Source organism: Meles meles, chromosome 1 (assembly GCF_922984935.1).
Source record: "Meles meles chromosome 1, mMelMel3.1 paternal haplotype, whole genome shotgun sequence".
NCBI lineage: Eukaryota > Metazoa > Chordata > Mammalia > Carnivora > Mustelidae > Meles > Meles meles.
Window position 1 is genome coordinate 193,132,459 of NC_060066.1, and position 63,729 is coordinate 193,196,187.

General features: G+C 48.2%; 1 protein-coding gene across 1 annotated transcript; it reads left to right on the forward strand.

Annotated features, from left to right (window-relative positions):
- Window positions 1-29,757: 29,757 nt before the first annotated feature.
- Window positions 29,758-59,066, forward strand: SPOCD1 (SPOC domain containing 1). Its single transcript, XM_045986443.1, has 14 exons — window positions 29,758-30,939; window positions 48,923-49,099; window positions 49,501-49,542; window positions 49,675-49,735; window positions 50,047-50,137; window positions 50,881-51,040; window positions 51,174-51,290; window positions 52,819-52,944; window positions 55,252-55,384; window positions 55,608-55,758; window positions 56,063-56,198; window positions 56,756-56,845; window positions 57,134-57,320; window positions 58,255-59,066. The coding sequence occupies exons 1-14, from the start codon at window positions 29,866-29,868 to the stop codon at window positions 58,917-58,919; spliced, it is 3,210 nt and encodes a 1,069-aa protein (XP_045842399.1). The 5' UTR covers window positions 29,758-29,865; the 3' UTR covers window positions 58,920-59,066.
- Window positions 59,067-63,729: the final 4,663 nt, after the last annotated feature.

The window sequence follows — 63,729 nt, forward strand, 5'->3', positions numbered from 1 at the left end:
TTTCATATGTACTGGAGTGGAAACGGCATGAGGACAAGGACTTTATTTTATTCACTTTATTCATTCCTAGTGTCTCAAACCATCCCTGGCACAGAGGACATTCTCCACAAATATCTGCTGGGTGGATGAATCTGCCTCCTTGTCAATTTTACAATGAGATACACATCAAAAGATTTTAATGCAAATGAAGCCCAAGTATCTAACCTCATCAGCTTGTTACTACAAAGTTGAGTTTAATTGCCTGGTTGGCTTTTCATTCTCAACTTATAATGACCGAACACCCTGTTCACATGATGGCAAATCCTCTGTCCTCAAAGGGACCCTCCAGTTATTTCTCAGAATCCCCAAAGAAGGGCTCCTAGGAGTGGCAGGCTAGAGTTAGCATGTGCGGGTTTCTGAATGTTAAATATTCGGGAATTCTGTGAGCTGGTTGTTATACCGTGGTAGCTGGAAATTGGCCACACTGGGAGTATTTATACCGTGGAAATCGGTGAATGCTACATATCAGAATGGTTTTTTAAATTAAAAAAAAAATTTAGAGCCAGTTTAGCAGTACAAGGGTCCCCAAACTAATAAGTAAACTACTGCTTCCAGATGACATTAACCCTTCTCCCGCCGAGACCCCACCGCGAGGCTCTTGCAGAACGCTGCCCACTGCCACCGCCCATCCTGCAAAGACCAATGTCCCTGCAAGGCTGCCAGACCGTATACTCCCTGGGAGCCAAGGATGAAGGTAAGGGCATCCCACCCAGTAGATACAGACATGGAGTAGAACCTTGAAGATACAGGGTTTCTCCAAAACTTCCCTCTGCTTCTCCTCTAATCAGCTGACTTTCAAAGCTCTTAGGCCCTTCCCCCTCCCCCCCTTTTAAATCAAGGGTCCATAGTGGTGGTGCCAAAGTGTGGCTTGGTGACTTTATCCCCCATGTGGCTAGTTGCATTTTCTGTATGCATTTCCCCCTTCTTCCTTGTTGTGACTGTGCTATTGGAGTAGCAGAATGGCAGAGTGGGAGACACAAGAAGCCGCTGTAAGGGCACTGGGGCCAAAATAAAATACCCTGATTCAGGTATTAGCTGTTAGCTGTCTTACCTGCTGCTTGAATCAGTTCCTAACTGAAACAGGTCTCTGTAATATCCATCAGCTCCTCCACGCCAGTTAAACAGAAACAGATTTTTAGGGCACTTGGATGCCTCATTCGGTTAAGTGTCCAACTCTTGATCTCAGCTCTGGTCTTGACCTAAGGGTCATGAGTTCAAGCCTTGCATGGGGCTCCACATGGGGTGTGGCGCCTACTTAAAAAAAATTTTTTTTAATACTCACATATTTTCTATGCAAGCACATCCAAACAAGATACCTCTGCTTTTTATTGTTTGACAGGAATGCTATTGATTTTTGTGTATCGATTTTGTAATTGGCCACGGTCTTAGACTCACTCAATATTGTTAATGGATTTTGGGGAGAATTTCCAGATATATAATCTTATTAGCTTTAAATAATGATTATTTAGCCTCCTTCAGTCTAATATTTATACCTTTTTATGTGTTTTCCTAATTAAATCAACTAGAATGTTCAGAACTGTTAATTAAGCATGGTGGTAAGTATCCTTGATTATTCTTTATCTAATGAAACTCTTTCTAGAGTTTCATTGTGAAGTATGATACTTAAAGTTAGAGACCTTTGAAAACAATAATCATCATATCACTTCTATTTTACTAAGATTTGTAAAACTTAGTTATAGATATTAAATTGATGAAATGCAATTTCATTATCTTTTAATAATATGGTATGGCTTTCTTTTTCTACTTATTAATAAGATAAATTATATTAATAGATTTTCTCATATTGGTCTTTTTATTTCTGTAAAGACTACCACTTGGTATGGTATATTTTTCTTTTAAATGATAATTATTGTCCATTTTCTACAATAAATTATATTAATAGATTTATTAATATCAAACTATTTTAACTTTCCTATAATAATGCCACTTATTCATGGCATATTTCTCTCCTAATATACTATTAGGTTCTCTTTGCTAATATTTTTTAAAGAGTAGGAACTCAGTCTATAATCCCAGTTGTACAAGAAATATCACATTTCTCATTCTGCTGTGATTTTATTCAGGAGTTTTGCATCAATGTGAATGAGTGAGGTTGGTCTATTCTTTTCCTTTTCTGCACTGTTCTTGAGTTTGGGGCACAGGGTCTTCCTAAAGGAAACCAGAAGTATTTCCTTCTTTATCCAACAGTTGTCCCTGTTGCTTCATGTAACTGCCCAATGTGTAGGCTGCATTTTTCCCATGTTCTACCGTCCCTGTTGCTTCATGTAACTGCCCAATGTGTAGGCTGCATTTTTCCCATGTTCTACCTGAGAAGACTGAGATCTGTTAGGATTGCCCTTGTTAAGCCTGGTATCATGGTCTCTGGGAAGCAAACTCTGCCAATGAAAGGTAGTGTGGAATCATGAGTTTGGGCTCTAGGACTAGACTAACCAACTAAATGACCCTGGCCACCCACCCTCACCCAGAGTTCTTATGAGAATTTAACAACGATGAGAATGATGCCTGGCACACAGTAGACACGAAATAGACAGGAGTTGAAGAACAGAACAGAACAAAGGCTACTTGGTGAACCAGGAATCAGGCCAAAGGAGAAGGATGGTCCTGAGAGTGGCTCCTTCCAAGCTGAGGAGAAGCCTCAGAAATGATTTCCGCTTAGAGCAGCACCCCCTTCCTCGCACCCACACCCCATGTGGGCACTTCCACATTTCACACCCCTTGCCAGGACAGAGCCGCAAGGACCTTTTCAACAGTCAGCTAGCAGCCTGGACAGCTTGGATTCTCCTAAACCAAGGCCCCATGTGGTCCCTCTGGCCTGCGATTGTGTTGGAAGGAAAACTGTTCAGTGACCAAAGTGAAAAGCAATTCACATTTTTCGCGGTGTGTCCTGAACAGAGTAAAAGGGAGTTCCATGAAGAGTACTCCCATCTGAAGCTGCCTCCTTTTCCTTTCCTGTGTCTTACCCACAACTTCCAGAGGCCTTGAAGATCCAGCCCTTCACTCTTTTTTTTTTTTTAAGATTTTATTTATTTATTTGACAGAGAGAGATCACAAGTAGGCAGAGAGGCAGGCAGAGAGAGTGAGAGGGAAGCAGGCTCCCTGCCGAGTAGAGAGCCCGATGCGGGACTCGATCCCAGGACCCTGAGATCATGACCTGAGCCGAAGACAGCGGCTTAAACCACTGAGCCACCCAGGCGCCCAGCCCTTCACTCTTAATTCCCACCCCAACTGGGTGACCGTCTCCTCTCCCAGTCCAGTCTCCCTATCCCCCCCACCTCCATTCCCCAACATCAGCCTCCCCAGCAACGTAGCTTATCTGGGGTTCTGACTGCTACTCCCATAAGAAGCGGCTGTCCCTGGAAATCGTTGATGCTCTTCTTTGGTGCCCTTGAGGATGATGGTTTATTTTTGGTTTTAAAAATGGAGTCAATTTATTAAAATTACAAATCCCAAAACCTTAGTTCTTCTCAGACTTTTATGTTCAGCTCATAAATCTTATTATTCTATTTATAAGCCTAATGCATCTTCAGAATAATTTTTAAGGAGATTTTAAATGTTTGGTCCCATTTACAGACTCAATTAAACACCTTCACATTGTAAAACCGTGCTGATAAATTTCCATGTATTTGATTTCTAAGTGTTTAAATTTTCTCGCTTAACAAACAGAATCTTTCTGAGTACAAAGTAATCCTTATCAATCTAGGAAATGAAACTAATAAATATGGTGAGCCCAAAATCTCTTAGCTGTTCCAATATCATGCATTACTTTAGTAAGATTTCAACTCGCAATCCTAAGTCTTAAGGGGTCACTCAGCCGATCAGTGATGGAGGGATTTGAACCAAGAATCCATGTGCTTAATCTTTACTCTAGACTGCCTCTTTGTAGCTTAAAACATGGGAACCTTCACGTGGGCTACTCTCCGGATTCTAGGCACTCAGATTATCTAGCCCTCTTTCCTCAAAGAAGGCTGTGCTCCCACTCAGGTTGGGGATGGATTTTGTATTTCTTTATCTTTTTTTTTTTTTTAAGATTTTATTTATTTATTTGACAGAGAGAGATCACAATTAGGCAGAGAGGCAGGCGGTGGGGGGGGGCAGGCAAAGCAGGCTCCCTGCTGAGCAGAGAGCACGATGCGGGGCTTGATCCCAGGACCCTGGGATCATGACCTGAGCTGAAGGCAGAGGCTTTAACCCACTGAGCCACCCAGGCACCTTGCATTTCTTTATCTTTTAAGATACATAAACATGGTTTTCCATTTTACAGTAAAAACATTTGAACAGAATGGGAACTTAAATTCTGTCATGTTTTGGGGTGCCTGGGTGGCTCAGTCGGTTAATGTCTGCCTTTGACTCAGGTCATAATCCCAGGGTCCTGGGATCGAACCTCATCGAGGGCTCTGTGCTCAACAGGTCTCCTGGAATGTTCTGCCCTTCTCTTTTTAAAAAAATTCCCTCATGTTTTTATGGAAACACAAGCTCCATGAGGACAGGTGTTCTTAGCTACTCTGTCTCTTTTATTCTTTACTGATTCAGAGCAGAGCCTGGAGCCAGGTCCTGCCCCACACATATTTGTTACATGGTGACTGAATAATATCTGGGATACTATCTAGTTCCATTTTAGCTAGTTACGTGCTTTGTCTGCCTCGAGGTCATGATTCATTACACCGCTCTCCAGTTTATTACCTGCTGTCCTCGGCTCCTCCCTGTTTCATTGTCTGAAAGTGCTAGATGGCTTCAGTGGACTGTGGTCCTCCACAGTCCCATGGGTAACTGCTCCCGGGCAAGCTGGGGGGAGCTGTCAGGCACGGTGTCCCGACACCACAGCCAGGGAGTTGGGGAGCCTAACCCAGCTGAGGCTGGTCCTGTGACTGATCCACGTGACTACAGTTGGACAATCAGCCAGGAGTTTTTATTAGTATTGTAATTTTTTAAAAGATTTTATTTATTTATTTGACAGAGATCATAAGTAGGCAGAGAGGCAGGCAGAGAGAGGGGGAAAGCAGGCTCCCTGCCGAGTAGAGAGCCCAATGTGGGGCTCGATCCCAGGACCCTGAGATCATGACCTGAGCTGAAGGCAAAGGCTTAAGTCACGGAGCCACCAAGGCACCCCTATTAGTGTTATTATTATGATAACAATGAACAGGACAACTGGTGGGCTTTCTTGTTCCACAAGGGGTTGAGGTGTAGACTGTCCAGGAGGTGGCTGCTGTGGTCGCCAGTGGGTCTCTCGCTGGTCACAAAGGGGCTGTGTAAAGGGTGGAATCAAGGTAGAGAGTTGAGAGGGTGGGAGAGAGCACGTGAGGGAGGAAGGGAGGGAGAGACACCTTTGCTTTGACTGTTCAACTTTTCTATTTCTTGAGTCCATTTTGGTAATTGTTATTTTGATAGAGTGTCATCTTCCTTCGAATGCGTTGCCATAATGTTATTTTTAAATTCCCTTAGCCAGGGGCGTCTGGGTGGCTTAGTGGGTTAAGCTTCTGCCTTTGGCTCAGGTCATGATCTCAGGGTCCTGGGACTGGGATTGAGCCCCTCATTGGGCTCTCTGCTCAGCCGGGAGCCTGCTTCCCCTTCTCTTTGCCTGCTGCTCTGCCTACTTGTGATCTCTCTCTCTCTGTCAAATAAATAAATAAATTCTTAAAAAAAAAAAAAAATTCCCTTAGCCCTGTAGGCCCCACAGCTCTATCTCCTTTCTCATGATCTCTATCTAAAGGCACTATACCTTCTGTTCTTAATTAGGCTTGCTAGCGGTTCTTGTACTTTACAAAATATTTTCAAAAGAAGCAGTTTTTCTTTACCTTTTCCACTGCTTTTTATTTCTTTCTCTCCTACTTCATTAATTTATCTTATTTTTATGAATTTTCTTCATCTTGTTTTTTTTTTCGGGTCTTAAGCTGCATATGGAGTTTGTTCGTTTTCAGCAAAATTTAACAACGGAGGAATTGCAGATGATAAATTACCTTCTGAATGAAGATCACTGTGTGCCATGAATTTTGATATAAATTTCCCTTGATTTGATTATTGTGGTTTCTGTTTTTATTTCCTCTTTTTTTTTTTTTAAGATTTATTTATTTATTTATTTGACAGACAGAGATCACAAGTAGGCAGAGAGGCAGGCAGAGAGAGAGGGAAGCAGGCTCCCCACCAAGCAGAGAGCCTGATGTGGGACTCGATCCCAACACCCGGAGATCATGACCTGAGTCGAAGGCAGAGTCTTAACCCACTGAGCCACCCAGGCACCCCATGACGGAATCTCTTAACACAAGACTGTTTATTTCTTTGTTTGGAATACGGATGATCATCCTACCAAGCAGGTGGCCCTTTATTTCCTCTTTATTTGGGTATTTTCCTCCACCCACTTTTCCTGACGAATACCTACTAGTGCGTCTAGTGCGTCAAGTGCGTCAGACTTCAGCTTAGTCGTTATTCCTCAGGCAAGGCTGCCTGGCCACCCCCATCACCTCAGGGCTTCTGGTTGTAAACTCTCAGAGAGCTGATACTTCTGATACCTGTCATGGACGATTCTTTATGTGTGTTCCTTCTCGATTCCTCACCCGACGACAAGCTCCTGAACTCAGGGACCGTGGTGATCTTTGTCACTGTTTCAATGTGTGCTTATTGAGTGAATGACTGAAAAGTAGTTGTTAGGAAGAATGTGAAATAGCACAACTCTTTGGGAGGTGACCTTGGCGATACCTAAAAAAAAAAAAAATTCCTTGATGACTTACGCATTTACCCTTTGGCCCAACGATCCCACTTCCAGGATTCTAGCCTAATGATACACTGGGGAAAATGTTAAAGTGATTTATGCACAAGGTTATTCATTGTGGCATAATTTGAGATAACAAAAGATTGGAAACAATCCAAATGTCTATCATTAGGGAGACTGGCTGAATAAGCGGTGATACACTCACACCAAGGAACTGAAGGATACTGTGAGCCGTAACACAATTGTGGAAGATGACTTGCAATGTGACAATCTCCAGGATATTAGTGAAAAACACAAGGTGTGGAACTGAATATCCAGCATGCCCTCTTTTGTGTAATAATGGGGTGGGAAGGGGTAAAAATACAAATCGTTTATATTTGCCAAAAGAAACACTGGAAGAATAAACCAAAAAACCTTAAAACCACCCAGTGACAATAAAAATGATTACTTATGGAAAAAAGAACATGGCAGAGGGATGGCAATGGAAGTGACTTTTTTTTTAAAGATTTTATTTATTTATTTGACAGAGAGATCACGAGTAGGCAGAGAGGCAGTCAGAGAGAGAGGGGGAAGCAGGCTTCCCCCCGAGCAGAGAGCCCGATGCAGAGCCCAATGTGGGGCTTGATCCCAGGACCCTGAGATCACGACCTGAGCTGAAGGCAGAGGCTTTACCCACTGAGCCACCCAGGTGCCCTGAAGTGAGATTTTCTAAATGTATATTGATATGTGGTTTTGGCTTTGGAATCAGATAAATATTGCACACATTCAAAAATAATATTAAATCAAGGGGCACCTGGGTGGCTCAGTTGGAAGTCTGACCCTTGGCTTTGGCTCTGGTCATGATCTCAGCGTCATGGGATTGAGCCCTGCGTCGGGCTCTGTGCTCAGCACAGTCGGCTTGGGATTCTCTCCCTGTCCCTCTGCCCTTCCTCATGCTCTCTCTCAAATAAAATGAATAAATAAAATATTTTTTAAAAAAGAATAAAGGAAAAAAAAAAAAGAATAAAGGGACTCCTGGGTGGCTCATTCGTTAAGCTTCTGCCTTTGCTCAGGTTGTGATCCCAGGATCCTGCAACCAAGTCCCACATCAGGCTTCCTGCTCAGCAGGAAGCCTGCTTCTCCCTCTCCCACTCCCCCTGCTTCTGTTCTCTCTCTCACTGTGTCTCTCTCTGTCAAATAAATAAATAAAATCTTTTTTAAAAAGGGGGAAAATTAAATGTAAAGGAAAGAAGAAAAAAAAACCAATGTCTAAAATTCAAAAACAATCTGAAATGAAGGACCTTAAATGTGTATCAAATTGGTGATATAAACACTCAGTGGAAGTAATTGCCTGAAGTGGCTCCACAACTCAATATATTGATGGTAGGTGCCTAAAAAAATATATATTTTTAAAGATTTTATTTATTTATTTGACAGAGATCACAAGTAGGCAGAGAGGCAGGCAGAGAGAGAGGAGGAAGCAGGCTCCCTGCTGAGCGGAGAGCCATATGTGGGGCTTGATCCCGGGACCCTGGGATCATGACCTGAGCCTAAGGCAGAGGCTTAACCCACTGAGCCACCCAGGCACCCCCAAAATATTTTGTTTTTGAAGATTTTATTTCTTTATTTGTCAGAGAGAGAGAGCAGGGTGAGCAGCAGGGAGAGGGAGAGGGAAAAGCAGGCTCCCTGCCAAGCAGGGACCCGGATGCAGGCTTCATTCCCAGAACCCTGGGATCATGACCTGAGCTGAAGTCAGACACCCAACCGATTGAGCCACCCAAGTGCCCCAGAAAATATTTTCTAAGGACAAAAGGAGCTGCAAAGAAATTTTAAAATTGCCTTTGGAAGTTTCACTGTCACTACAAATATTGGTGGTGTTTTTTGAAACTCTTCTATATAAATCATAGCAGAATGGAAATAAGTGATTATGTTAATACTAGAATCCAGAGTCTTCAGTGTAAAAGAAAAAAAACACGAGGATAAAACCAAAGAAGTTAACCAAAAACCTCGAAATGTGACATTTGAATAGGAAATATGAGCAGAAGCTCATAATTCTCTCATTTTTCTGTTCAAAAGTTATGTATCTTCCACCTCTGAAAAATTTGGAAGCTGTGATAACCCACTATCAATGAGCACACCTAGGGCCCAGATTGTGTTCTCCAACCACCCAGAATCAGGGCTCCTTGGAGAAGCGGTTGATTCCAGATCTGGGGCAGGAAATAGACCGCACAAGCCTGGGACATCTTGTGGAGTCAGCAAGCGAGGACGTCGTCACGGTAATGGGATCACACTGACTATATTAGCCATATTGACTAAATATATTTGTCCATATTGACATTCAGAGAAAGAGAGAAAACCTCAAATCAACCAAATATTATTAAACACCATTGGCCGTAACCAGGCCACCATCCTCATCCTGAGAATTAGCAGTGACTAGGACAGAATAAGGCCTTTATCCTGTCATTCTTGTAGTATTTCATCTCAACCTAAAGCTGTCGTTTATGAACAGTAGTTCCTTATTTAAAAATTCCAACTAATAAATATAGAAGGATTGATAGGTTTAGATAATAATCTTTATTTTTTTTTTTTACAACGACTTATGAAATACTGGATTTAGGCAATAACCTCGGAGGGGTGAAATTATTGTATGAAAGCCTGATAGGGAATTTTATAATGGAGGGCATCAGGTTGTCACTGCCTGGGCCTGCTGACCCCTCTTAGCGTTGTCACGGGTGTCCCCTGATGTGATGTCCTACGGGGTGCACAGCCCTACCTGTGAAGTTCCTGCCTTAGTTTGGATTCCCTCAAAAGCACAACCCAGGAAAAAGATTTGGGTGCAAATGGTTTACTTGAGAGATGATCCCAGAGAGGACCTTTAAGAGTGGAGAAATGAGGCAGCGGAAGAAGAAAATCAATAAAAAGTGAAATAGTGAGGGGCCACCACTCAGACAATGGGGTCCCAATTCCTCTGGGATCCTTTGAAAGATTGGGAAGTGTCAGGAAGCTCCTAGAAGAGGCCAGGAGTCAGGGATCTTGAGCCACCAGCTCCCACCCTGAATTGTTCAATGGCTGCTCCTGAGGCATTCCCTCCCCTGGCCCCTCCAGACCACAAAATGCCCTTGGAGTGCAAGACTTGAAAGGCATTGGTCTGGCCTGTCTGTAAGTGTCTTCCAGGGTTGGCCCAGAGGATTCGGTGAAGCCTCCCCTCCCACCCCCGCCCCGCTGTGGCGCCCTGCCAGAGGGTTGAATTTGGGACTGCCTTCTATTTATGGGAAACGGGGGCCGGGGTGGGTGGGGAATGGAGGAAGGAGGTAAATAATAACAGAAAGAAGCATGTAGACAAGTCCAGAATGGGGGGGGGGGGACATTCTACAGGACAAATGATTTCTTGAACAAGGATATCCTTTTTTTTTTTAAGATTTTAATTTATTTACTTTTTTGACAGAGGGATAGAGAGCACAAGAAGGCAGGTGGCAGGCAGAGAGAGAGGGAGAAGCAGGCTCCCTCCTGAGCACGGAGCCTGATGTGGGGCTCGATCCCACGACCCCGGGATCACAGCCCGAGCCCAAGGCAGCCACCCAACCGGCTGAGCCTCCCCGGCACCACGAAAAAGACTATTCTTGGAGTTGGTTACCTCTGTGGGCAACGGAGCTCAGTTTGGCTGGGGCCCTTCTGAGGACTAAGAAGAGCCTCAGAATCGTCCCACTTGAGGCCTGCATGAGAACTGAGGTGTTTCTCCAAGATTCCGGGCCCCCTTTGTTAACGGTTGCCCCAGGGGCATCAGCTTCCTGTGTTTCTAAATTGTTCCCAGCTGATGGGCTGAGAGGCCCTCCCCAGCGAAACGGAGAGCAGAGAACACCAGGCAGTTTGATGTGGGGAGGGAGAAGGCGCCCAAAAAAACGGTCTCCCCAGCTGCCTCCAGTCAGGGGTCATGGGGATGTGGGAGGGGCACCACCAGCATACGGAGCCATTTTGGCGGATTCCCACAGAGCCTCCGAAAAGAATTCCTACTTCCAGGGGCTGCTGCGGCCCTCCCTGCTGGGTGCCTCCAGCCCAGACCCCCTGCTCTCACCAGGTACCAGAATTTCTCCGTGCAGGCTGTAGCAGACGTGTGGGCCCTCCACGGGGGTGGGGGTGGGGGGTGGTGTGTGTTTTGGGGGGGTATGGGTGTGTGGGGGTGTGTGGGGGGGTGTGTTAAGTGTGTGGGTGTTGTGTGAAAGTGCTGTGCAGCCCCTGCCTTGCTCTCAGAAGTACCAGCTGCTTCTCAGAGGGCTTGTCCCGGTTCCTGCTCACAGAGAGGGGCCCTGTGAGCACTCAGGTTCCTTCATGTGGCTTCCCTGCTTAGGGTCACCCAAGCAGCCCTGGGGCCTCCTGAGAGGCTGGAATGCGGCTCAGCTGCCCAAGTCCTGGTGAGGCTGTGGTGGGCCGGGCCTCCTCTCTGACCCATGCTGGTGACCATCTTTCTCTCCTCTCACCATCCGGCCTACCCAGTCCTGTCTCTCTCCCACCTCAGCGCCGCTTCCTTCCATGTCTGCCTCCATCTTGGCCTCTGCTCAGCCTCTAACTCTCTCTCTCACTCTTTTTTTTTTTTTTTAAGATTTAATTTATTTATTTGAGAGAGAGACACAGCGAGAGAGAGAGAGAGAGAGAGAGAGAGAGAGAGAACACAATCAGGGGAGTGGGAGAGCGAGAAGCAGCCTTCCCACCCAGCAGGGAGCCTGAGGCAGGGCTCGATCTCAGAACCCTCGAATCATGACCTGAGCCAAACGCAGACGCTTAATGACTGACCCACCCAGGCACCCCCTCTCTGTTGCTCTTTGCGCCCTTCCTCCTCCTTCTCCAGCCTAGTTTCCCCCTCAAGAGTTAGTGTTAAAAAACGACTCTTATAAAAATATTCTAATTACAAACACGCTATAAAGGGACATTAAAAGTTGGATCGAGGGGAAAAAATAAATAATCCCATCACTTAACTCAGCAGCTGTGGTCAATTTTGGTTATTTCCTTTCAGTCCTTTTTAAAATGAGTTTCTAAACATATCATCCTGTACTTTGATCTTATATTCTGCTTTTTAATTTTAATAAGAAATCCTTCCACTGGTTTCCAATCTCGGAGCAAATATCAAACACCTTTACAGTGACCTACGAGGCCCTATGTGAACTGCCTGCCCAGCCCGTCTCCCCCCCCCCCCGGGGGGGGGCCCAGTGTGCCTTCCTTTCAGACACGGCTCCCATCTGCCCATCGCTCTGCTCCAGCCCCAGCCCCAGTTGTGGTTTCCTTTTCCTGAAGATGCTGCGGCCTTAGGGCCTTCCCTGGCTATTCTCTTCACTGGCTGCCCCGAATGTCTTCTCCCAAGCTTGCATGGGTCCCTTCTCACTTCCAACATCTGAAGAATCACTCTGTCCACCAAGGCTATCATGCCCACCCTCCTTAAATGGCAGCACCCCAAACTGCACTCCAATCTGTTACCCAATTTCTCACTCTAACAACATGGCTGGGAAATGACTCTCCTGCTCTCAAGTGGTGGTCTCCCCTTTACTCATGATTTTCTCAATGATCGCCTGGAGGGGCATTTTGGTTGGAGCCGAAGTTGCAGGGTTTAAAGGCATGCACGTTTAGAATTTCTGGGCCACTGGCAACTTGCCTTCTACTAAGGTTTTCGTCAGCAAATACTTTCACCAGCGGCACATGATTGTGCTTTCTCCCCTTATCTCCCTCTCTAATTTTTGCCAGTGTGATAAGCAAAATGCATCCTATGGTTTTAATTTGCCTTTTCCTAATTAGAGCTCACACTGAGCATCTTTTCATACACTTATAGAGGTTTGTATGTCTTCTGTGAATTTTATTTTTCATATCTTTTGTCCATTTTTCTATTGGATTATTCATCTGTTTTTTTATTGATTTATAAGAGTTCTTTATATATTGTGGCTCTATTTAGCCAAAGTAGATTTTACCATTCATTAGCTAGTTCTAGCCAAGTACAGGTTGCCGGGGTCTTCGCTTCTGTAGTACCACTTCCTCTATGGTGTCAAAGATCCCACCCCTGGGTATAGGAGGCTGATAAAAGTCCTAAGTCATTTAAATCGGGGTGGCATTGATAGGGATAAATGTGGATGGAGCTCCTCAGCAAAATCTCAGGATGGGGTGAGCGTCACGCCTTTTGAGCACTCTAGAAAACTGTCAACCAAGGCCCCGTCTGGAGAGGGAAGAGCTGAATGCCCAAAGTGACCTGCCCACGTAAGTGGCCATGGAGGATCCAGCCCCCAGGTAGCCCCCGGCAGCGATGATAGAAGGCTTAGCTGTCTCTGGGCACTGACTCCTTTTCCTTCCTTGTGGCCCCGGAGGTCTGGTTCCCTCATCCCAGTCCCCCTTGCCTTCTTCCAAGGTCATGTCTGATCCCACTCCCTTCTTCCCTTCCAGCCCAGTGTCCTCACTGATTTCTCTAGGTGGCACATGGTCTGGGTCTTCTCTGGCCTCTTTTCAATCTATAGTTAACACGTAAACTCTGTCTCTAGCTTCCTTCAGGGTCTACCCTTCTGATTTTCAAGAGCATTTCCCTTCAGCACAAGCAGCCTCTTGCAGATCAAAGCTTCTGCCTCTCCAAAGTGTGGTTTCTGATGCGGGCTTCAGCTATCTGGGAAGTTAAAAAACAATGACATCTGAACATTGGCTGTTTCTCTCTCTTTTTATTCCTGCTATGAAGGCACTAATTCTCCCGGAGGTAAAGTGAAGCCTCTGATTGACAGGAGGAAGTGGAAAACCTAAAAGCAAAACTGTTATTTTGAGATCTGTGTTTTCTGCCTTCCTGCGTGTCTAAGGCAGGTGTGTTTCCTCTAGTCCGTTACTCGTCTTTTAACTCAGCTCACGTAGTCGCAGTTGTTCTGAAGGTAAATGTAGTCGAGTCTACCCACCTTTCCTACTTTTCTCCTAAAGCTTTTATGGGGTTTTGTTTTTTATATTCAGTTCTTTAAATCAAAGGTACTTTGGATGTGTGTCTGGTGTAAGGCAGAGTTCAAATTTTCTATCTTTCAAATTGGAGAGCCATTCATCCTAATGCTGTTGATTAAATACATTTTCCTCCTGGATTTGAAATGCTCCACTTAAGATAAACAGGCAGACAGTCTCTCCTCTGCTGTCCTGCCCGCCGCTCCCTTGCAGTGTATTTAATAAACTCCCATCTCCCTGGGGCACCTGGGTGGCTCAGTGGGTTAAAGCCTCTGCCTTTGGTTCGGGTCAGGATCTCGGGGTCCTGGGATCGAGCCCTGCATCAGAGGTTCTGCCACATCAGGTTCTCTGCTCAGCAGGGAGCCTGCTTCCTCCTCTCTGCCTGCCTCTCTGCCTGCCTCTCTGCCTACCTGTGATCTCTGTCAAATAAATAAATAAAATCTTTTAAAAAACAACAACAACAAAAATTCCCATCTCCTTAGGAAAAAAAAAGATAGATGATGGATGGAAGGAAAGAAGAAAAGGAGAGAAAGCAAAAGAGAAAAACTCTCTTGTTTTGTAAGTACTTCTATTTCTGCCTTGATAGTTCCTCCTCATTTTTATTCATTAAAATTACTTTTTCTCACAGAGAAAGAAGGAAATGGGAATTATTGCTTAATGGGAACAGAGTTTCAGGGGTGCCTGGGTGGCTCTGTGGGTTGAGCGGCTGTCTTCAGCTCAGGTCAGGATCCCTGGGTACTGGGATCGAGCCCTGTGTCCTGGGATTGTGCCCCATGTCGGCCTCCCTGCTCAGGGGAAGCCTGCCCCTCTCTCTCCCTCTGTCCCTCTCCCTTGCTCCTGCTTGCTCTCTCTCTGTCTCTCTCTCAAATAAATAAATAAAATCTTAAAAAAAATAATGGGGTTGGTTGCACAACCGTACTTAAGGCCATGGAACTGTATACTTAAAAACGGTTAAAATAGGGGCGCCTGGGTGGCTCAGTGGGTTAAAGCCTCTGCCTTCAGCTCAGGTCATGATCCCAGGGTCCTGGGATTGAGCCCCACATCGGGCTCTCTGCTCACCAGGGAGCCTGTTTCCTCCTCTCTCTCTGCCTGCTTCTCTGTCTAGTTGTGATTTCTCTCTGTCAAATAAATAAAATATTAAAAAAAAAAAACGGTTAAAATAGTAAATTTTATGTTATGTGTATTTTACTACAATAAAAAATTCTTAAAAAAATTTTTTTTGCTCTTCTATTCTTGTGTAATTTTTTTCCTGTTAGACTTGAGAATCAGATTGTCAAATTCCAAAAAAAGTACCTTTGATATTTTGATTGAAATTATATTAAATTTATAGATTACCTTGGGGAGAACTGACATCTTTATAAGTTCTCCATTCAGGAACATGGTGTGTGTCTCTCCATTTATTCAGATCCTTTTTTATGCCCTTCAGTAAAATTTTATAATTTTGTTCCTATCAGCTTATTCCTAGATAAATGATGGCTTGAGCTGCCATGGTGAATGGAATCATGGGATGGCAGAGGCACTATCATTCAGGTCCGTCCTCAGCCTGGCCCCTGGGAGGAATGACGGGGTCCAGAAGACACATGAGTCAGGAAGTAAAAAATGTCATTTCACTAAAAGCCTCTGCAATAGGCAGGAGGTGTATCCAAGCAAGCTGAGCCGCAGAGGCTGGCAAGGTCAAGAGGAGGGACCTTCAGGATCAGAGAAGGCCACGTTTATCACCTGTGTGGTCAGGAAGAGGGAAAAATTGTGATGATGAAGCTTGGGACTGATGCTCACCTTGAATACTGATGTATCTCCAAAGCCTTTCTCATTCTTGCAGAACGGATTGTGGCTTTGGAGCCAGGAGACCTGAGTCTGAACCCTGGCTCTGTCATTGACTAGCTGAGCAGCCTTGGGCCAGTGACTTGGCTTCTCAGGAACCAAGTGTCCTCACCAGCAAAGTAAGAGTGAATTCTAATTACATATTTTAGTTGTTTAACCATTTGTCTGCCCCCCACTGGCCTGTAATTCCATGTGGCCTAGTACCACGTGGGTTTAACATTCATGTGTAGGACTCCTTCTAGCCCATATGGTGCTCGCAAAGGGACTCGAAAAAGGCACCCCTCTGAGCAGACACAGCTTTATGAGCCTAGTTTGGTGATCGGTCTGTCGGCTGGATCTTGGCTCCCACTGGTCTCTCAACTGGGTGCCCTTGTGTAGGGTGCGACCTATTCTGGTGTGTATACCCAGTGCGTGGCACGGGCCTGGCATGGACAGGTGCTCAAGAAATTTATTGAATGGATAGATGATTAGATGTGGGGGCTTTGAAGGAGAGGAGGGAAGCCCTGAGGGGTTCTCACTTGTGCTCAAAAAGAAGTCCTCTTCTTCCAGATGCAAAATCACATGGATTATTCCAAGTACTTTATTTCCCTTAATGCTGCAGGTGCTGGGGATGGTGTCCACCACCCACCCCAGATGGTGACCTCTATAGGAATGGGTCAATTTGATGAGCTGGTGGGATGGACACCCCAGGCCTTAGGGAGCCTCCGAGGAATATCCTCACTCGCGGAGGAAGGAGGCTGACGGTACCTGAGCTATGAGCCATCCAGGGAAGAGGAGATGAAGAGGAGACAAGAAGCAACTGGTATGTGGGGGCTGTTTTCTGAAGAAGGAAAGAATGTGGTGACCTGAAGGATGAGGGGGATTCAGGCACAAGAAGTGTGTCTGGAATGTGCTTGGGTGTTGGATGGAATGTGCGAAAGTCGTGATGCTGGGGACGGGGTGGCCCCTTGGGGATTTGAATATTGGCCGATTTGGCTAGCCCTCCGTGCATCATTTCATAGACTTTTCATGAATGAGGTGCCCTGTGGGGTTTTCTACACTGTCCTCCTCTTTCTGAACTTGGTGAAGTTCAAGTAACGGAGACATTTCTTCCCTGCACACCCTGTCTCCCCGACATGCACCTCGTCTCCTCAGGGTCAGCCCAGGGTTGACAAGGGTCATCCCACCAAGACCGATAGGCGTCCCAGCTCTGCCATGTATTGGCTGTGGTCTCTGTCAACCCCTCACAGCCTCCTTCTCCATCCATAAACTGGGCGTGAGAAAATGAACCTTCCCAAGTTGTTGGGAAGATTCTGCCCTCAATAAAAAAGGCAAATAGTCCAAGAACAAAGGGAAAGACAATTAAAAACTCCAGGAAAGAGGCGCCTGGGTGGCTCAGTTTGTTAAGCGTCTGTCTTTGGATTTCAGCTCAGGTCTTGATCTCAGGGTTATGAGTTCAGGCCCCGGGTTGGCCTCCACACTGGGCATGAAGCCTACTTAAAAAAAAAGAGAGAGAGAGAGAGAAAACCCACAAAAACCACCTCCAGGAAAAACATAAGGTCGTAGAAGGAAGGAAATATACAAACACGCTTCTTAACTCAGCAACGCACAATATTTAGATGGTGACAGTAATCCTTAAGGTTTTAAATTCTTTTTCAAGTCCTTCTGTGCTGGCCGGAACTAGCAGCGCAACATTGAACAAAAGCAGCATTAGTGGCCAACCTTGCTTTATTCCTGACTTTAAAGGGAATGGTTCGAATGTGCATCATCAAGTATGAATGCCAGCTTAAGCAGCTGCGGGAATCGTGAAATCTGAGTCCTCACAGAACCTCTCATCTTTTTCTTCTTGCAGCTACATAGTGGTTTTCATGCTTCAACCATTCCAAGATTCCAGAGTCTCTGTGCAGAGAAGCTTAAGCCTTTTAAAAACCTAGCATGCAAGGCCTCTTACCCTTTCCCAGTCCTGAGTCTTTAGGATTTACGCACTCATCCCATTCCAGATGTCTGGACATTCCAGAACATACCCTTGCAGAGATCTTAAATTCTATCTCAGAATATCTGTCCTATGCTTTCGTGCCTGCCTGCCCTTCTCCTTGTCTGGAATATCCTTCCCTTCATGTACTCACTCCCACTTATCTTCGAAAAGCCAACTCACCTTTTCGAGGAAACTTTCCTTCTACACTCCCCAGCACTTGGTAGATCATTTATAGTCTGGGGCGCAGGTCCCAACACATACTAGGGTCTTTATGCATCTGTCAAATAAACGCACAGATAAACCCCAGCCTAGGACTTGGGGTCACCAAAAGGAAAGCAGCCCTGCTCTTCCAACAAATCCAGACTGTGCTTTTACTTCAGCTTCCAAACTCCCACACATGTTCAAAAATGTTGTCTTCTGCCTTGATTCTTGATCAGCAGTTTGCCTCAAAATAAAACACTTGAGTCACACTTTCTTTCCTCGCTGACTTTGTAGGTGGGGCTCTGTTGAGGTCTCTTGCTGGATGCTGCCATGAAGAAGCCAGAGGCCAGCCTGGTATCCCCCCCCCCTCCTTGTAAGTGACTGGTTCCCTTTTGTCGAGTTGCCCAAAGGATTACTATTTTTTTTTTATGACTTTGGGATCTAATACCTTTATTAGGATAGATTTGATATTGATCTTTATGAATAAATTTTCCTGAGTCTCATTGCCTTTCCAATGTCTCCTTTTTTTCCTAAGCATTTCCTTGAATGATATCTTAGATGATTTGTTTGATGTCATTTTCTGTTTACTTTTTCTGTTACATGTATATGGTCTCTGTTCGTTTCTCTCATCATTTAAACTTAAAAAAGTCTTTTCATTCTATTTTTTCTCAAATTCTTTTTTTTTTAATATTTTATTTATTTGACAGAGAGAAATCACAAGTAGGCGGAGAGGCAGGCAGAGAGAGAGGAGGAAGCAGACTCCCCGCGGAGCAGAGAGCTAGATGCGGGGCTCGATCCCAGGACCCTGGGATCATGACCTGAGCCGAAGGCAGAGGCTTTAACCCACTGAGCCACCCAGGCGCCCCTTTTTCTCACATTCTTGTGGTGTTTCAGCAGTGTCTATGCTCTTTGATGCTACTTTCACACTGACTCTAATTCTGTGCTATCATAATTTTCCTGAATCCTGACAGCTTGCTTTATTTCCTTCAGTGGTCTTGTTTTTATTTCCATGAGCTCTTATATCTCTTCTCTGTACTCTTGTTTAGTAGAAATAAGCCCTTGGCATAATGTCTGGTGTATGGTGTAGTCTGTGCAGTTCTGCTTCATTATCAAGGTGACTGCTTCCATTTTCTTGTATTTTCTGCCAGGCTTTCATCGAGTCAAGATGACTATTTTGCATACTTGTGATCATGCTTGAATCCAATTTTGCAGTCCGCTTGGAAACCTATTGTATTGTAAGCATTTGTTTCCACATTTTTGTGATAATTTGATGGTGGAACACCATGCCATTGAATCAAGGTGTCATTATTTAGGGAACCGTCCTTCTGCTAGTGGACATTTTGTAGTGTTACAATTTCCTATTGAATTATATATTCTGTGTTATTCTTGCTCTCATTGGTATCTCATTTTTATTTCCTGCTGAAGATTGAATATTCTTCCGTGTTGACTTACTACTTCTATTTCCTCACTTGAATTGCTTGCTTGTGACCTTTGTCCAGGTATCTCTTAGCAACCTATTTCTCATTGGTGTGTCTGAAATCCTTACATAATATAGACATTAACCAGTTGTCATTTTCCCCACTCCTGCGTGACATTTACATCTTAGTTACTTTCTAATATACAAACTTTCAGTGTTTTATCTATCAGCCTTTGCATTTGTGATTTCTTCGACTTAGTTGGTTGGTTACCCAGCAAACACCGAGTGAGCACCAGATCCATACGACAGGTGCATAGAGAGGTATGGAGAAGGGGAGTAAAGGACACCCCGGTTCCTGATTTCCAGTTAAGTTGGGGCTACAGCCGTGAAAACAATCAGTGCTGTCCCAGTACGGGCTAGAACTGTGAGGACTGCAAAGGTAGCTGCAGCAATCGAGCTAGCTCTCTGCACCCAGCCCCTTTCGAAGAACTTTCTTACAATATCTCATCTAAACCTCACAGCAGCTCTGTGACTTAGATGAGAATGATCTTTAAAATCATTACAGATGGGGAGAATGATCCTCAGAATGCTACCATGACTTATCCACGCTCCGGCAGTTAGTAAGAGCTGAACCGAGTATTTGAAGGCAGCCAGTTAGACTGTAGAGTTTGCCTTCCTTTAAAAAAAAAAAAAGAATTATTTATTTATTTGAAAGAGAAACCGAGAAAGAGAGAGACCATAAGCAGGGTGAGGGGCAGTAGGATCTCTGCTGAGCAGGGAGTCCGCCTCGGAGCTTGATCCCAGGGCTCCAGGATCATGACCTGAGCCAAAGGCAGACACACCTACCCCACCGAGCCACCCAGGTGCCCCTAGAGCTTGCCCTAACCACCACACCAAACCAGCTCCCGGGGCAAGGCGGTAATGGTGATGAGGACAGTCGCGGTAGTGATGGAGTTGCATATCAAGGAAAGCCTCCAGGAAGAGGTGAGTCAGAACTGGGAAATAGAAGATGAAGACAATTTCACCAACAGGCAAGGGGCTGTGGAGGAATTGGGGTCCCATTGCAGTTCACTTAATCAAATGTACTGTTTGATTTAAGAAGGAGCAGATCCCCCCTGGGAAAGGGAGCTCCAGCCCCCTGAGTGACTGCGAATTGTCAAAGCCTTTGTCAAAGTCCAGGTGGTTCTTTCATGACCCACATTTTATTTGTTTGTTCCCCACAGGCTCCAGGTTAGGTGCTGGGGACACAGAGGTAAACAAGACCCTCAAAGACACCTGCCGCATGGAGTTTATATTCAAGGAGGGGGAAATAGACAAGAGAGAAAATGTACTGAATATTTGCCCTTGCCCAACAATCTTAAAAATTCCTTTCTACATTTTGATTATTCCTTATATCTTGAGTTCCTTCTTCCCAAAGCAGAAGCCTGCCTCCCTGAAAGCTAGGGTGCAGGCGTGTGACCTCCTTTCTTCCAATCCCACTCACACATCTGAGATACCAACCAGGAGGTGAGCTCTGGGTGGGGACGGATGCGTGTGGGGGACCCCTTGGCTGGCTGGGTGGCGGCAGGCAGTGACAGCAGTGGCAGCAGCTTCCCCCTTGGTCTGGTTTTCTAGCGTGCCTTTTGGAGATGCTCCTGAAAGCTGTATTTAGAGCCTGCTTCTCCATCCTCCGACAAGCCTAACATCCCTGAGTAAATTCCCTTTCTATTTCAACCGGCCAGAATGGGTTCTATTGTCTGCAAGCTAGAATACTGTGACTGTGCAAACAAATAAATAGACACACTGAGGAAACTAAGTAGTCAAGAGGCTAAGAGACTGGCCCAGGGTTTCCCAGGGGTGGTGCTGGGATCCAAATCCGGGAGGAAGAATCCAGACCCTGACTTCCCATCCTAGGTGCTGCTGGCTTGATTCCCCCACCTGGTGGGTCGGTCCTGTAGGGCTTGCTGGCACCCTCCCACGATCATCCAGTCTTCCTTCTTCCATGCTCAGCCTGGGCAGAAGAACATGGCTGCCTCCCCCACCGTTGTCAAGTGCGCGGATCACAGGTGACTGGAACGAGAGCCTTTGCACCTGGTGCTCTGGCCAAAGAAAGACTCTTGATCTCTCCCACGGAATACTATTGTGTCCTCCTCCTTGAGGACTACAAGGTGATGTGTATGGGGATGGGACTGTGTATTTTATTTATTTATTTATTTTCCATTTTTCAAAAGATTTTGTTTCTAAGTAATCTCTACACCCAACATGGGGCTTGAACTCACAACCCTGAGTGCTCTACCAACTGAGCCGGCCAGCTACCCCAGACTGTATATTTTTATTAATGGCATTGTCATACCATTATGTATTCATCTTATAGTCAGAAGCAACCAAGGGGCTAGAGTCTACCTGGACCTGTCTCAGGAAGGGAAGAAGGAGAAAGACAATCCAGGTGTGTGGCCTTGGGGTTGTGGGCCATCCAGGACCTGCATAGCTATGGGAAGGAGTCCGGCTCAATGCCCCTGGAAGCCAGATTCCTGCCCTTTGATGTCACTGTTAAGACTAACTGCAGAAGGGAAAATGGGGGCTCCTGCCCCCAATTCAGGCTCTGCTTTAATCAAATCAGATCTTGTCCAGGGAGACAGAACAACTCGCCAAGAGCACCGAACTGACAGCAGGGAGTCATTTGCCCAGAAATGGTTTCCCGACTGGCAGCGTCAGCCTGTTAACAGTGCAAGGCAAGAGGTTTTTTTCTGTTGGATGCATTTCTTTGCATTCTCCAAGGCTGGTGGATCAATAACTAAAAACAGCTACGATCAATTTCCGTCTTTGCTCCTCATACCCTCGGACAGGGAGACGATGCGCCCCTGGATAACTCAGGCTCCCATCAGATGTTACTGCTGTCCGTGACCTCTCTGGGTCCTCACAAAAGCCTTCCACAGTGCGGGCTACTGCGGCTCTTTCAGAGCCAGGAAAACCAAGGCTCAGAGAGGGGACGTCATGACCCAGAATCCCAGAATTTATCCTTGGCCTCAGACCTCAGTGCATGTGTAAGCTGTAGGTTATCACAAATTCTGTTATTACCATTGTTGATTCCCCAGGCTAGAGAGTAATCATGACCCTCAGAGAGGGAACGCTGCTTGCTCAAGGTCACAGAGCTGGGAAATGGCAGGGCTGGAGTTAGAAGCCTGGCTGGTGGGACCCCAGAAACCCCCGCTAGGAGAGGTCCTCAGCCTGGGTGGATCTGGCCCCAGAAAGCCTGCCCTGGAATCCCCAGGAGAAAGGCATCAAGATGCGTGTTCCTCTGAGAGCCCCTGGAGAGAGACGCAGGCTCCTTCCCTATCTATACTAGCAAGGGCATCACTTCCTAGCTCTGGAAGGACCAACTCCCCAAAGCTGCAGCTCTATTTTTAGCCTTGAATCCATCAATAAATGGAGCCCGGCCGAGCAGGCAGCTCCCGGCTGCCTGGTATTAATAAGAAGAGAGACTGGGACAGTTTAGTAAGAGCTTTCTGTGTCCTGGGCATTATGCAAAGTGCTTCACATGGATTATCCACTGAAATCTTTATGACATTCCTGTGAAACAACTACTATTATCATCACGTTTTAAATAAGGAAAACGAGGCTCAAAGACTTTAGGGCACTTGCCTGAGACCACACAGCAGATCAACTGCAGAGCCGGGATCCACATGCAGGTCACGCCCAGGTTTGTGGGACCGTGAGTCCATGCGCTTTCTTCCGCTCACTGGTCCAGTGACACGGCCCCCCCACACCCCTCCCCCCCGCCCCGAGCCTGGGGCAGCCTGGTGGGGGCAGGGCACACGGGCAGCAGTAAACAAGGAGAGAGGGGGTCCTGGGAGGCGGACAGGAGCCACAAGCTCCAGCTGGTTGGTTGGTTTCTGTCACTGAGAACAGAAACTCAGGCCTGGGCATCCCCGGATGGAGAAAGGCGGGAAGAGCATTGTGGGCAGGAGGACGAGCACAGGCAAAGGCAAAGAAATGAGGCCTGTTCTGGGCGCCGTGAATAATCTGGCCAGATTTGGGCAGAGAAGGAAGATGAGGCCAGGGGCAGGGAGCAGGGCAAGATTCTGAAAGCTCTTCAATCCCAGGCGGGGAGTTTTGGTCTTCTGGATCCTGGAAGGACTGGGGGGGATGGAGAGTGGTGGTGTCATGTCTGAGCTTCAGAGGGTGGGGGAACAGGGTGGGGGGGTGTTAAGGAAGAGGCCAGGGACTGGGAGATGAAAGGCTATTCCCAGTACTAACAGTGGTAACAGCTTCCATGTGGCTGACCTCCTATTAGGGGCTTTTCATAAATGATCCCCTAAGATCCCCTAAAATACGTAACAGGTGCTCCATGAGTGGCAGCTCTGTGAAGGCTTTTCATTGTCCCCCTTTTACAGACAAGGAAACAGAGGCTTTGTGAGGTCAAGTAGACCACCCAGGGCCCCTAGAACGGCCCCAGAGACCTTGGTGCCACGCTGGCCAGATAGGAGTATCTCCAGCGAAAGGACATTTATCTGAAGTCTCAGGAATGGAGACGATAAGGTAAGTTTTCAAAGATAAGGAAGATGGAGATGTTTTGTTTTGTTTTGTCCTTTAAATAAGTTTATTCTCACACTGAGGACAGCAGTTATGTTACTAAGGTTACAAAACACTCTGGGGGTCTGTAACCCGCAGACAGACTCAGCCAGGGGAGAGGGCATTATTTCTTCAGGGCAATGGCTACGTGGGGGAGGAAAGGGCAGGGTCTTGAGTTGGGTGTGTCCAGCAGCTCTGAGGTCTCCCCTGATCAGAGGTGCAGCCAGGGCTCGGGGTTCAGAGACCCCCTAGAGAATGGCAGGGGTGAGTGAAGGAGGGACCTGGCTGGGTCCCAGCTGCATCTGACATCTGATATCATTAGGGTCAAAAGTCTCCAAGGAGGTAGGAAATATACCAATCCCCTCCCCCGCCCCCCCCAACTGGAGATATGTCAAAATGTAAAGAGACACAAGAGCCAGCTAGAAGAGGTACCAGTGGCCAAAGCCGGAACAGTTTGAGCAACAAAATAAATAAGGCGGCGTTGGGTTCCAGTCCAAAGTATGAAATAAATATCCAAGAATCTGTACTGATATAAATAAATGATTGGATAAATGATATAAATAAATGATTGAAAAGAGACAAATCTCCCATGTGGAATTCCAAATAATTTATGTAGCTATGCCACCGTCAAGGAGATGGTTCACAGCTGCACACAGTGACTTTCTTCCTAAGAGCACAGCTGGGGGGGGGGGGGGGCGCAGTAAACTTTTCAGAGGAGAAACCTGGCAAACAGGACCCCGCCAGGTGATCAAGGTCGACATCAACAGTGATAAGTCCTAAAGATATGATGTGTGTCCTTTGGCAGCCTAGGTCAGGGTGCCAGCAGCCCCTGGCAGCCTTGGAAAAGGTCTGCTTTTCATAAACACAAGCACACCCACCTGTAAGGATCCACAGGTCCGGTTCATCCTTGGCTGGCTGTCCACAGCCCTGCAGGATGGGGATGAGGAACCCTGGAGGACCCGACCATTGCCTAAGCGGCTGGGAGCTCGGGCGCACGGAAAATCTAGTCCCTTCTGCCGTAACCAGGACTTCAAGGAGCAGGCACATCCAGGGGCGTCCCGGGAGGGCTCTGACAGAGACCGCGCACACTTAACAGGGAGCAATTAAAGTATACATGTTGTAAGTTTAAAGGTAACTACGGAAGATTAGCAATAAGAAAACCTGGGGACATGTGGGTGGCTCAGTGGGCTAAGTGTCTGCCTTTGGCTCAGGTCATGATCTCAGGGTCCTGGGATCGAGTTCCGCCTTGGGCTCCCTGCTCAGCGGAGAGCCTGCTTCTCCCTCTGCCTGCTGCTCCCCCCTGCTTGTGCTCTCGATCTCTGACAAATAAACAAAATCTTTTAAAAAAAAGTAAAATCTAATTTCCAATCTTTTGAGGAAAAGAAAGGGAATGTGATTTGATACATGGGAAAGAAGGCAAGAAGGAACACAAAGGAAGCAGAGAATTTGTAGCAAGAAAGCATATAGAGCAATGGTAGCAATGAGACCAAGTGTATCAGTATCCCAAGCATATGACTAGGTTAAACACATCAGTGAAAGACAAAGATGCTCTCATTGGAATTCTAAAGTCTAGCTGTATGTCGTGCACAAGAGGTGTGGTAAAAAGCAGACCTGCACATGAAAGTTGAAAATAAAAAGACAGAAAAATTATACCTGGTCAACACTAACCACAGGCAAGCAGGGTATTAGTAAATCCAAGCAAATAATAAATGAATAATTAATTACTATAATAAATTCATTATTAATAATAAATGAATGAACTAATAAATGAATTAAAGCAAAAGAACATTGATAGGAAGGAAGAAGAACATTTGGCATTGACGAAAGATACAATCTAACAGAAAGAGGTAAAAATAAATGAATTTGTATGTACCTTAAAAGGGGTTTGAGATATATAAAGCAGGAACTCAGCAAAGTAAAGGAAAAGTTGACAAGTCCACAATAATAACATGAGATTTAAAAACACACCTCCTGGGGCACCTGGATGGATCAGTTGGTTAGGTGACTGCCTTCTGCTCAGGTCATGATCCCGGAGTCCCAGGATCGAGTCCTGCATCAGGGGGATTCCCTGCTCCATGGGGATTCTGCTTCTCCCTCTGACTGTGCTCTCATGCTTTCTCTCACTCTCTCTCTCAAATAAATAAACAAAATCTTTAAGTAAAATAAAAACACATCTTTTGGAGCGCCTGGGTGGCTCAGTCATTTAAACACCCGCCTTTGGCTCAGGGGTCCTGGGATGGAGCCCTACATCCGGCTCCCTGCTAGGGGGACGGGGTGGGGGGGGCGTGCTCTGCTTCTCCCTTTCCCACTGCTGCTCCCCCTTGCTTGTGCTCTCTCCCCACTCTCATTCTCACCCAAATAAATAAATAAATAAATAAATAAATATAAAATCTTAAAAAAAAAACCGCACACCTCTTAGAAATGGGTAGATCGAGGAGATAAAAAGTAATTTAAAATATGATAGAGGATAACGCAGACTGAGTCACTCCACATCTGTTCCCACATGCCAGCGTGCCTTCTTATCTTGCAGCAGATGGAAAGCCAAAAATGATTTCCCAGAGTCCCTTACAGCTAGCGTTCCAAATGTGGATTCGGTTCCGGCCCCGGGTGTCCCTGTGCGGGATCTGGAAGGCGGATGAGTGTCCTTTCCCTTGGGTGGTTTCTGCTTACAGGCTCAGTGCGGGAGCCGCTGGGGTCTCTGTGTCCGTGTCTGGCTTCCAGTTTTGTGAATGTTGGGACACAGTGCAGCAATGGCCGCGCTGGGTCCCTGTCTTGGCTGGCTACCACCAGGCTATATCTGTAGACAGCTCTGGTGGCCGTGTCCCCAAGCCCAGCCTAGAGTGCACTCTTGTGGCCCTTCCGTGACCTGGTAAACACCCAACGCCTTGTGACTGTTTTCTGCCTTTAACACTGGTTTCTACAGTTCCAAGTTACTATAGGTTACTGTCGATTTGAAGAAAGTGATTCAAGAGCTGAGAGTCTGGCATAAGGATTAAATAGGTAAATTAAAGTTGATAAATGCAGGTAAAGCACGTAGATCCGTCTCTTATATAATATATTATATATATTAGTGATCTTTCTATCCTCAGTGCCACATGGTACTAATAACCCTGCTACTCCCTCTTTCTTTGCCAAGGGTGGGAGACTTCCATTATCGAAATGGACCAGAAGAACAGTTCCCTGGTCGCAGGAGACCTGATCAAGTCTTTGCTACAATGACTGGAACATTCCATAGGATGGGAAGTCTTTTCACTTAAAAAAATCATTTCTTTCTTTCTTTCTTTCTTTTTTTTTTTTTTGAAGATTTTATTTATATGTCAGAGAGAGCACAAGCAGGCAGAGTGGCAGGCAGAAGCAGAGAGAGAAGCAGGCTCCCCGCTGAGCAAGGAGCCCTATGCGGAACTTGATCCCAGGACCCTGGGATCATGACTTGAGAGAAGGCAGCCGCTTAACTGACTGAGCCATCTAGGCATCCCTAAAAAAATAATTTCTTTCGAGCAGTATTGGATGTCATTAGTGGCATCCAGTCTCAACCCCTACCTCATCTGTGACCCTGACAGCCAGACCGAGACTGACAGCTTTCCATATGGGTCACACAACACCTACTCTCTCTCTCTCTCTCTCTTTTTTTTTAAGATTTTATTTATTTTTTCGACAGATAGAGATCACAAGTAGACAGAGAGGCAAGCGGGGGGAAGAGGGGGAAAGCAGGCTCCCTGCTGAGCAGGGAGCCCGATGTGGGGCTCCATCCCAGGACTCTGGGATCATGACCTGAGCTGAAGGCAGAGGTTTTAACCCACTGAGCCACCCAGGCGCCCCCCTGTCTCTTTTTTTTTTAATAGCAAACCTTATTTTTGATGAGTTTTAGATTTACAGAAAATAAAATGGAAGATTAGTACAGAGATTTCCCATACACCTGGACCTGTGTTTCCCTTACTGTTAACATTATCTTGATTTTCAAAGATTTATTTACTTATTTATTTGAGAGAGAGATCGAGCAAGCGTGTGTAAGAGATGCAGAGGGAGAGAGAGACTCTCCAGCTGACTCCCTATTGAGTGCGGAGTCCAAGGTGGGGCTGGATGCCAGGTTCCATCTCCCCACCCTGAGATCAGGACCTGAGCGGAAAGCAAGAGTTGGATGCAGCCTTCATCGACCGCACCACCCAGGCGCCCTGACGTTATCTTGCTTTTTAAATCCAACATTATGTCTCTGAGATACAGATCTAGCGCCTTCGCTCTGGTGGTGGTAGCGGCTCCTGGCCTCACGTGGTCCAGGTTTACTGCCTGCTAATATCACTTCCTTCTCCATGATGTCTCTCAGATTCCAAGTTCCGCAGTGAAAATATTTACGTAGCTGTAATGTCATCAATGTCATCTGGTTTCAATGTTAAGAATCAATCCACAGGCAAAGTATGGCAGACTGAATCATCTTCCCAGGATAGGATGGGCTGCCACAGAACTTGACAAAGACAAAAGGTGGGAGGCTGGAGGAAGGGCTGCGGGGTGGGGGTGGGGATGGGTGTAGAGGGTGGGGATGGGGAGGGGAGGGAAACAGTTCATTTCACGCAGAGGAGAGTCAAGACACGCAATCTAAGGAAGAAGTGGACATTTTAAGACTATTATTCCGAGGGGTGAGAGTAATCAATAGAAACAATAGTAATATAAATATGAAAGAGAAAAACTGGGAAGAGAAAGGAGGACAGGTGGTTAATGCAATCATCAGGGCAGGGAGTCCAGAGAGGCTATTCCCACGAATGAGTCAAGTAATAGAGTATGAGACTATTATTAATATTATTAATTAGTAATAGAGTATAAGATCACTTACAGTTATGAAAGCGGCATGAGCAGAAAACTAAAACAACATGGTGAAAGGAAGAAAGTTAGCTTCCAAGAGTCGGGAAGTGAGAGGATCTTTGAGCTTATTTCTAACCTTCCAGTTGGACTTGGGTATGCATTTTCCTCCATATGAGTAATATTTTTATATTTGAGACGATGAAAATAATACATAATTAGATAGGAGTGTAATTCTGATTCTCCTTGGGGTTCAGGCACTTTTAGTGACTCCCCATGGCTCTGGGACCGAATTTATACTGTCAGACAGATTCAAGAGCCCTCAACTCTTCTGCCCTCTGTTTCAGGCGCCTACCTACCCCTGCCCAGAAGCCCAAGGGATTGGCACCTCCGCCGGGAAGCCCTGGGGAGGAAGACCGCGCCCTCTGCCGGTGCCAGGGCGCCAGTACGCCTGGGTTGCAGTCCACAGCGCCTCTTCAGAGGCCCCACCCCTGTCCCTCACCCCCGGCTCCGCCCCCTCACGTGACCGCCGCTCCCTCCCAGCCTGCTGGTGGTTCCGTAGAGGGAGCTCGGGGAGCCCAGGTGAGAGCTCCTGGACGGCTTGGGTGGTAGGGGACTGTCCCGATCAGGCCTAGGAACCTGGCGGGGGTATCCATCGGTGCAGGATTGGCGTGAGGGGAATTAGCCCCAATCACTGCCTGCTCCCCGCCCAGTGGTCAGGAGCTGGGCTTTCGGTGGGCGAGAAAATCCCCTCTTCCACTCCTGCGTGTCCTTTGGTGAGTCGCTAAAGTCCCTGTATCTCAGTTTCCTACCCCGTGGCTGCCCGCATGAAATGAAATAACGCGTATAGTAGCTGCTTAAGAAACAGTACCTGTTACAATTACATCGCGTTTAAGCAAAAGTGGGACCCCTCAGAGATTAGAAGACCTAAGGGTCGCTGTAGCTCAACCCTGTTTGGTGGCTGGCCTCCCCTGCTCCCCTGGGGCTTACAGGGTGGGGAGGCTTAGTGACTGGCTGTTGTCTCCCTGTGGTCTCTGGGCCTCAGGAGTGGGCAGGGCCTCCACCCAGCCCCTGGCAGGGAGGCTGCCTCCCAGGTGCCCCTGGCCAGGTGTCCTGAATGGGCTGGTAGCCAGACACTGTGTGATGCAGTCTCCCTTCTGTCTCCTCAGGGGGCTGCGTTCTGCTTTTGGCCCCGGGTCCCCAGAGGGTTCCCACTCAGAGGACCCTGCCCTCAGCCCCTGCCGTATTGCTGCGCTTTTCCTGGACGATGTGAAAGAAGCCAACTCTGGGTCAGGCTTGACACCACACCGGCCAGGGGCAGGCTCCGGGGCCCCCCGAGTTTGGGCTGGCAGCAGGAAGAGGGTCCTGAGGGAAGAAACCCATCGAGGTACCCCCTCCCAGGCTGGAGGTGCTCCTGGGGCGGGCCTGGAGGCTGAGGCCCACTCGATGGCCCTGGAGCTGCAAGGCAAGGGACGGAGCCAGGAGTTGGTGCCTGGCCCCCAGCCGCCCAGAATGTCTGCTCAGGGGAAGGCTCTGACCTTCAGGAGGCTCCGGGTTTCTCTGCATGACATCTTCGCTGAAAGTTGGCCCAGGAACCCTTGTCCCGCGTGTGTGGGTTTTCCAGAGAGAGCTTTGGTTGGCAGGGAGAGGCTGGGAGGGGTGGGGAGGAGGAGCTGCACCGGGCCAGCGGAAGGAGTTTGGAGTGATGAAAGGGGCCCTACCCTCAGTAAAGAGGGGCCTCCCAAAAGGAGGCTACCCTCCTCCCCAGGCCCAGTCCCTGTGGGGGCAAGAAAGAACAGCAGGAAGTATGAGGCCTGCCTAGAGGGTGGGGAGGGGGCAGGAGGCTTCTTGTGGTCTGGTCAGAGCCCTGGTGGGGACAGCCCCCCATGTGAGGGAGACCCCCCACCAGGGGCTGATGTGGGGTCCTTGGGAGACCTTTGCGGTCCTCTGTCTCCCAACGACACTGGGCCTGGGTCGGGAGATCCAGGTGGAACTTGTGTGGGATGTGTGTCAGGGACTGCGAAGTTTGAATATTTGCCTGCTGCAGAGAACGGGGCCCAGCCAGGCAGCCCCTCTGACCCTGTCAGGGTCCTACCGCCTGATGGAGGGGAATCCCTCAGGCCAGCTGTCTGGGATCGCAGCTCTGCATTGGGCCTGGGAGCATCTGGAAAGGCCTCCACAGTGTGGCGAGAAGCTGAGCACCTATTCGGGGCTGGCTGTGATGATGGCCCTGCTGTCTCACACAGTCAGGAGGAGCTGGAGGTCAAGGCTCAGCCAGAGTCCAGGGGGAGGCTGGGAGAAGGACCCCCTGCTCCCACTGACAGCCCTTCCAGCTCCTTGGAGCCTACAACCAGCAGGGCTCACCCGGGCCCATCCATGGGACAGAGAAGATCCAAGTACGCTAAGAAGTCGAGGAGAGGCCCAGTGCCCCGCGCCCAGCGCCAGAGTACAGACAGGAGTGCGGATGACTCCAGCGAGGACCAGCTGGACAAATCCCACCCAGGAAGCTTCCCCAAACCGGTAAGTGGAGTCTGAGAAGTTGGGCCATGCTTGGCAGTGGAGTTTAATAGAGATAAATAAGCTAGAGAGCATTTGAGTGGGCATTATCCTTCACACCCATTTTATGCTGAGTAAACTGAGGCCCACCATGTCAGGAACGAGAAAATGAACTTCATTTGCTGATATCTTATGAGGGTTCATTACTTTTTTGGAGTTGGTGAGTTCTGGGTTCAAACCTTGCCTCCGTCCACTTCCTAGCTGAGTGACTCTGGAATATTTTTTTTAAACTAAGTTCCTCATCTGTAAAAAGAGGATAACTAATTCCAATTGAATGGGGGTTGTTTTAAGGATTAAGTGAGATGATGGTGTAAGGTAATGTGCCTAGCACCACCTAAGGAGCAAAGTAAATTACTTCGTTTATGTTAAATTTGTGTTTCCTTTAGGGTTAACAATAGCCCATTATCCCCATGTTTCCAGATGGGGAAACTGAGGCTCAGGGAAGTTAACATACTCCCCCAAGCTCACACAGCGAGAGTTAATGCCCAGCCATATTCTCTGTATTTACTACTTCTCTCTCCATTGTTCTGTAATTAAATTGTTATTTTATTAATAATAATTAACATGTTGTTTTAAAAGATTTTATTTTAGGGGCACCTCAGTGGCTCAGTGGGTTAAGCCTCTGCCTTCGGCTCAGGTCCTGATCCCAGGGTTCTGGGATCGAGCCCCGCATCGGGCTCTCTGCTCAGCAGGGAGCCTGCTTCCTCCTCTCTCTCTGCCTGCCTCTCTGCCTACTTGTGATCTCTGTCTGTCAAATAAATAAATAAAAATCTTTAAAATTAAATTAAATAAATAAAAGATTTTATTTTATTTGTTAATTTTAGGGAGACAGAGAGAGAGTGCATGATCACAAGCAAGGGTAGGGGCAGAGGGAGAGGGAGAGAGAGAATCCCAGATAGACTGCGCTACAGAGCCTGATGTGGGGTTCAATCTCACGACCCTGAGATCATGACCTGAGTGGGAGCCAAGTCAGATGCTTAACGGACTGTGCCACCTAGGCACCCCAGTAGCTCACGTGTTTATATCCAAGGCAGAAGGGGCGCATTCTCACATAGTGGAATTTTTACCACTCTCCTCAGATATGTATTCTGTGCTAGGCACTTTTGATTGAATATTCACATGAAGCCTAGAGAGGTAAGGTGACTGGCCCAAGGTCACACATCTGGTAAATGACAGAACTGGTGCATAAATGCTGATGGATGTCCTGAGAGCACACCTCACTCTCTGCCTGTGCCCCTTCCCTGTTGGCATCACGCTAGTGAGAGGATCTAGCCTGCTTACCGTGTGCTGGGTACTATACTAAGTGCTTTATCTTCCTAACAACCTGATGAGGTGGAGGCTATTGATATATACCCATTTTACTGATGTGGACACTGAGGCCCAGAGAGGTGAGATGAGTAGTTCAAGGCCAAAGAGCAAATCTGTAGAATGGGGATGGGAACAAGTGATGAGCCACAATTTGGTATTACAATTTCATGAGAATGCTATTACATTGCTTTTGTAACATCACTAAAAACAATTATTTTTAAAGATTTTATTTATTTATTTGACAGAGAGAGAGAGACAGTGAGAGAGGGAACACAAGCAAGGGGAGTGGGAGAGGGAGAAGCAGGCTTCCCTTGAGCAGAGACCCCAATGGGGGGGGCTTGATCCCAGGACTCTGGGATCAGGACCTGAGCCAAAGGCAGACACCTAACTACTGAGCCACCCAGGTGCCCCTCAAAAACAATTTTTAATAAAAGACACTAGTATGGGGCACCTGGGTGGCTCAGTGGGTTAAAGCCTCTGCCTTCGGCTTAGGTCATGATCCGAGGGTCCTGGGATCGAGCCCCACATCGGGCTTTCTGCTCAGCGGGAAGCCTGTTTCCTCCACTCTCTCTCTGCCTGCCTCTCTGCCTACTTGTGATCTCTATCTGTCAAATAAATAAAATCTTTAAAAAAAAAAGACACTGGTATGTGTTTATGATAGAAAATTAGAAATTTTAAAAACTCCAAATGCCACCTTTTTGGTGTGTCTTTCCTCTCATCTCTTTCCTGTACATACATATCTTTTCTTCACCTAGATTAGGACTGTGTATGCCAAATGTATGACTTGGCTTTTTTGACTGGCTCAGTTGGTGTATATAGAGAGAGAGCACGTGAGCATCGGGGAGAGGGACAGAGGGAGGAGGAAAGAGAGAATCCTAAGCAGTGCAGAGCCTGACATGGATTTCGATTTCATGACCCTGAGATCATATCCTGAGCCAAAAATCAAGGGTCAGACAGTCAGGCACTTAACCGACTGAGCGGCCCAGGTGCCTGGGGCACGTGGCTCTTGATCTTGGGGTCGTGAGTTCAAGCCCCATGTTGGGCATAGAGTTTACTTAAAAAAATTTTTTTTCACCATTGGTTTGTGAACACAGAAAGAGGAAGTCCCTTTAAAGTCTTCCAGACCCCATTGCCTTCGTCTGGAGAAAATCGGTATTCACGCTTGGAATCCCTCCAGCCCCCTTGTTGTGAACATCTACACCTCTGCGGCACCCATATTTAAATAAGCTCATTCTACGCGTCATCGTTCTGGATCTGTACTTTGTTTATTTTTCAAGCATTATAGCATTTGGAGATTTTTCCAAGTTGGTACACATTGTTCTGCCGAATCTATGCCTTTCCGGAGCCCTGGCTTGCAGTGGACTGCAGACATAATTGTCACGGCCACCGGCGCTGCCCGGACCAGAGGATGGGCTGGGACTTCCTTTTCTCATTTCCGACCACCGTCGTGTAGTTGAGCGTATGAAGCCGGGAGGCGGCCAGCGGGGCATTCCGTCCTGGCTTTGCCTCTATCTGAATGACCTGGGCAGGCGGCTTCACCTTTCTGAGCATCAGTTCCTCACCTGCAAACTGGAAGGGTGTGGAGGGAGCACTTACCCGGCAGCGGGGTGGTGACGAGCAAATGAGATGACACAGGCGTGGCGTTTAGCACAGTGCCTTGTACAAGCTAAACACTCAAAAGTGTTACCTGTTATTGACATGTACGGTTGTGTGCTGCTCTAAGTAATGCTGCAGAGAACCTCGCTGTGCCTCTGGTTTCTCCTCATTTCTGATGATTTATTTGGGCTGGCACTGGGACTCGGGGGCCTGCAGCGGTTTGAGGGGCTTGTGGGAGTGCGGCGGTGGCTCCAGGTGTCCACCTGCCTTGACTGAAGGAGCCCACAGCTGCTCCCTCCTCCAGGGCCCATCCTTGACTCAGCAGCCGGTGCAGCTTCTGAAACCACCCGTTGCTATGGCAACGGGTGCCAGCTGCAGGAGAAGAACTGAGCCAGGGCTGCAACAGGGACAGACAGGTGGTCGAGACCGGTGCTGAGTGGGGGGTGGGCATAGGGTCCAGCCGGTCTGGCCCCCTTTCGGGGCACCAGCACCTTCTCCTGGAGGCAGCCTGGCTTGTGCCAGGGGCAGACGGGTGGGTTCAAGGTTAGTCTCTGCTTCTTACTGCAGGGCAGCTTTGGATGAGGGATGTCTCTGCCCTGAATCGTAGTTGCCTCCTCTATGGAATGGCCGTCCAGTATGAGAGGTTGGTTGTGTTGTGTTCTTCTGGTGTGAGATACAGACCTTTGGATGACACAGCGGGGGAAATGGCATTTTCTTCTCTGTCCAGAGCCCCGCTGTGGCCAGTGAGGTCTGGCGCTACTTTGAGGGTGGAGCAGCAGGTGGTGTGGGGAGGGCAGCTTGGCCCCAGCCCCCTGCTCTGCTCACCACAACCAGGGAGGCACGGAGCTCCTTTGGCCCCATCTTGGGGCTCTCTGTCTGCTGCTGGGAAGTGCCAGGAGCTGTGTGAGAAGAGCATGTCCTTCTAGCAGATGGGTAGCCTAAGAATAGCGCTTTTTATCGAGCGTTTATTGTATACCAGCAGCTTCACATAAGGTCATCATCTCATAATCAACCCTCACAACAACATTAAAAGTTGGTGTTAAGGGCGCCTGGGTGGCTCAGTGGGTTAAGCCGCTGCCTTCGGCTCAGGTCATGATCTCAGGGTCCTGGGATCGAGTCCCGCATCGGGCTCTCTGCTCAGCAGGGAGCCTGCTTCCCTCTCTCTCTCTCTCTCTCTGCCTGCCTATCTACTTGTGATCTCTCTCTGTCAAATAAATAAATAAAATCTTTAAAAGATAAAAAAATAAATAACAAATAAAAATATTAAAAAAAAAAAGTTGGTGTTAATACTCTACTCCCATTTGGGATTCAGAGAAGTTAAGTGACTCAGTCAAGGTCACACAGCAATTAACCAGTAGAGCTGGTATTTTTGTTGTTGTTGTTAAAGATTTTATTTATTTATTTAGAGACCATGTGAGTGGCGGGGGGGCAGGAGGGACGGAGGGAGGGGGAGAGAGAATCCCAAGCAGACTCTGTGCTGAGCGCAGAACTTGACACAGGGCTCTATTTCACCACTGTGAGGTCATGACCTGAGCTGAAATCAAGAGTCAGACACTTAACTGACTGAGCCACCCAGGCACCCCTGGGGCCAGTATTTGAATCCAGGCCTGGAGGCTTCCAGAGTCTGTGCTCTGAGCCAGGCTGCCAAAGGCCTGGCTAAGGGGTTTGGATTGTTATGAGACTTTATTGTAATTTGTTCAACAAGCAGGGAGACCCCTACAGGGAACTCATGGTCCAGTGGGAGGAGGTAAACAAGTAACCAGAGGTATGAACTGAGGCCCAGCCGACCTTAGATTACCCAGAGGGCAATTGAGTCTACCTGGGGTAGGGGTGGGTAGGAGGGGTTAAGGTAAGGTAGGGCAGAGATGGGGGCTGTCTGAGTTGGATCTGGGCAAAGGAAGTAGGTGTTCAGCAGGCAGAGAAGGTAGGAAAGACACATCAGGAGGAGAGCAGAGGACCAGAGACAGGAGGCAGCTTGGAGTGTTACAGGAGTGGAACACGAGGTGGGATGGGGTCTGGAGGGGGAGGAGTGAGGTGGGAGAGATCAGCAAGGACAAAGTTGCTTGAATGCAAGGGGAGAGACTGCAGTGTGGTCAGGTGTCAGGGCATGAGCCAAGGAAGCTTAACATCAGTGTTTACAGAGAGAACGTGCTGTGTTCCGGGCACTGTTTTAAGAACCTTGAATAATGATGGTCCTTGCATCAACACTATGAGGGAGATACTGGCATTATGCCCATTTCACTGATAAAAACTAAGAGATCAAGTAATTTTCCCAAGATTATACGGATCCTAAGTGTTGGCAGCAAGTGTCCCATCACATGAATATGCCACAGTTTATTTATTGACTCCATATGGACATTTGGTTTGTTTGCATTTTTTTGCTATTACATCTAGTGATGCTATGATGAGCAATTTTGTATATGTTTCTGGGTACATATGAGCAAGAGTGTCTCCATGGAATATTCCTGGGACTGCAATTGCTAGATTATAGGGTATACACAGTTTCAACTTTACTTAAACAATGCCAGGTATTTTTTATTTTAATTTTCATTAAAGTTTTTTTTAAATTTATTTGAGAAGGAGAGAGAGATAGAATGTAAGAGCAGGTGGAGGGAGAAACAGGCTCCCCAGTGAACAGGGAGCCTGACGTGGGGCTGGATCCCAGGACCCTGGGATCATGACTTGAGTCGAAGGCAGATGCTTAACTGACTGAATCACCCAGGCACCCCACCAAACATTTTTTTAAAGTGGTTGAAACAGTAGATACTTCCACAAGCAGTGTGTAAAGTAGCTCTCCATCTGCATCAACACTTGAAGTTTATGCCAAAGTGGGAATATGTTACAGGGTTTCAGTGTTGTTTTCATTTATCTTGTTTTTCTTTTTCTTTTTTTTTTTTTTAAGATTTTATTTATTTGACACAGAGAGAGAGACCCCACATGTACTGACACAGGCAAGAGCTGGCAAGGAGGGGCAGAGGAAGAGGGAAAAGCAGACTCCCTGCTGAGCAGGGAGCCCAACACAGGGCTTGGTCCCAGGACCCCAAGATCATGACCTGGGCCAAAGGCAGATACTTAATTGACTGAGCCACCTAGGCACCCCTACTTTGATTTTCATTTCCCTATTACTAAGGAGAATCTTTGCATACATTTTGGCTATTTCTGTTAACTCTTTTCCCAAAAATTTTATTTTGTTTAACTTTTCCTTATTTATCTGTGGGAGTTCTTTTTTTAAAAAATGTATTTATTTGAGAGAGAGTGAGTAAGAGAGAGATAGTATGAGTGTGGAGGGAGGGGCAGAGGGACAAAGAGAAGCAGACTCTCCTGCTGAACAGGGAACCCAACATGGGGCTCGATCCCAGGATTCTGGGATCATGACCTGAACTGAAGGCAGATGCTTAACCAGTTGAGGCACCCAGATGCCCCTGTAGGAATTCTTTATATATTTTAGATACTATTCCTTTGTCAGTTATATGTTTTGCAAATATATTCTCCCAAAGTGTGGCTCATATTTTGCTTGCCTTATAGTGTCTGTGGATGAGCAAAAATGAATTATTTTTTTTAAAGATTTTTATTTTATTTATTTGACAGAGAGAGATCACAAGTAGGCAGAGAGGCAGGCAGAGAGAGAGGAGGAAGCAGGCTCCCTGTGGAGCAGAGAGCCTGATGCGGGGCTCGATCCCAGGACCCTGAGATCATGACCTGAGCCGAAGGCAGCGGCCTAATCCACTGAGCCACCCAGGCGCCCCGCAAAAATGAATTATTTAAAAATTTTTTCATTGTAGTAAAATATACATAACATACAACTTACCATTTTAACCTCGTTTACGTGTACAGTTCAGAGGCATTAAGTACCTTCACAGTTATGCAGCCAACACCACTATCCAGTATTTTTTCACCTTCCCTAACCGAAATCCTGTATCCATTAAACAGTAACTCCCCATTCCCTTCTTCCCCCAGCCCCTGATAATCACTATTCTTTTTTCTGTCTCTATGAACTTCACTGTTCTTGGTACCTCATACAACTGGAATATGCCTCCGTTTGTGACTATTTATTTCACTTAGCATAGTGTCTTCAGGGTTCATGTCGTAGCATGTATCAGAATTCTGTTCCTCTTTAAGGCCAAATAATATTCCATTGTATGCATATAGTACATTTTGTTTATCTGTCCGTGGACATTTGGGTGGTCTCTACCTCATCGCCATTGTGAATAATGCTGCTATAAACTTTGGTATACAAAGATCTGTTCAAGTCTGTGCTTTCAGTCCTTTTGCTCAGAAGTGGCAGTTGAATCAAAGTGGAATTGAAAAGAGGTAGAATTGCTGGAGAAATTCCTAATGTTAATGCAGCCTAATTTATCCATTATTTCATTTACATTATGTGTTTTAAGAAATCTTTAAGGCACCTAGTTGGCTGAGTCAGTGGAGCATGTGACTCTTGATTTCGGGATTGTGAGTTTGAGCCACATGTTGGGTATAGAGATTATTTAAAAATAAAATAAAAATAAATAAAAATCTTTTAAAGAAATTCCTTTCCTATCTTAAGGTTATGAAGATGTTCTTGTATATTGTATTGTTTTGCCTTTCACACTAAGGGCTATAATGTACCTAGAATTAATTTTTGTTAATGATATGGACTATATGTTTTTTATATGGATACCCAGTTGTTCCAACACCATTTACTGAAAATTCTGTCCTTCCCTACTTTTAGGCAGTGCCAGATCTGTCACAAATCATGTTTCAGTGTATGTGGGATTGGGTTTTGGTCTCCCTGTACTCTTTTTCAAAAAATTTTCCCTTTGCTAACATTATAGAATATTAATTATAGTATCTTGTTAATAATTATTGATATCTGGCAAGACAAGTCTCCCATCTTTGTTGTTTTCAGGAGGATCTTTGCTCTTACATTCCTTTGCTCTTTCATATAAATATTACATCAGCTTGTCAATTTCCACATACACAAAAATCTGTTGGGATTTTGACTGGAAAGATATTGAATCTATAAATCATTTTGAGGAGAACTAACATCTTTACAGTATTGTAAAGATGTGAAGTATTGTATAATATGTCAATCCATGAACATGGTATATTCCTTTATTTATTTTGATCATCTTTATTGTCTTTCAATAAAGTTTTGTATTTTCTCCACCAAAAATATTGTATATCTTCTTCATATTTATTCCTAAATACTATATTTCTATATAACTTGTTATGGAAAACTTCAAATATCTGTAAAAATAGATTGAATTGTAAGAAGGGCTTGGCCACCTCACCTGGTTTTGTAAATAAACTGGAACACAGGCACAACTATTTGTTTCCATATTATCTATTATTTAATGCCCCAAAGGCAGAGTCGAGGGGTTGCAGTGGAGACCATATAACCAGCAACCCTAAAATATTTTCTCTCTGGTTCTTTACAGAAGAAAATTGCTGGGCCCTGGTGTGAAATTTCTAGTACTCATCACACAACTCTACCTTCTGTTATTTTGTCTGAAAGTTGATAACAGTTCCAATAATATCACCTAATAGTGATATTAGGCCACCAGCTGGGCCCTGGTGTGAAATTTCTAGTACTCATCACACAACTCTACCTTCTGTTATTTTGTCTGAAAGTTGATAACAGTTCCAATAATATCACCTAATAGTCATTCAGTATCCAAATCTCCAATAGTTTTATAAAGATGATTATTTTTATGCTTTGTCATTTAAAAGTCAAGATCTAAATAAAATACACACATTGTAATTGGTTAATATGCCTATAAGTCTCATTTAGCCTTTAGGTTCTCTCCCCATATCTTGTTTTTCCTGTAATCTGTTTTTTAAAAAGATTTTATTTATTAGAGAGAGAGAGCATGCAGGGGAGGGCAGAAGGGGAGGGACACGCAGACTCCCTGCTGAGCAGGAAGCCTGAGTGAGGCTTAATCCCAGCACCCTGAGATCATGACCTGACCCAAAGGCTTAATTGGATCACCCAGACACCCCTCCTGCAATCTATTTTTGAAGAAATTAGTTTGTCCTGTAGCTTACTGCATCCCTGTCATTTAATGCCACCTGTTTCTCTGTCTTCTGTATTTCCTGTGAACTGGTGTTTGAATCTGGAACTTTGATTAGCCTGACTGTTTTATTGGTGGTCACGTGGTCTTTCAATCCAAAACCACATCATGTCTGATTGTACTACTTTATGTCTTTTGATGCTATCATAAAATGGTAACTTTTAAAAACTGCAGTTTCTAACTATTGCTGATGTATAAAAATGCAATTAATTTTAAAGAAATCTTGCTAGATTCTTTTATTAATTCATATAATTTGCCTATTAAAATTCTGTTTTCTATGTAGACAATCATGTCATCTGCAAATAATGACAGCTTTTTTCTTTCCTTTCCAATTTTTGCATATTCTCTGACCTCTTTCCTTACTGCGCTAGGTAAGACTTTCAGTATAATGTCAAATAGAAATGATAACGGAGAGCCTTGTGTTGTTCTGGACCTTACAGGGAACGCGGTCATCTTCACCAGAATATGTTTGCTCTGTTTTGTTTTTAAGATTTTTATTTATTTATTTGACAGAGAGAGTGGGCCTATGCATAAGTGGGGGGGGGCAGAGGGAGAAGGAGAAGCTGACTTCTCACTGAACGTGGAGCCCGACGCGGGGCTCAATCCCAGAACCCGGAGATCATGACCTGAGCCGAAGTTAGATCCTTAATCAACTGAGCCACCCAGGCACCCCTGTTTGCTCTATTTTTATATATATGCTCTTTATCAAGTTAAGGAAGCTTCCTTTTATTGCTGGTTTGTTCATTATTCTGAATGGACAGTACATTTGATCAAATATGATTTCTGCATTTTTGAGAGAATATGATTTTTATTCTTTAATTTATTATTGTAGTAAATTTAATGAGTTGGGGTTTTTTTCATGTTGACTCAGTCTTGCATTTCTGGAATAAACCCAACTTGATCATGTTTCTCTTTTTTATATTTTTTAAATTCATTTTCATAATATTTGGTTTGGGATTTTTGTATTTCTATTGATGTGTTAATTGGCCTGAAATTATTTATTCTCATTTGCCTTCTAAGGTTTTGGTGTCCAGTTTTTGCCTCATAGAATGAATTGGAGAGTGTTTTCTCCTTTTCTGCTTGCTGTAAGAATTTGTATAAGATTGGGATTATTTTGTTCTTTGAACATTTTGGTAGAGTCGCTGGTAACAAAGAGGCTGGACTGGTGTCTTCTTTAGGAAAGATGTCTCCTTACTGATTTAATTCATTCTATGGTTATAGATTTATTCAGTTTTTTTCTTTGAGTCAATTTTGGCAAGTTATTTTTCTAAAAATATATCCATTTAATCTGAGTTTTCAAATTTATTGGAAAGTTGGCATAAAGTATTCCTTTTTTTTTTTTAAGATTTTATTTATTTATTTGACAGAGAGAGACACAGCGAGAGAGGGAACACAAGCAGGGGGAGTGGGAGAGGGAGAAGCAGGCTTCCTGTGGAGCAGGGAGCCCGATGCATGGCTCGATGCCAGGAGCCTGGGATCATGACCTGAGCTGAAGGCAGACGCTTAAAGACTGAGCCACCCAGATGCCCCTGGCATAAAGTATTTCACGATAACATCGTATCTTTTGAATATCGGTGCATTCATGATTAATCATTCTAGATATGGTCTAGTTGTGTCATCCCTCTTTTCCTTAATTTTGTCAGAGAATTGTCTGTGTTTTGAGTCTTCTCAAATAACTGATTTTTGGTTTTGTTGATCTTTTCCATTGTATGTTTGTCTTCAGTGTCATCTTTCAATTTATTTTCTTACTTTATAAAATCGTAAGAATTATGCTGAGTTTATTAATTTTCTTTCTTCTTCCTTTCTCTTAAAGTCATTAGAAGCTATAAGGGAACATGTAATTATCACCTTAGCTTCACGCAGAGACTCTAATGCATAGTTTTATTATCATTCAATTACTACTATTTCATAATACTTATTATAATTTGTCTTTGATTTACGTATTATTGTTCAGAAGTAAGATTTTTTTTTCATTCCCGTTCCCCTGGGTTTCTTTCTTTTCTTCCTCTCTTTCTCTTTGCTATTGCTTTCTAGCTTGACCAGAGTGTGGTGTGAGAAGGAAATTTCTTTTTAAAGATTTTATTTATTGGGGTGCCTGGGTGGCTCAGTGGGTTAAAGCCTCTGCCTTCGGCTCAGGTCATGATCCCAGGGTCCTGGGATCAGGCCCCGCATCGGGCTCTCTGCTCAGCAGGGAGCCTGCTTCTTCCTCTCTCTCTCTGCCTGCCTCTATGCCTACTTGTGATTTCTGTCTGTCAAATAAATGAATAAAATCTTTAAAAAAAAAAGATTTTATTTATTTATTTGACAGTCAGAGATCACAAGTAGGCAGAGAGAGAGAGAGAGGAGGAAACAAGCTCCCTAGCGAATAGAGAGCCCGATGTGGGGCTCGATCCCAGGACCCTGAGATCATGACCTGAGCTGAAGGCAGAGGTCTTAACCCACTGAGCCACTGAGGCAACCCGAGAATGCAATTTTCATCTGAGTTGTCTGAAATGGCAGCCGCCAGCCCCTTGTGTCTATTGAGCATTTGAAATTTGAGTGGCCCAAACTGAGTAAGTGTGAAGTACACATTGAATTCAAAGGCTTAGTACCAAAAAAGTGTAAAAATCTAATAAATTCTTGTTTTGATTACATATTGAAATTGTAGTATTTTGCATATGTTGAGTTAAATACAATATAAAATTAATTTTTTGAGGGAGGACGGGTAGAGGAAGAGGGAGAGAGAATCTTTTTTTTTTTTTTTAAGATTTTACTTATTTATTTGTCAGAGAGAGAGAGAGAACACAACAGGTAGAGCAACAGGCAGAGGCAGAGAGAGAAGGAGGCTCCCTGCTGAGCAAGGAGGGGACTCTATCCCAGTCCGGGATCATGACCCAAGCGGAAGGCAGCAACTTAACCAACTGAGCCACCCAGGCGTCCCGAGAGAGAGAATCTTAAGCAGGCTCCGCACCCAGGGTGGAGCCCGACAAAGGACTTGATCTCAGCACCCTGAGATCATGACCTGAGCTAAAGTCAACAGTTGGATGCTCAACCAACTGAGCCATCCAGGTGCCCTTAAAATTAATTTAACTTGTTTCTTTTTACTTTTTTTTTTTTTACCAAAAAACTTGAAAGTATGCACACAGCTCATGTTTATACTTCTATTGGGCAGTGCTGGTACAAAAAGTACGACTCTTTTGAAATTTGTTGAGGTCTGCTTTATGGTCCAGGCTGTGGTTAATTTCATCTATCACGTGTATCCTTGAGAACAGTATGCATTTTTATTTGTTAGGAAAAGTCTTCTATATATGTACATGTCCTATATATGTACACAATGAAGTTTTTAAACTGTTTTTATCAGGGGCATGTGGGTGACTCAGTCAGTTAAGCCTCTGCCTTGGGCTCGGGTCATGATCCCAGGGTCCTGGGATGGAGCCCCAGGTCGGGCTTCCCGCTCAGTGGGGAGCCTGCTTCTCCCTCTCCCTCTGCCCTTCCCCCATGCTCTCTTGTTCTCTCTCTCTGTTAAATAAATAAATAAAATAGTTTTTATCAAATCTTTTTAATCTTTACCATTTTGTCAGCCAGATTCATCAACAGGGAAGTACATTAACATTTCTTGCTGTAATGGTGGATTTTTTTTTTCTTGCAGTTTTGTCACTTTTTGCTTTATATTTCTTGAGATTATGTTATTAGATGCTTATCGTTTAGAGATGTGATAGCTTCCTGGTGAAACTGCTTATCTTTATGTAGTGAGGTCTTTGCCCCTAGTTATTTTTTTCCTTGAAGTCTGTTTTGTCAGATATTAATATGGCTATGAAGCTTTATTTTGCTTGGTATTTGCCTGTTCACATATTATTCTATTTTCTTCTTATACTCTTTTTGCATTTTTGTTTTTTTTTTTAAAGACTTTTATTTATTTGACAGACAGAGATCACAAGTAGGCAGAGAGGCAGGCAGAGAGAGAGGAAGGGAAGCAGCTCCCAGCTGAGCAGAGAGCCTGATGTGGGGCTCGATCCCAGGACCCTGGGATCATGACCCGAGCCGAAGGCAGAGGCTTTAACCCACTGAGCCATCCAGGCACCCTGCATTTTTGTATTTTAGATGTGGGTCTTATAAATATCCTTTAATTAGGTTTTTAAAAAAACATTTAAAGACTTTATTTATTTATTTGACAGACAGAGATCACAAGTAGGCAGAGAGATAGGTAGAAAGAGAGGGGTAAGCAGGCCCCCAGGTGAGCAGGGAGCTGGGTGCAGGACTAGATCTCAGGACTCTGAGATCATGACCTGAGCTGAAGGCCAGAGGCTTAACCCACTGAGCCACCCAGGCGCCCCAGGTTTACTTTTTTTTAAAGGCCTAATTTTTTTTGTATTTATCTCAAGGATTGATCCATTTTCATTTGTTGTAGCTACTCATTTATTTGAATCTATTCCTACTGTCTTATTTTGAGCTTTGCATATATATCCTGCCTTTTCTATACCTTTTCCCCTTTTATTGCCTCCTTTTAGATTGATTATTTTTTCTTTCTTTCTTTTTTTTTTTAAAGATTTTTATTTATCTGAGAGAAAGAGAGAGAGAGATTGAGAGGATAAATGGGATGAAGGGCAGGAGGAGAAGCAGATTCCCTGCCGAGCAGGGAGCCGGATGCAGGACTCTATCTCCGGACCCTGGGATCATGACCTGAGCTTAAGGCAGATGCTTAACTGACTGAGCCACCCAGGAGCCCTGATTATTTTTCCTTATTCCTTTTTTTTTTAAGATTTTATTTATTTATTTGATAGATAGAGATCACAAGTAGGCAGAGAGAGAGGGAAGCAGGCTCCCTGCTGAGCAAAGAGCCGATGTGGGGCTCGATCCCAGGACCCTGAGACCATGACCCAAGCCAAAGGCGGAGGCTTAACCCACTGAGCCACCCAGGCGCCCCTCCTTATTCCTTTTTTATCCCTCTAGTAGTTTGGAATTTTCTATGCCCTGTTTATGTTTTTTTGGTGGCAATTCTGGAAATTTTAAAACCAATACCTAACTTGTCAAAGTTGAATGGTAGTTACTGGGGCGCCTGTGGCTCAGTGGTTAAAGCCTTTGCCTTCGGCTCAGGTCATGATCCCGGGGTCCTGGGATCACGCCTCGCATCGGGCTCTCTGCTCGGCTGGGAGCCTGCTTCCCTTCCTATCTCTCTGCCTGCCTCCCTGCCTACTTGTGATCTCTGTCTGTCAAATAAATAAATAAAATCTTTAAAAAAAAGAAAGGTAGTTACTACTATTACCTGCCTCTGAAATGATATAAGTACCCTGGGGTGCTTTAATTAAGTCCAGTTGATTACATTTAATTGCTTTAAATGCACTTTCCCAATATATTTGCTATTATCCAGTAAATTGGTCCTATCTTATTTTTAATCCCCCAATTACACACTGTTAAAGTTTCATATGATCAATGTTCATATAGATGTAACAACCTGTTTGTTATTTTCTTTGCTCAAAATTCCTCCTTGCATCTCGGCTTTTCTCTCAGGTATTATTTCCTTTTTTCTGCCTCAAGTTCATCCTTTAACATTTTGTTTCTTGGGGGGCACCTCGGTGGCTCAGTCAGTTAAGTGTCCACCTTTGGCTCAGGTCATGATCCCCGGCGTCGCAGGGGTCGCTGGCGTTGCTGGGATCAAGCCCTGTTGGTCTCCCTGCTCAGCAGGGAGTCTGCTTGTCCCTCTCCCTCTGCCCCCACCCACCTCTGCGCTCTCTCTTTCTCACTCAAATAGATTAATTAATTTAAAAAACCATTTTTCTTCTTGAGAAAAATAAAATTATTAAGAATAACAATAATTCTCTCGGTTTTCACTAGGATATCTTTGTCTGATCCTCATTCTCAAAAAATATGTTGTATGGGTCCCCAGTTGATAGTTATTTGCTTTAAGCACATTTGAAAATACTATTCTACTCTGTTTTGCCTTTCATTGTGACTGTTGAGAAGTTAGTGGTTAGTCTAATTGCCGTTCCTTTGTAGCTAAAAATGTCTTGGTGAGAAGCATTTATAGCATATGGTTAAAGGTGTGGCCTCTAGAATGAGACTGCCTGGATGTAAATCCCAGCTCTTTGGTCTGGTAGCTGTGAGACACTGGGCAAACTGATTAGCCCCTGAGTGCCTCTGCATGCCTCAGTTTCCTCTTCTGCGAAAGGGGGACGGTAATAGTAACAGTACCTAAGCTTATAGGGTTTTGGTGAGGATTAAATGAGCTAATGGAAAACATTCACAGGAGTGGTGGCACATTTTCAGGGCTATGAAAGTGTTAGCCGTCATTTTTTTTTCTCTTTATGTTCTTAGGATCTCCTCCTCACTGGTGTTGGGCAATTTCACTACGTGGTGCCATGCTGTGGCTTTACTTTTTCTTATCCTGTTTGAGATTCACTGAGTTTTTTTGAATCTGTGAATTGTTGTCTTTTACCAATTCAGGAAAAGTCTAAACCATGTATCTTCAAATACTGCCTCTGTCTAGCTCTCTCTCCTCTCTCCTTCTGGAACTTTAGTCAGATAAATCAGTCCTTTTCACTCGTTCACTGTGTTGTCAAAGTCTCTGTGTTGTGAATACTCTGCATCATTTATTTATTTTTAAAAATATTTTATTTATTTATTTGATACAGAGAGGGAACTCAAGCAGGGGGGAGCGGAAGAGGGAGAAGCAGGCTCTCTGCTGAGCAGGGAGCCCAATGTGGGGTTCGATCCCAGGATCCTGGGATCATAACCCGAGCCAAAGGCAGACGCCTAACGACTGAGCCACCCAGGCAGCCCTACTCTGGATTATTTAAAATGTCTTCTAGGTCTCCAACGTATTCGGCTGTGTCTAATAGGCTATCAGACCTAGATATGGAGTCTTATATTTTCATGATTATCCCATTTTTATTTCCAGAAGTTGTGTTTGGTTCCCAACCAGATCTGCTTGCTTATTGTGTAATATCGTTTTGTCCTTCACTCTCATGTTCGACTCCTTCTTTTGTTCTGTTAAACATGGTACCCGTATTTTGTATTCTAGTCTGATAAATCCAGCATCTAAAGTCTTTGCTGGTCAGGTTCGGCTGCGTTATGTCTTGGAGCCTCATATCACTGATGGACAGACCCCCAAGACAGGGGCCAGTTAGAAAGTTTTAAGCCATGGAGGGCTGTTCTTAACGTCTTTCCTGCTTTCCTTCCCAGATATCCCATTTTCTACCCCCATTCCTTTGCCTCAATTTACTGTTTTGAAAGGCTGATTCATCCCCATGATTAAAAAAAAAAAAAAGTGAAAAGCCTCCTTTCCAGCTCCCTGTCCCTTTCCTACTGGCAGCCTCTGTTTTTAGGTTTATGGATACTTCCAGAGATATTTTATGCAGATTCAAGCAAATACAAATTTAAAAATTCTTTCTCTTTTAACGGAAATGGGAGCACACTACACACATTGTTCTAAACTTGTTTTTTAATTTTAAAAATTATGTTTCTGCTTATAAAAGAAATACATGCTCATTTGGAGTAACATAAGTACCCAAGTGTCTACAAGCGGAAACTGAAAGTCCCTCTGGAATTTCATTCCCCAGAGATAACCTGCCTTTTGTGTCTATAAATACATATTTACATAAATGGGCCTTATGCAACAATACTGCTCTGTAACCTATTTTTTTCCCTCCAAATAATACACCCTGACATCTTTCCATGAATCTTTCCACATCTGTCAGTTCTGTCCACATAGCCCGCAGCTCAGTGCCTGGGCTCGAGTCAGACAGAAGTAGGCACGAGTCCTAGCTCTGCGGCATGGTAGCTGCGGGACTTTTCAGATCCTCTCTGACCCTCAGTTTCCTCATCTGGAAAATGGGGGTAGAAATGGTACATACCGCATGGTGTTGGATCTGGGACCCGGAATAAGGTCTTGTGTGATGTGTTTCCTTCGGGGAAGCTATGTGATAAGCCTCTGATGAATGATGTATCGATTTTATTTTGACTCACTCTACTCGGTGGCCAGTTAGAATCCACAGGATGATATGTGATGGTTTATTAATCATTCCCCCTTTGATGGGCATTGGAGGGTATGCATTTGTTTTTTTGTGGGGGCTTTTTGCCAGTCCTGTGAACACTGAACTTCTTTTACCTTTGTGTGAGTGTCTTCTTGTGAACTCCCTCCAAAGGGGTCACTGGTCCTCTGAATCCTAACCTCTGCCTCCTTTCTCTCCAAGGAGGAAATGGAAATGCCCCATGGGGTGAAGCACGTGTGTTACGTAGGTTTTTGCTTTTTCTTGCTGCTCTTCTTCCTCCCTCTCCTCAGGTCTGGGGGGATGGGAGGGGTCTTCCTAGAGGACCTAGAGTTAATCCTGCCCCCTGCCTCCAGAGCATCGTAGCACTCCCCACCCCCGGTGATGCTGAACCTCAGACTTCCAGTTTTCCCTGACCTTTGGAACCTGACCATTCATGACAATTCATTCAAACATTAGATTTCAGACCCTACTTTCACAGTAGTTCCCATGGATGCAATAAATCAAAAGAATCCAAAGAATACTTGAAAAGGAATAAAAGCCTAACGTTAGAGAAAAGGGGGAAGTGAAGGGGAAATCTTGGTATGACAACCTCTCACCCTCTGCCAATCCTGGAAAGGTACGACTGTTGGACTCTAAGTTAATGCTGAGCTTCCTGGCAGCCAGAGCAAAAAGGGGGAGCAGGATAGAGTCTATAGTTCATCAAAAGACCAAAAACCACTCTACATTGAAATGCTTATAAGCGACTGGGGTGAGTGGGGAAGATGAGAGGATGAGAATGAAGACCAGCTCCTCTCCTGGCCCAGAAGCCTTGCAGTCTGCAAACATTTCTTGCATGCTACTTTGTGTCAGGCCTGTTCTAGGCATTGGGAATATAGTGGGACCAAGACGTCCGTGCTCTCTGTCCTCATGCTGCTTACAGCACAGCCCGGGAGAGAGACATTAAATGAGTGCAGAGGAAGTAAGCGCTCCAAATGGGCCTTCGATGCTGCTGCTCCCTGGTTCTTAGGTGCTTTCCTCCCCCTGCAGCTTGGTTCTGGGGCAGTGCTCCACCTCCTGGGGGCCCTCCGCCGTGGCCAGGCAGGGGAGCCGCAGGCCCCAAAGCTGGAGGTGCTGGAGGACATGATGGAGGTCAGCTTAGCATCGCCTGTCCAGAGGCCCAGAAGGAAGGAAAGGCCCGTGGCCCAAGACCCTGCCAGGTGCCAGGTACAGAGCAAATTCTTCACATAGACAGTGTTCCATCATCCCTGCCCAGGGACGCTGTCACACCTGCCTCCGGAGATGTCACGGCCACCATACAGCTGTGACCTGCCCATGGTCACCCCGAATGTGCTGGCCAGAGACGGGGTTAGACCCCCCACTTGTCTGCTAGAGGGGTCTGTGTGCTCTTTGTCCAGCGCTCCCGAATTCCCGAGCTTGACTGGAGCAAGGGAGGGGCTGAGCCTCCAGCGCATTTGGATGGGGAGTAGTTGCTGACCTTTGTTCCTGGCTGACCAGCATGTTCTGCCATCCGGAGGTCCTCTAGTCCCCTCCCTCTGGAGGGACGGTGTGGGCCCCTGGTGGCCTCTGACTTCTTCCGCTGTCCAAGCCATTCCTTTCTCTTTCAGGAGGGGGCTCCTGTGTGTGAGGCCTGTGCTGAGTGTCCTGGGGTGAGTGCCTCTCCCCATGCCCCACTGGAGCAGGCAGAAGGTGGGGAGATGATAATGGGGGGAGCAGTGCCCCCTGGGGCTGGGAGGCTACTCCCAGAGTCATGGCCTCAGTTCCTCTCCCCTTCTGGGCAGTGCGGCCCAGTGGAGGCTGAAGAGGAGGAGCCTGGCGAACAGGACGGGGGAGAGGACTCAGGTGAGATGCCAGGGAGGGAGCCCTCCCAGGAGCTGCTTATCTTCCATGGCCAGCTTCTGGCCCCGGCCCCTGCTAGGATTCCTCTCTCTCACCCCATCCCCCAGTCCCACTGCCCGCAGTCCTAACACAGAGGGATAGGGGCTGCTAGCTGCCTGGGATTGGACCCAACGGCTCAGGTTCCTCAAGTTGGGAACCCCCAACCTTGCCTACCTGAACCCTTCAGCATTGAGTCTCCCCTGCCCCTTGCTCCTCAGGCATCCCATGGGGCTTTGTGACTCTTTCTCTCTCTTTCTCCCTCTCCCCCCATGCAGCTCAGCTTCGGCCCCAACAGGAGAAGCTATCCCTGGATGTCGGGGTACGGGCTACGGTGGTCCATGCCTTACAGGAGGTGCTGCGGAGTCGGTAAGGACTCGTTCCCCACTTCCCTGACATCCCACGTCCTGCGAGCTATCCTCGCCTCCCAGGCCCATGCTGCCATGTTCTCAGGGCTTCTGAGTGTGTGACGAACCCCATTCTGTGAGCTCATCTGCCTGCACAGCGAGCTGGTGGAGAGCTGACATTTGAACCTGGGTCTCTCTGGCTTCAAGTCACGCCCTCCCCTTAAGCCACTGCTGCAGCTCCTGTCCTGTGGTTGCCACCCACAGCAAATGCTTTCAGGCACAGTGACTGTGCAGGGGACATCTGAGAGCTCTGAGCCCAGAGCTCTCGTTTACAATGGTGAGACCAAGGCTCAGAGAGGGTAGGACTTGGCAGAGGCCACACAGCAAGTCAGTGGCAGAGTCTGTGTTACACTGAGGGCCAGGGCTCAGTCCCCTGCCTGGCTGCTTCCTTCCCTTTCCCCCCAGGCTTCCTCCAACCCAGTTCCACTGGCCAAGGATGAAGCGTGGGCCGATCAGTCAGATCTTGCTTTGCCGCTCATCATGAGGCCTTGGGCAAGCACCTTATGTTCTCTGAGCCTTGCTCACCCCATCTGTAAATGGAGAATGAGAATATGGCTTGCTCGCAGAGCTGGGGTGAGAATGAACGCGTATACATAGGGAATGCACAGAATAGGACCCACAATTGGTCCAGACCCTGCCCCATACTTTCCCCGGCTGGCCAAGGGCCTAGATCACCTCTCGGGCTCAGAGCCGTGGCTCCCGCAGCCTCCAGGAGCTCCCAGATCTGGTGCTGAGTGAGGAGGCAGTGGAGGGCATCGCTGCTGGCATTGAGACAGCCCTCTTCGATCTGACACAAGCCACCAGCTGTCGCTACAAGACCAAGTACCGCAGCCTGCTGTTCAACCTGCGTGATCCCCGGAATCCGGTGCGCGAATCCGGTGCGCGGAGCTTGGGGGCGAGCCCAGACCCTCCCTTGGAGGCTCGAAGCCCAGGCAGGATATTGGGGTGGGGGGTGCTTCTGGAGCAGTGTGGTACAGCCCCCATGCCTGCCCCTGCAGGACCTGTTTCTCAAAGTGGTTCGGGGAGATGTCACCCCCCACAACCTGGTGCGGATGAGCTCCACCCAGCTGGCCCCCCAAGAGCTGGCCCGCTGGCGGGACCAGGAGGAGAAGAGGGTGAGCTCTTGGGTCAAGTTGGGATAGGTGATGTGGGAGGGATCCGGGGCGGGGAGGGCCTGAGGGTGCAGCGGGGAGACAGAACAGAGTGGGGGGGCAGTGAGATTCGGGGAGCACGAGACAGAGATAAAAAGGAGGAAATAGAAAGAGCAGGAAGACAGAGAGAGAGAGAGACCTCTCTACAAAAAAAAAAATGGACAAGAGGCAAAAGGGAAAAGGCCTGGCGATGGAGAGCTTGGTGGAGTGGTGACCCTCGGGAGGGGTCACCTTCCATTTGCTTTTCTGCAGAGCTGGGCTGTGGGTGGGGCTGGGGGTACTGGGTGTGATGGTCTGGGGTCTGGAGTCCAGGATTGTCATCCGTCACTAATGGGGTAGACCCCCCTGGGGTGTCTCTGTTCCCACATCAGCGTCAGAAGCCCCAGAAGAGTCTTCCTGGTGCCTCAGGCTGGGGGAGGGACCCCACAGCCCTCATGCTTCACAGTCATGTCCTCATACAACCCATGTCCATGGGTCTTCCTGGGGACGGCTCAGGGACAGGGAAGGTGTGGGCACTGAGCTAACTTTAGGGAATGCTTGTGGGTGGTCCCTGATGGAGAGGGGGCTGATCTCCGAGTAGGCTGGTGGGGCAGGGTGGGCTGCTGCAGCCTCCGTTCTGGAAGATACTAGGCTGATTACATCCACCTGGAATCCACTAGGTGACTCTGTCCACTGTAGGCTGAGCTTCTGTCCAGGTACCTGTGGGGGACCAGGAGCAGGACCAGCTACATATCTTGTGGGGGGCAGGGCCGAACAAAAATGTGTGGCCTTTTGCTCAAGAAGCAGTAAGAATTTCAAGATGGCGACAGCAGAAGCAAGAGGCTGTGTGAAGGGCCGTGGCCATGTAAGCGTGGGAGCCCTCAGCCGTGAGGCGAGCCCCGCCAGGGAGGATGGGACCTCCTCGAGGCTTCCAGGAAACATTTCAGATAGGATGACGTTGATCAACAATAAGAATGACAGGTAGCATTTACTGTGAGCCAGGCTCCAGCCAAGCATTCTACATTTGTCGTTTAATTTAATACCCTTAATGTAATTCCTCGAAAACAGATACATGGAGGCTCAGAGCAGTGAAGTGCTTGTCCAAAGCCACACTGCCTTGGGGGGTCTCTAGTCACGACCCAACTGGTGCTTCCGAGCCTGCACTCTTGCCGCCGCACCGTGTTCTTCCCAAGCCAGAGGGTGGGGCACAGTCAGAGGCAGAATTGACTTGTGGGAGAAGATGAAGTCCAAGAAGGCTTGCTGGAGGAGGCAGGGCTCGAGTTTGGAGGGTGAATGAGTGAGCTCTGGAGCAGTAGGGCTGAGGGGGGAGGGCTTGTTAGGCATGGGGAACAGTGGAAGCAGAAGTGTGAAGGGAGAGGAAGGGGTGGCCCAGGAGGGGATCCGCGGGAGAAGGGCCTCCCCAGAGGAAAGTGAACACCTGGGCTCCTGGTAGACTGGGACCCCCTGACCTGGCCGAGTTTGGGCTACTTGCCCCCCCACCCCCCGCCGCCAGGGCCTGGAGATCATTGAGCAGCAACAGAAGGAGTTGTGCAGTCTCCCGGCCTTCAAACTGACCCACAAGGGTGAAGTGGAGATCCCGCGGGACGTGGACCAGACGCTGACCCTGGAGGACCTGGTGGTAAGCGGCCGCCTGACCTGGCACGGGGGGCGGGGAAGGGGGGCGGTCTGGTGCCCAGGGTCCCACTCCTCACCTTGGCAGCTGGGTGGCCTTGAGCGAGTTGCTGGACCACTGTGAGTGCCAGGGTCTTCACTGCGAACAAGGGGATGGTCGTTGCCACAGGGGTCCAGCCGAACAGGGGGCAGGACTGAACCCGTGGGACTGGCCGGTCCTCACCTTGTCGGTGGTGGTCCCCTCCTTCCGGCCTCATGCCAGGTCATCCCACGGGAGTGGGAATAAGTCTTACCACTGCTGCTTTCTCCAGCCCCGGTCGTTCTTGCCGGATCTCTGGTGGGGAAGCAGGAGGGTCACACTGTTTGAGTCAGCAGGTGTTTTTGGATATGAGGAACAGAGACCTACTCTCTTTGGTGGCAGGACTTGGGGGGTGCTGGGGGCGCAGAACCACCCGGAGCCCAGGGCTGTCACTACACTCCCCTTGCATCGCTGGGGATCTGCTCCTTCCTCCCTGCTTACCCCCCCCCGCCCCCCCGCTCCTGTCTTGCACGTGGCCTGTCACGGTGGCTCAGCAGCCCTCAAATCAATGAACTCATCACCAGCTCAGCCTCCCGCAGATGATCAGAACTCCCCCTTGGCTTATTTCAGTCACTCCCGGGAGGCTGGTCTGGTTTGGCTTAGGTATTCCGTGGCTCAGATGCTCACCTGCCTCTAATAAGCTCTGTGGGGTGGTGGACAGCGTGGATGGAGCCTGTGAGCCACGTGCTCTCAGTAAATGACAGTGAACGTGACAGACAAAAATCCCTGCTCCCTCCCGCTGCCTGCGTGGAAAGGCGTTCCCAGCAAAACCAATCTGTATTCCCCAAATAAATGGCACCTAAGTGTAGAGGGAGAAACTAGAAAACCCAGAAAGGAGCCCCTCACCAGGGAGAGAATGGCAGAGAAGCAGAGAGGGGAGTAACACGTAATAACATCTTCACTCTTTATCCAGCCCCACTGTATGCCTCTTTGACAAATAGTGCCTCGTTCGGATCTCATAGTGACCTACGAGGTGGGTGATGCCAGTGTCCTGGATGAGGAACCCGAAGCCCTATGTCCAGGGTCACTTAGTTGGTCCTAGAGGGGGACTGTGATCTGAGGTGTGTGCCTTGGTGCTACTCTGAAGGTGGTTTATGAGTCCAGAGTGGAGCTTCTGAATCTTTCAAAATCTTCCTAAAGCTATGTTTGGTTTGTGTTTATTTTTTTTTTTTTTGAAGATTACATTTAATAGAAGAGAGCGCGCATGCCCTGAGCAGCAGGGGGGAGGGGCAGAAAGAGAAGGAGGCTCCCCGCTGGTAGGGAGCCCTAGGTGGGGCTTGATCCCAGGACCCTGGGATCATGACCTGAGCTGAAGGCAGACCCTTAACTAACTGAGCCACCTAGGTGTCCCTGTTTTGTAGTTAAAGCTATTTCTGTTGTGAGGGAAAAAGGTGATTTGGCAGTGAGCATCAAGTCTTAAAAATGTTCATTCTCGGGCTCCTGGGTGGCTCAGTTGGCTGAGCGACTGCCTTCAGCTCAGGTCACCATCCTGGAGTGCCGGGATCAAGTCCTGCATCAGGCTCCCTGCTCAACATGGGGTCGGTTTCTCCCTCTGACCGTCCCCCTCTCATGCTCACTGGCTCTCATTCTCTCTCTCAAATAAATAAATAAATAAAATCTTTCAAAAAAAAAATAAGAAAAGAAAAAAGAAAAAATGTTCATTCTCCCTGATTCTGCCATCTGCTTCTGAGAACTTGTCCTGAGGAGAGATGAAAGCTTAGGAAAGTGCTCTCTGCATAAGGACGTCCTCAGTACTGTTTATAATGATGAAACTCTGGGAATGACCCCACCATCCAGGAGTGGTGGCAATGCACATACGATGCCCCTCTCCACCCCCCCAGCCCCACCCCCGTTCCCCTCCCCCCTCCCCCCCCCCCTTACTCCTGTGCTGGGCAACACGGCAGGCATCTCTGCTGTGATTCAGGGACGTGATGAGGATACAGGTGGAATATTTGATCCCAGCTATTTTACTCAAAGGAGCCCCACACCCTGTGTGTAGCCAATCTGCTACAAGGACAAGTGTCTCTGAGTGCTGGAGTTGGGGTGACTTTTCAGTGATTTTCAGATTTTCTGTATTTTCCAAATTTTCTCCAACACCTTCACCGTGTCTCTGTAATAAAAGAATGTATTATGTGGGAAAATAAAACCAGATCCCCGAGGCTCCCTACGGATGGAGAGCTGCTGCCTTCTCTGGCACCTTGCCAGCCCACTGCTCTCTCCTCCTGTGCTTTCTAGGGACCCATGGTGTCCATAGATGACAGCCCACCAGCCCTGGCGGCCATGTCGAAGGCCACCACGGAGCAGGACGAGGACACCACGGGGCAGCACGAGCACCACTTCCTGGACCCCAGCTGCCGCATCTGCTTGGGTTGGCGGGAGACACGGGCTGGGTGCAGGGGTGGTGGGCAGGCTGGGGCTGAGTGGGGGCTCAGCAGCAACAGGGATCCATGGCCTGGGGAGAAGGTGGCAGGGTGGGCCTATCTGTGTCCCGGGTCACCTTGAAAAGAACCCAGTTCAAAGCCTGGCTCCAAAGCCCTAGGCTGGCTTCACCTAGCCGCCTGCCCATCAGCCTCTGCTGCTGTTCTTTGTAGACTGGAAGCCCTCGTGTGAGCTGCCAAGCTCTTTCAAAGCTACTACAAGGACAGGGGACAGTATCTTCGAGAGAGCCCCAAGCCCAGCCCTCCCATCCTCTCCAGAGACGACCCAAGCTAGGGCGAAGCCTCCCACACAGCTCCAGGACAGGTGTGGGGCTGGGCTGGGAGGGGTCAGCGGGGGCGGGGTGCCCACCTGGGGGGCAGAAGACACAGTATGGCCTCTTCTTTCTTTGTGGCCTGGGGCAAGTCCTACCTCTTCTGTGGGTCTCAGTTTCCCCATCTGTGCAATGAAACCAGTCATCGCCAGCTGCTAGTTCCCCCCACAAGGCCATGCTCGGGCTAGTGTTCAAGGACCCATATGGGGAACACAGGGCCTTCTCTGAAAAGTAGGGAGATGGTGACGGATGGCCTGATACCCTGCTCTGTCTGGGCCTCTCTGTCCCTCTCTCTAGGCTCCAGATGCCTGCCGGGCCCACAAAGGCTCTGCCCAGCCAGCCGCCCTGGGAGGGAGCTTTGGACATGTTCTCCATCAAGCGGTTCAGGGCCAAGGCCCAACTGGTGTCTGGAAACAGCTGTCGGCTCCTCGCGGTACTCTGGCCTTGCTCGCCAGGGTCGTCCCCCTCACACACCGGGAGTCAGCGCCTCGCACTGCTTTCATTTTTTGATTCTCTTACTCCCTCGTTCTAGAACAAGGCATTGGTGCCTCTCTGGGCCTGGCCCTGTGCTGGGCACGGGGCCAGTGAGACACCAGCCCCACTCCTGCGGAGACGCACGGGGGTCAAGGGCTCCCTGTAACCGAAGGCATAATGCAAGAGGGCCCTGGGAGAGGGTGCGGTGCCTCCCTGAGCCCGGGGAGAGGGGCTTAGGAGGGATGGTCCAATGACTGAATGGTCAGGCTGAACTGTGGGATGGGGGTGGAAGGGGCAAGGAGGGAGGAAGGAGCTTCTGAGGAGCTGCAGGGGTGGGCCCAGATAGGCTGTAGGCCTCCAGGGACAGTCAGGGCTTCCCAGGCCGCCACTGATCTTCCTGGGGTTCTGGTATACCATCCTTGTCACTGAAGTCTGTGGCTTTGCCGTGGCGGGTGTGGAGCGTGCGCTAAGTGGGTGGGAAGTTGGGGGCTGACTGGCTGTCCTCCCTGCCCCCAGACCCTGCCTGAGGTGATCCGTTCAGCAGGCTGCATCCCCTCTGGTACTGTCTGGGAACTTTTGGCCAGCGTCTGCCCGGCAGAGGCTAAGGTAACTGGCATCCTTGGGCACCACCCTCTCCTCCTAGCTGGAGACCCCCAGCCCTGTGCTCCATCTCTCTCCACGTCTGGAGCAGAGGCCTGGCTTAGGCTGTCTGGGTCTGGTTCCCCCTGTAATCATAGACACTCTGTGACCCTGGGCAAGTCCCTCTCTTTCCTCCTCAGGAAAGGGGGGACACGCGTCCTCACAGGGTCGCAAGAGGTTTAGATGAGGGCGGGGGGTGTTCGCAGGAGGAAAGGACGGCTGCTCCAGAAGCCACCCTCCTTCCTGCAACTGCAGGACATCTGCGTGGTCAGACTGTGCCCGCACGGGGCTCGGGACACTCAGAACTGCCGTCAGCTCTATTCCTACCTCAACAACAAACAGCGCCATGGCCTGGCAGCTGTGGAGCACGTGGGCATGGTGCTGCTGCCCCTGCCTGCCTTCCAGCCCCTGCCCCCCAGACTGCGCCCTCTTGGAGGTCCCGGTGAGTGCCCCAATGCACAGACCAGACCCTGCCTCCCCTCTCCTGTGACCAGCGGGGAGCGCTGTTGAAGGTCACCCTGGTGTCCACAGAGGAGGCAGGCTCAGCTCAGCAGGGAACTCCTGAGACTAGCACATGGAGTGACCATCATAGCTCTACATTGCTTACTGGGTGCCAGACAGTGTTCTAGAAGCTTCACTTCTATTAATTTATTGAATCCTCAGAAGAACCCCCATCAGAATGCTGATGTTGGTTTCTCCATTTCACAGATGAGGAGACTGAGGTAGGGAGAAAGCTGGTGACTTCTCTGGAGTCACACGGGCCAGTCAGGAGCAGGGCCAGGCCTCACAGCCGGATGGTATGGCTGCAGAGACTGGGTTGCTGACCACCACACGGACTGCCTCTTCAACTGGGCATCCGGATTAGAAACCCCTGGGGTGGCCCAAGGAAGGCAGACATGGTGGGACAGAGGCAGGACCAGCAGACAATCGAAAGCATCACCTAAGATGGGAAGGAGGGAGGTTTTCACTGCAGTGGTCCTAGGCCAATGTTGGCCGCGGTGCACAGGGCGTGGCTCCAGCAAAGTCCCCGGGGTGGGGATGGTGGTGGGGGTCAGGGGGTTGGCTGCCTCCATTTCCAAGCAGAACACTTGGCCTTTCTGGGCTTCCTGTCCTGGGAACAATGTGGCAGACTAAACCCATACAGTCTTGAGGTCAAACCATCCGTTGCCCTACCCTTCGTCAGGGGAGTCCATTCCCATGCCTGGGACAGGCTCACCCTCTTCTTACTGTTCCCAGCATCTCATGGGCCCCCGTCTCACTGCTAGAAAGCTCTCCCTGGGGCCTCCTCTCCAGACCTGCTGCCGCCACAGTGCAGCTTCTGGGGACGGTGTGTTCTCTCCTACCCGGCCCTTGGTCTCTCTGTTCCCTTTCCCCAGGCCTGGAAGCCGCTCACTCAAGCCTGGTCCTGGCTGTGCTGCTCCCCAAGGCAGGGCTTCCACACACAGCGGAGTCTAGCCCTTTGTGGGGGAAGGTTCGAAAGATGGTCTCCTTCAACAGAAAAGTGGAGAAGAGAAGCTATCAGCCAGAGGACAGGAGTCCCAGCGTGGCCTTGAAGGGCTCCCCTTCCCCAAGGGGTGCTCTGCTGCCGAGCCAGGACGCGGGCAGCCTGGCTCCAAAGGGAATTTGTGCTTGGCACAGGCCTTCCAGAGGCAGAGAGAGACTGTGGGGAGAGCCAGAGGCCTGGCAGGGTCCTGGGCAAGGGCAGTGGCCCCCCAAATCAGGCTGGTGCCAGTCATGGCATCTCCATTCAGCAGCATCATCTGGCCCCAGCCAGCACCTCCACAGGGCCTCCTGTCCCCACCAGGCCCTGCTCCAGCATCTGGAATCCCTGGTGTCCATGAGCCACCAGCTCCAAGCCTCGCTGAGCTCCTCAGGCCAGGGGCTCTTTCCCCCAACCCCTGCCCAGCCCCCTGCAGCCCCTGGAATTCTTGGCCTATTTTGCCAGCCCCCTGCATTTCCAGAGCCCCCTGGCCAGGCTCCTGACTCTTTGGGTCCTACAGATGGAGCTGGTTCTGAGTGTACCCTCCCCAGAGAGACCTGACCCTCATTGCCAACCAAAAGAGAGGCCTTGATTCCTTCCCCAGGACTGAATCTTGAGCTGTTCCTGGAGAGAGGGAGGGGCAGAGGAAGCAGGGGAGGGTCAGCTGTTTGAGTTTCTTGTTCTTCGGTCTGCTTGGTGTTGATTTTTGGTTCAATAAAGAGTTTGGCAAAGGTGAGGTTGCCTCTGCTGGCTGATCAGGAGAGATCCGGGGCCGGGCCAGGTGTGGGTCGGGGTAGGTGTGTCTGTGACTTTCTGTGCACAGATGTAGCAGAGCTGAAGTGCTGGGGATAGAGGGGGCAGCCCTGCCATTTGCTTGCCTTGAGCTCCTGAACCATCACTGCGCCCCAGGGCACAGCTGTTGCCATGGTGGGTTCTGCAAGTATTCTGAACTAGGAGGAAGCAGCCATGGGAGAGAGGGAAGGACTAGGGTCGGGGAGACAGCAATGAGGCTTTTGCTGGGGCACAGACACCGAGAGATTGTTAGGGAGAAAAAGGAGAGCAAGTTGCAATGATTTTTAAATTTTTCAGTTACCCCCCAATTTTTTTTTTCAGTTACCAGGAATTTTTTATTTGGCTAGTTGGGTACCACCATATTCCCTCTGTGTCTCTGTGTCCATGTGGATCTGTGAGTGTCTCTGTACGCATGGGCTTGTGAGCATGTGTGTGCCTCTGTGTGCATGGATGTCTGATTGTGTGTCTGTGTATGGGTGTCTGTTGAGTAAGTTAGGAGATCCATTTAGAATGACTCTTCTCTGTGCCTCTTGCCAGTTCCCAGAAACTGGTGCAGGAGAAAACCATGGGTCTTGGCCTGGGAAAGGGTGGGCATTCAGGGCAGGCTGGGAAGCTCATGTTAGGCCGGGATGGTGCTGCTTTGCCTGGGGCCTGGAGTGAGCTCCAGCTCACTCAGCAGCTACACAGCAGCTACAATTGTGAAGCATTTCAGTGTGGGGTGGACCCTGTGAGAACTGAGTCTGGGGACCCACCTGGAAACTAGCTGCCCCCTGGCTGCCTAACCCAGTGGGAAGAGGCAGGGCCCTGCTTAGAGGAAAGAACTTCTGGCTGGACCCCTCCTCCCTCCTTACCCTGCCTCCCCGGTCCTAAAGGGGTGTATACCCGTCCATTCCTCTGGAAGTCTACCTGTGCACCCGCCTCGCTCTGGACCTTGCTGTACTGGGAAGGATGGGGCATTGGTTGTTTGGGGGAGCCCCTCTTCTCTGCCCCACGAGCTCTGCTGCTGCCCTACCCGCGGCCGACAGCAGAGGGGGCCCTCAGCCTAGGGATGGAGGTCGGGGCTAGCAGGACCGCAGGACGAGCTGGGGGCGGGGAGAGGTATGGAATTTTAGCCGGAGGGACAAGGAAGAGGGTCCCGGAGTGTGGTGCGGTGGCAAGAGGACGACGCGGAGAGGGGACTGGACAAGAGAATCAGGATTGAGAAAGCGGGGTTCCTTCGGTAACTTTACCGACTCCGACGGGCGCCACAGCCTCCGTTCTGTATGTAAATGACACAAATTACAATGCAACCTGCAGCCTGATCTGAGTTGGCAACTTGGATCATTTTCCTAACGCAGTTGGGGCAGGTCAAGGGGAAGACGGCTGCGTACCCCTTCTCCCCAGGCCCGGGGATTCCTCTCAGGGAGACAGGAGAGCGTTTGCTGCCTTCTCAGGGCACTCAGGGAAGAGCAAGCTCCGTACTCTAGGCCGGCCAGGCCTTCCTTTCGGAGCTTCAGTTCCCCCTCCCCCCTGGAAATGGGGGTGATGACTCGGCCTTCCAGCACCTCGGCCCTCGAAGAGGGCTAGAGGTGGATCGCGAAATCCTGCAGCGTGCTTGGAGGCTGGGGCTGGACAGTACGACCTCTACCCACGCTTTGGCCCTTGTCCACAAGCCTCTTCCCTCGTCTTTCTTGCGGCGGAGGAGGCCAGGAGCAAGGATTAGGCGAGCTGTTGCTAGGGGGCGTGACCGGAGGTTGCCGGGCTCGAGGGACGTTGCTAAGCAACCCTGGGCGGGGCTCATGTTGCTAGGCCTGAGTAGGAGTCCCCAGGGACCGGAAAGGCCACCTAGCTCCCCTCGGCTTCAGTGCAAGGCGCGACTTTCTCTGGGCCTCAGCTTCCCCCGGGCTGGACGCAGTTTCCGAGGGTCCTTCCGGTTCACACCCTCCGAGACTCCGTGATCCTCTGGGCTCTGGAGCGAGGAACCTTGGGTCTTTGTGCACATGTCTCTGCGCTTGCTTGAGCGGTAGAAGGGGGAGGGGGGGGCTCGCATTTGGGTTTCCATAGCAACCGCTCCTGTGTCGTCCCATTTCTCCCAAAGGTTTGAGCGGTAGCGGGTAGAAATTTGCATATATCTGCATGTCATTAACATAGAGGCGGGGCCGGAAACTTGTTTGGGCAACTATCCCGGGACAGTTCCCTTTGCTTCTCTCTCATCCCGCCCGAGGGGCACGTGGGCCGCGCATGCGTGAGTGTTTTGCTTGTTAATGTTCCCAGAATTGGGGTGGGTGGGTGATCTGTAATAGTGACCTCCTGTTCTGGCCCTTTATTGAACCATTCGCATGAATTCGTCCAAGTACCCTTGACCAAAGACCTTGACCAGCACCCCCACGCAATCCCTGGTTGGGATCCCAATTCTGCCCTCCCCTGTCTGTGTGGCCTTGGGCAAGTTTAGTTCCCTCCCTATGGCTCAGTTTCCCTCTTTGTAAATAGGGATACTAATCCTTAATTCACCAGATGGTGTGAGGATTTGATGAGATGTCACTTTTATATCCACTTATGCTACTCTGGCACACAGCAGGCCCTTAGTAATGGCTTCTACCCTCCCTTCTTAGAATCCAGCTCCTCTCAGGACCCAACCGAAGCAAATTAACTTCCTTTGCAGCGCCAGACTTGACAACTAAACACCAGCAAGGACTTCCAGATGTCAGGATTCAAGGCACAGGATGAGGACTATTGGTTTGCCTGTTTGTCCTTGGAGGCTGGAGGCCAGGTTGGTGAAGCATGGACCCCCATCCCCCACCCATTACCACCCCCACACACTCATGCACGTCCTTACACCCCTTTCCCTCCAGCCTCCATTTGTTCTGTATAGCCTCTTCAAAACCTGGAACGTACCTCCTGGGTCTGACTTCAGCCCTTCCTGCTCTGGCCTTCTTGCCTTCCTTTTTCCCAGAGTCCCCGTAACCTTAGCCTTGACTGCTAGGGTCAGAGGGGAGGTAGAGGAGGTGGTAAAGGAGGAGAATCAGTTCCACTCTGTGTTGGTCCCTTCCTTCTCAAGTAGGTTCACATAATTAAGATAAATGAGGTTGGCTCCTCTCCTGGGTAGATGAAGTTTGTTGGTGATGGAGAAGGAGGGTTGGAGCTGGATTCTGATTGGTTGGTTGGCTTCCTGGAGGAGGTAGGAGTACATGGGGGCTATCCCCTACAGTTGTCACTCTGACCGATGGATGCAAGACTGCTGTCCGCCTGCGGATGGCAGTGGGCCAACTCCTTCCCTTGTAGCCACCTGTGCTCCACAGGTAAGGGTTCCAGGGACAGGCTGAGAGCCTGGCAGTGCCCGGCTGGCCCGCCTGTGTCCTACTCTGGGGGCCAATTAAGTCTCCATCCCTAGCCGCGCCGATTAACAGTTAATAAGGCAGCAAACACCTGCAGCTACGGAGGCGAATTAAGAGCAACAGTCGGCATAATACACAACCTGATAAGTGAGCAATTAACAACCAGAGAAAGATTAATAGAAGCAATTACATCCTACTCGGAGTTCTGTAAATACGACTGTCAGTGGCTGAGGGATGCAGTCGAGTCCCGCCCAGCCCCACCCCAGGCCACAGCCTCTGCAGGGATGGGAACCAGTCCAGCCAGCCTGTGGACTCCAGAGCCCAGAGCCATATACACATGAGAAATGTACACATGTGCAAACACACACACAGACATATATAGACATACATTTGTGGCGAGACAGTCCACATGATCTAGTCACACAATACACAAGTCCCCCACTGTCATCCACACTCAAAAAAATGTGTTCATGGAGATACATGGAAGTCCTGCCAGAAATACACACAGATCCAGAAAAATATCCACAGTGTCACATAGAGACGCTTCCCTGTTTAACAGAGAGCTACAACCACACAGACTACGAGACATACAGTGGCACGTGCACAAATCTGGACATGTACACGGACACAGCTGTGTTCCTAGGGGGTCCCATGTGCACGTGGCACTTGCCCTCCTTTGATGCCCGCCTTGCAAAGGGCCATCCCTGGAGAGCTGCAGCGGGGTATCAGACTGAGACCTGGAACCAGGGTGGGAAGGGACAGAACACTTGTGAACACACACGCAAGCATGTCTGCATGCATGTAACTCAAAGCATGCATGTCCTCGTGACTCACGGGCATGTGCTTGTGTGGAAACAGGCACATGCCTTCCATCTGTGTGCCCGTGTGAATGTTTGTGCAGCAAGATGGGTGCACAGGTGTCTGTCCACGTGCCCGTGTTCAGTGGAGCTGTGACTACCATGTGGGTTTCTGGTTCATGTGTGAGCCTGTGCCAGCCTTCATGACCGGCTAATCAGGTGACTACTTCCGAGTGGCTTTATGAGTGTCCTGTCTGTGTTGCGGCTGGTGAGGGGAGTCCCTGCAGGAGCTCCCCAGAGAGCCTGGGGGGTACCAGGTGCCGCCTCTAGGGAACAGGGCTCTAGGTCTCCTGGGGCGATGTGGTTTCCTTCACAGGGACTTCCGGCCCCTCTAGGGGGACTTGGCATGACTGAGCCTCATCCAGGCCGAGGGAGAGAGATGAGAATCATCAAGAAATGGACCTGGAG

Coding starts and splice junctions, on each gene's coding strand:
- SPOCD1 (XM_045986443.1), top strand. CDS start 29,866: ATGGCCCTGGAGCTGCAAGGCAAGGGACGGAGCCAGGAGTTGGTGCCT. Junction 55,759..56,062: donor CCCACACAGCTCCAGGACAG/GTGTGGGGCTGG, acceptor CCCTCTCTCTAG/GCTCCAGATGCCTGCCGGGC. Junction 56,199..56,755: donor ACAGCTGTCGGCTCCTCGCG/GTACTCTGGCCT, acceptor CCCTGCCCCCAG/ACCCTGCCTGAGGTGATCCG.